The sequence below is a fragment of the Brachyhypopomus gauderio genome, chromosome 1 (genome assembly GCF_052324685.1).
Source record: "Brachyhypopomus gauderio isolate BG-103 chromosome 1, BGAUD_0.2, whole genome shotgun sequence".
Lineage (NCBI taxonomy): Eukaryota > Metazoa > Chordata > Actinopteri > Gymnotiformes > Hypopomidae > Brachyhypopomus > Brachyhypopomus gauderio.
This window is the reverse complement of record NC_135211.1, coordinates 34,346,029-34,410,601: the sequence shown is the minus strand read 5'-3', so window position 1 is coordinate 34,410,601 and position 64,573 is coordinate 34,346,029. Positions and strand designations below refer to the sequence as shown.

At 41.3% G+C, this 64,573-nt stretch overlaps 2 protein-coding genes across 3 annotated transcripts; one reads left to right on the top strand and one right to left on the bottom strand.

Moving 5' to 3' along the window:
• Window positions 1-17,229: 17,229 nt before the first annotated feature.
• On the bottom strand, window positions 17,230-19,524 carry foxg1d (forkhead box G1d). The gene has a single exon (XM_077011151.1). It carries the CDS (start codon window positions 19,432-19,434, stop codon window positions 18,367-18,369), a length of 1,068 nt encoding a protein of 355 aa, XP_076867266.1. The 5' UTR covers window positions 19,435-19,524; the 3' UTR covers window positions 17,230-18,366.
• Window positions 19,525-20,874: 1,350 nt separating this feature from the next.
• On the top strand, window positions 20,875-39,555 carry LOC143518570 (uncharacterized). Of its 2 annotated transcripts, XM_077011138.1 has the most exons (19): window positions 20,875-21,033; window positions 24,125-24,269; window positions 24,864-25,069; window positions 25,233-25,361; window positions 25,586-25,819; window positions 26,293-26,392; window positions 26,612-27,210; window positions 28,106-28,868; window positions 28,959-29,130; window positions 29,243-29,385; window positions 29,571-29,756; window positions 32,338-32,423; window positions 33,252-33,314; window positions 33,426-33,517; window positions 34,438-34,517; window positions 34,718-34,806; window positions 35,151-35,293; window positions 36,993-37,095; window positions 38,858-39,555. In XM_077011138.1, exons 3-19 carry the CDS (start codon window positions 24,903-24,905, stop codon window positions 39,060-39,062), a joined length of 3,354 nt encoding a protein of 1,117 aa, XP_076867253.1. In that variant the 5' UTR covers window positions 20,875-21,033; window positions 24,125-24,269; window positions 24,864-24,902; the 3' UTR covers window positions 39,063-39,555. The 2 variants fall into 2 exon arrangements, with proteins under 2 accessions (XP_076867253.1, XP_076867245.1); XM_077011130.1 differs by lacking the exon at window positions 20,875-21,033 and having other exon boundaries at window positions 24,235-24,393.
• Window positions 39,556-64,573: the final 25,018 nt, after the last annotated feature.

Genomic DNA, 64,573 nt, shown 5'->3' with positions numbered 1-64,573 from the left:
ATGTAAGTGTTTTTTCTGTAAAGATTCTACAGTATGGTGAACATTTGGATAAGATACCTGCATAGGTGTCTGACAAGATTAATGACATCACTGCATGTAACTACTGCTGATGTTGACCTGCAAACCCAATGCAGTTCTGTCCTCTGGTGAATAGTAAGGCCATTTATGTTTTTGCAAAATCTGAGATTTTAGACCAGCATGAGGCTCCGTGCTAGTTCCCATGGTCACATTCCTATAACAGGTTTTTGTTCCATCAACCTGAACAGGCACAGGGCACTAAAAGCCCTCAGCTTGCTGAAGAATGCAACACACTTGTCCACTTGTTCACCCTGACACTTCCTCAGACTACCAACATCTCCATCTCACATTGTCGATCTGTACACTGCCATCAGCGGCACGTGCCCACAGGGTGTGAAGTAGAATTGCATTAGCAATAATCTGCAATCTGTCTGCATTAAATTACACAGGATTTTCTCCTTTATTAGAGAACAACTATTTTTTCTACCAATAACTAATGTCTGCATTTTGTGGGTAGACGCATATTTATAGCATGGCCCATAGCCGGAGTGGCTAATCGGGAGATTCGGGAGGATTCCCGATGGGCCGCCTCATGTCAATCTCTAGTTTGGGCCGATTGGGAGGGAAAAATAATTTTGGGCCGGATTTGGGCATGAAACTCCCGGGCGGAAAAAGTGTCCCACTCCGGCCCTGGCATGGCCTATCTCGAACAAGCAGTTGCCAGATCTCTTGCTAAGTGGCTACATCCTTGGTAGCGCTTAAGCCAGCACTACAAGCACAGGACGTGATCCCTGACCGAACCTTATTTTTTTGTCTTTGTCATTGTGTTCTGATCAGTTTTGATACTTGTGGTGCCTTGAAACGCATCCCCTTGGGTTCAAAAAAGGCGACAACCTGGAGTTTGCTTTTTCTTGTGTTTGATGTGAATTGTCATTCCTATTGTGTCCATGTGGAGGTAGATCTCTGTCAGTCCGAACAATTCCCCACCCTGGCGGGAAATATTATCTATCCAGGATTATCCATGTCGGCATGCTTTGAATGAGTCAGTATTGTGTGCCAACGTTAAAGATTAGGTGCGGCAGTGACTGCGCTTGAACAAAGGGCCGCTATATTCTACTTTGTCCTGCTGATGCAAAGTAGGGTGTGGGTTCACTTCTTGGTTGTGCAGGTTGTCATCATCATCATCGTCGCCGTCCCCACCCAGTGTCTTGTGTGTTTCCGTGGTGAAGTGGGTTGGTCCTAATGGGATTTGACGTGGTGCCTCACAGGCCAGCTTAGGTCACATCTGTATTATAGCCAAAGAAGAAAGAACACATTGTACATGATTTATGTTGTTGAAGTCTTTTGTTGACATCTGCTGGTTCCATTTTAGTGTGGGATTTGTAGTTTTCTAGGGCGTGACAAATGTATTCATCCACTGATGTTATGGCTGACGGGCACCCAGATGCCCAGTGGTTTGTGTTTAGAAAACGGAAAGCTCCTGCAATGTACCAGAATTCCTGTCATTCCTTCACAATGCACTGTCAATTTAGCACTTTACTTTTAACCTAAATAACCTAAATTAATACTTTAATCATTCACCGGAAGAGGTAGCTAAAGAGCTGAAGAGACTGTGTTTTCTGCATATCTAGCTTCTCCTAGATCCGTTTTTTTCACCATATGTGCTTCACCATAACAGGATTGAAACCAAGCTACCCTGTCTGGCTTATCTGGCTTGCGCTGTCTTGGCTGAGACAGGTCATGGCGCCTTGTCTCTAGATTGTCTCGCGTTCCCCTGCCCTTCCGCTCGAGTGGGCGACCTAACCTGATGCCTCGCGACAGAGTGACCCCTCTAGGCCACTGCTTCATTCAGTGGGGAAAAACTTGCTCCTTCCCAAACTCCTTCCCCCACCCTCGTTTATCATTCTCTCGCTCTCTCTCTTGCACTCTCTCTCTCTCACACTGTGTGTGTGTGTGTGTGTGTGTGTGTGTGTGTGTGTGTGTGTGTGTGTGTGTGTGTGTGTGTGTGTGTGTGTGTGTGTGTGTGTGTGTGTGTGTGTGCCGCCCTGTCTCTTTATCCCCTGTCTGTGTGTGGTTGCTGTTCTTCCCCATGTATGTACTGTACAGTACACACAGACTCCGCAAGACTCCTGCCGCGCCACACATTTCGGGCTTGCTGTGATTTGTTCTCCCCGTTCCCAGAAGTCTTTGCTGGCTGCATGAGCAGGGCTTTGACAGGACCAAGCTAGGAAGAGGGCATAGTGACCCGGCATAGGATATTGACATCTGGTTTGATGTGGGGGTTGGATGCAGGGCTTCAGTTTTACTCAAATATTATGGATAAGTGTTTATGTACGGTACGTTCAGATTGCAGAAACAGCAATGCGTAATTTTGCTTGAGTTTTATCAAGTCACTCTTTTGTTTTTCTTTAAGCACAGGTTAGCACAGGCTGTGTCAGCCGTTGCAATCCTACCCCCTCCATTAGCAGACGGAGATGACCGTAGCTGTGGACACGGCGGCCCGTGGCTCCATGGCTCTACAGGTGTGCTTTTTTTTTTTTTGTGGGATTTCCTTTGGACCTCGGAAGCTTTTGATTTGTCAGGCCAAAGGTCATGGCAAGGTGATCCCTTGAGCTCACAGGATCTGGAGACATGACCTGAGCCAAAACACGTCTCCGCTCCCCTCAGGAAAGCCTTCCAACACGGAAACGAACGTTCATGTCGTGGTGGGAGTTGCCTGACGAGCAGGTACCATTTTATTTTTCAGTGCCTCAGAAGTTCATCCGAGGGGTCAAAAATCTTTGCACTCAGTGACCCAATAAGATTAATTTCACAGTATCTTGCAGGGGAGAAAAAGCAGCTGTGCAGGTCAATAGATGGCACACTGCCCTTTGGTCAGAGTAGCTCTAAATTCCAGCGTAGAGGTTCTTCAGATTATGGCACGTGGACCACCACACCGATTGTTCACATTACTACTGTCACCAGGCTCTTGTATTCCTGGAGTTCTCATTTGACATGAAAAGTACTTGCATGCTACTGGATTTTTTCCATGTACTACATTATGATCAGTTATGTGCAAATGTTGGGTGGTTTCATTTGCCCTGTTTCGTTAGACCTATAAGATATTTCTAACCCAGGCCTGCACTGTATGTCCAGATAAAGGGAATATAACTTGACCATTTAGATCACCTGCACTTCTGCACCTCTTAAAGCTCTAGGGTCCATGCTCCATCCGTATGTGGTCAGGAGAGAGTCCTTATCTAGTGCGTTCATGCATATGCCTACCGTCATTCAATTCTGCTGTTCAGCAGAAACATCTGGATCATTTTCTTGGATTATCTCCACTAGTTCTCTGCTAAGAGGCAAACCCAAATATGTAGATCGCAATCGGGTATTCAATGCTGAAAATGTTGGACACTTTTCTCTAGTGAGAAGTGGAGGCTTTGGCCTTCTGATATGATTGTCCGTTGGACATTCTTGTCACATCAAGCAATGCTTATTCTTACTGAAGCTTCAATTAGTTTACAGTGTGGCTTTGATGGATCCAATGCACATTCTTTATTTAATACAAGTTTTTATTCTTTTTTTTTTTTCTTACCCTTGTGAGTGACACAAGCTTTTTTCTGAATACAAGTATAACTGCCCTTGCTATTCTACCCATCACCGTTCTCTGACTATTAACTTGATTTCTGGCTATGTTGGTTCGCTTAGATCTGTGTCTGATCATAGTCGGAGCTGTTTTATGCTGGGCAATTCATTTTCCTTCAGTTCCATGGAGATGTGCAGTTGTATGCAAAAGCATGATAAGTTCAGTCTGTCTCAAAGCGGTTCTTTTGCATGCATGTGTGTGTTGCACACATGTGCGCATGCTCCAGACTTGTGAAAGGAGGCAGTAGTTGTTCAGTCTGTCTTGCAATCAGTAATTGTGATTAAGGTCATTTCACTGTCTTGATTGTCATAGCTTACAGATGTCTCAAAAGCCTCCGCAGATAACATTTTTTGTTGATTGCAGTAAGAATATGTTTAAATGTTTTTAATAAGATGCTCTTTTCTGGAAGTACTTTTAAAAATCATTCTTAAGCATTTGCCACAATAGGAAGTGCAGACAATTTAACATGGCTTCTTGTTGTCTTGAACCATAACATCATTAATAATAATTAAATCTCTTCACTGTAAATTGAATTCTATTCATTAAACAGTTTATCAAACTTTAAACTTTAAGATTGTTACTTTTCAAAAACTTCAGAACTACCTGTACTGTTCTTCATTGTCTAATCGAGCCTGACAATATGACATTAGATAAAGCCATTGGTATAAGCTTCCAGTCCAGTAGAATTAGTGGTGGAGCCAAAGGGGGGGGGGGGGGGGGGCAGGGGTAGCAATTGCCACCCCCCAACAGAGCCCTTGCCACCCCTAGTGCCACCCCACTGGAAATGGTAATTTTAAGAGAAAATATGTGTTTCCTTTCATTCATCATTTGTATATGGACTCCTCTGATAAAGCCTTGCTCACCCTTTGGCCACCCCTTGAAAAAAAGTCTACCTCCGCCACTGAGTAGAATATGACGGCGGCATGTGGGTAAAGCTGATTTTGAAGGTTCGTGCTCTCTGTGGTCGGGTCGGTAGCAATCGGGAGTGTGCCATTAAAAAGAATCAGGAGTGTATTTTATGCCAGACAGTTTTTAGGTGCGGTGCACAAACCAGGGATGTTTCTGCCAGAGAGTGTTGAGCATAAATCAGGTGATTTATGCTAGAGAATGTCTTCAGATACAGGTGCGAGCCAGTTGTTTGTTAGTTTGTTTTGGGGGTATTGCTTTACTGTACAGCTGGGCTCTTATTTGCTGTATAACAGGTTCGTCTAGGTCAATGCCTGAGAGAAAAACAAGAGTGAATTTACAGAATCTGCTTATATAAAGATGACGGAAGGGAAGCAGGAGTAACATTTGCATGGATTTCAGTGGCAGTCGAATCAACATTAAGTGTATCTATCCCTTCATCGATAGTGATTACACTTGTGATTAAAATTGTGATTATACTTGCCACTGTTTATTAAACGTGCTAGCATGGTGGTATTTGACTTTTTAGGAATGAAAACAGTTGCTCCAACAGGTAAACTCTACTATAAATCTGTTTTTAATTACACGTTTGTTTAAACTCTTTTGTGACTTTTTGTGCAGACCTTTCTGTGGTGATGGATCTCCGGATGTAATAGCCTTTAATTATTTATACCTCATCATCCCTGCTTATTTCTGTCTTGTTTGAAGCACTTCGAAATAGTATTATTTTTGAAGAGTGCTATACAAATGAATGAATGTGCTGTCAGTTATTAACTTGGTCAGTCGGTTTCTTGCTGAAATACACACAAACAACGACGCTTTATTCGAAATAGCAATTAAAAGTTTTTGCCTAGGTGCTCATCAAGCTCCATGCGGATTTGATACAGGTCTGTTGTGATGTACATAGCTATACGTTATTAACAGGGGCGATTTTAGGATCTGGTCTTTAGGGGTGCCCAGCCCCCAGTGCTCACAGAGGCACAATACCAAAGTATTGCGCAGGTGCAGAGCAAGGTTTTTACATAATATAATATTTAAAAAATGTGTTGAGCCAGGGGGTGCTGAGCAACTTCACGGTGGTGCTCTAGCACCACTAAAAATACCCTAGCCTCGCCCCTGGTTATTAAATAGTACTGTGGAAATGTTAACAGTACTGTTTGTTTTCAGGGCAGTTTTTGTTTACTGCATCTGTTATTCGGTCATTTAATTCACTGCACATGCGTTCGCGATGGCGGGGATCCCACAGTTTGGCCTCTGAGATCAGCGGAGCGTGTTTACTGATGATCTTGACGGCGGACTCCGGTCCAGGTGACGGCCTTATGCCGGGTGCAGTGTTTTCACAGACGCTCCTTCGAGAGAGCTCTAACCTCTCGGGTAATAGATTGTCGCGTTATACGAGATTGAGACTGATATATCAGGAGTCCTGATAAGACATTTTATTGAAGGTGTTGTAATATGTGAACATATCCGTGTTCACATTTTTGTAACCGTTAAATCGAGTTTCTGTCACGAACGTGTGCGCGCCGCTCGGATAGCTTTTCATGTGGGCGAGGAAGCTTCAACTCCAGCGACGTGAAGTGCCCTCGGAGTCTGGAGCTGAGGATAGTTGTTGCTGGCAGATGGGAAAGGTTAGAGAAATGATAGTGGCCTGACCTACACATCTCCTATAGCCTCCGCTTTCCCACTTTAGATCTTAGACAGCGGAGGTTTATCTTTCACAAGCGGACCATCACGGAACGCAGGAGAACTCGAAGTGAACGGGGGGAGGGGTTGTGTACAGTAATACTGGGATACATCAGCTCGAAACCTGAATGTGATGGTCTGAAGGTACTGATGAAAAATTGATGGTTTTCAATTAAACATGACTATTGGGCAAGAGGACTTGTAGTCATTTAACCGAACTACCAATGTAAATCGGTAGTGTTCAGATGATTAGAGGTTAGGTGTGTGCACATAATCTCAATCTAGGAAGCTGATTATGTTGTGCTTATTCAGTAGTTTAGCCTTGAGGAAATATTATGCATCCAGATATCCTTTCCTACTGGCGTTCATAAAAGTTTCTTTATGCTTAACCTCAGCAGATAATCTTAATCTACCAAATCAAATTGAACCAAAATTTCAGGTGTACTGTGCAACATGTTGTAGCATTCCTACAATACCTTCTATCAAATAGAAGTTACCATATTATTGGCAGATGCAGAGGAATATATAATATATATATATATATATATATATATATATATATATATATATATATATATATATATATATATATATATATATATCTCCAAATAATTTTTCAGTAATATCAGTTATTGGTTTTCTTTTAATGAAGTATGACTGAGATGTTCTCAGCAGCTGAGTGACCTGCTCAGGTCCACATCTGTTGCAGGCCTCTCATGGGGTGCAGATTTTCGAGGTTCCGCCCACTTTCAAAGCAGAGTGTAGCATGGATGTTTTCATCCAGGAACAGCTATTTCTTCTAAAATTTCTTTTACTCAATAACTCAAGAAGACTGACATTGATCGAAATAGTGCAGCATGGCAGCCTGATTAATACCAGGCACGACAGCATGGTAAATACACTTGATGTGGAAACACTGGTCAATTGTATGTGTCTAGGATCCTTTTCATATCATTGATGAGGACTGTGTGGGAGAGTGAAGCTTATCTGTACTTATTTTATGACGCATGCTGTCAGTCTTGCTTCTGTATTTTGTCTCTGTGCTACTTGGGCACTTATATGAATTGTGTAGGAAAATACTGAAGAAGAAAAGAAAAGCAAACAGTGAACCTTACATCTCAATTAATCAAATCTAAAAAAGTACAGACGTGAGCCTGGTGACTTCTGCACCGATACGCCAATGCAATAAGGTTATGTGTAATGATAGACAAAAGTAATAATCAATCAATCGATTGCATTACATCATCTGAGAAACATGGTGAAAAAATGCAGTGGTTTCCATTCCTGGCAGCCTATAATACTGGCTGCTTATTCTTTTACTGATAGAGTAACCAAAATAAAAAATCTCCTCTGTGACTTCAGGTTTGTACAGAAATATCTGCATCTTTGTTAGGCATGCGGTGGAGTACTACCCAGCAAAGCAATTTCCCATAATGCATTGTTGTCGGTTTATACTTATTCAAGTATATATTTCACTTGGTGAACTCAAAGGCTCTTTAACACAGCCAGTAAAATAAAAATGATCCATGCAGAGGTTTGTCAAGGAGGTCTGCAGGTCTGGTGGAGTTGCCATGAACAAGACAAAAAATATCCAGGAAAGGCTTACTGATCCCAAAATACTCAGAGACAATACTGATACAGTATCATTATTAGTTTTTCTATTTTACATCATTCATTAATTAGCTGAATTGTTCATTCAGCTTTGTGGTGTGTGTCTGTCTCAAATGTGTGTGTGTGTGTGTGTGTGTATATATCTGGATAAATAATATATTGTGTGTGTGTGTGTGTGTGTATATATATATATATACATACGTATATATATATATATACGTATATGTATGTGTGTGTTATTATTATTATTATATTATATACTTACGTTATACATTTTAATATTTATATATATATATATATATATACGTATATGTATGTGTGTATGTGTGTGTTATTATTATTATTATATTATATACTTACGTTATACATTTATATATATATATATATATATATATATATATATATATATATATATATATACAGAGGCGGTCTTTGCATAGAGGCGTGGCTAGGCAACTGCCTCGGGCCCCTCCCACTGCAGCCCACTGTAGGGGCCCCCTGATTAGCTGACTTATTTCTCACATATTAATGTTGACTAATAATATATATCATATATATCATAACCCACAATGAACATTAAACCCTATTCACAAATGTAAATGAGGGTAAAATTTAAAACACATTTATTAGATTAAGATTTTTGAAGACTGCAGCTATTTAAAGAAAATGCGATTTTTTTCAATTCATGTTACAAGATCATGAGCTTGTGAAATTGACTACTTTATAAATTAAATGTACTTTTTAGTCAGATGGGGTGTGTCCTCATTGGCTAGATTAAGCAAAGTGACTCCATATTCATAGTACATTATGTTTTAGAACTTGGAGAGGAATACATTCAAGACTTAAAGTGAAAGGCAGGTTAAATGTATAGTGCATGTGATTGCATTGTTGTAACAGGAGACATGAACAAGAGATTATTTGCCACATATGTCGGTCTCTACTAAGAAGCCCAAGAGGCCACTATTGATCTTTTTGCTAATCAACCAGGGGACGTTTTGGACATATTTTTCCACAGTAATATCCTGTTTATGGCCACTTCCATATTCTTGGTCTCCATAATCCTGACCCATCTTTCTACAAAACTGTGGTGGTTCTGAAATACACAGTTAAACTGCTAGACTTGGAAGACTGCAGTTTTGTTGTACCTTCCTGCTCTGTTGATTTTAGAGAGTATATACTTAATACACATGTCACTTTGATCTGAAATGTATATTCCTTAATTCCATGTAATTTCTTCATGAAGACAGGGACATACCTAGAGATGGTATCAGTATTCCAACGAGTTGTTTAGTTTGAAATTAATGGGTGTGAAATACTAACGTCTTGCGTCTTTACGCGTATACATAGCAAAGCTACACCTCCAAGCAGTTCGTTAAGCAGTTCATTTTCCATCCAGTTCGACGTGATTTTAATGCGCGGGCCGGCGGCCACCGACCGCGCCTGTTTGCTTAACCTCTGCGAGGTGGACGCGCCCCTGTCGTTAGCTCCATTAGTTCACGCGCCATCAGGCTCACCGAGTGAGAAGGTCGAAGTGCTCGGTACGGGGGAAGGGGTCGTTGGCGAAAAGAAAACACGTTACACCGGGGAGAGGAGAAGTATGCTACCGGAAAGGAGCAACAAACAACATTCACTTTTGGGTTGTGACAAATGTAAAGCATGTAACAGTAGGACACTGTTAGTAGTGAGGTTAAAAAAAGGTTTGTAATGTGTACTTTACAATTAAGTATTAGTCATTTTATGCGCTATCTTGAGATTAGTATTCTGTTTTAATAGTGATAAATGGTCAATTGCTTACAATTGGAACAGTCTCACCGTTAGCGCTATGAATTGCGAGGTTCTGCAAATGTAGTTCAGCATCGATGTCGCCAACAAAGCAACCAAGTCTCGACGATTAATCGGTGTCTTCCAGACACTAGCTTCTGTGGTTCTATTGTTATATCATACATTTAACAACATCCATTAATTTGTTTTCGTGTCCGCGGGTTTTTATATTATGTGCCCGTTTAAACAGCAATTTACCCATACATATCACTTTATACACATAGTATAAAACATATAATTGGCAAGAAAATGCCCTCAGATTTATAGTGTTTTTCTAGTTATAATATATACAGTTATATTCATGCTTATACATTCATTTTGTTTTTGTTTTTTTTTGTTTATACTTTTTTGTCAACAATAAGTCAAGAATAATTGATACATTAGTTTATTAATTATGGCATTTCAATGGCATATTACGTTATTTAGTTATAACATAGCTATAGTTAATGAATTAATTAATACGTTACATAATTTCGTATAATTCGTATATAGCATCCCATATAGTTCCATTTGTTGTGTGTATTCCTTTCCTCTCTAACAGTTTAGACATTTGGACACAACGACGAGTAAACGCGCACACGCCAAAACCGCGTGACTCCTGTCTCTACACACTGAAATAGGTGATCTTAAAGGCTGTATATCCAACATCTCAATATCTTTACTGCACTTTACTGCGACCTCTGATACATTCACTTTAATTTGGTTTTTTTCTGCATTGCTAACTACCACCACAGTACAGAAAAACATGAATGTGCTCCTCCTTTTAAAAAGCGTTATATTACATGCTATATCTATAAAGACGCCATAACGAATGAACTACCCACATGAAGTGTCAACTGACAGCAGAGCACAGAACCGAGTCTCACGGCAGTGGTGTTTCATGTTAGTAAATGTAGCGTTAAGCGGATGTGTATTTTACGCCTGATTTTATATTAGTGCAGGTGCACGACACGTTCACTGAAACGTGAAAACTGCTTACACCACCAATCAAGTTCTCAGGTTTCAAGTCTTGGTGATTACTGCGGATAAATATATTTGAAATGTTTCATTCAGCAACATAGGTGGAATCGTGCAAGAGCATCAGAGACTTTTTAACGGATTTTTAAATTCATGAATGGTAGAAACGAATCGTTACCAGCACCACTCCATCACTCCTGTAGCGGCTCCACCTGCTTCCTCTGTGGCTAATAGTGAATGTGTCGCTACAGGTAATGAAGCCGAATTATTTCTGAACGCTCACGAAGTCCAGATGTAAACAGACTTAAAAGCATGTGGCGTATGAATCATAATATTGCATCATAAATTACGAAGGGAAAGGAGCGAGTAGAGCAGTAAAGCAACTTCGCATTCGTTGAAACGGCGCAGCGGGGAGGCCAGGCCGCGATACGGGAGGCGGGGTGTCGGCGTTGATAGCCACTCAGACAAGCCCCTGAAAATGAGGCGCGCCAAAGCCTGAGATAACCGTAATTAGATCCGACTGTCTGCACCAGAAAGCCAGCAGACCATTGGTCTTAAACCGGGAGGCTGCAGATGCAATAGGGTGGGGCATGCGCTGTAGACTCCTTGTATCCCCGCGTGCGTCGGCGGTGCACCCTGGGCTAGCGTGACACAGTCGTCGCAAAGGGTTTGCTGAGTGGGTCGAAGCTGCATGCTTTGTGGGGTGGGTTGAAGCGCAGTAAAACCGAGCCAGCAAAATGGCTAAAGTCCTCTTTGGAAAATGTCTGATTACTCTGAAACGGTAGATAGGTTCTCGTAATAAGAAATCAGTCGTGTTTTTTTTAATAATTTACTTTTACTTAAACGCAGCCAAATTATTACATACTTTGTGTTATAATGTTCCTACACTCTTCAGAGGAGTTTCAATGAACGGATTGACAATTAATAATTTTGAAAATTAATATGCTCTTTAGCAGTTCATTCTATGTTAATTTTTTGGATCATTTTTATATTTTGTATAACTATATTTCGTTTAAGATTTGTGTCTAAATAAGTATTTTATTTAGGTATTACAGTGATTAGTCTGTATTATATAACCTTTTTTGTGTATTAGCACAATTTTCACTTTTATTTACTAATACAATGTACATTACTAACATTTTCTTCTTGTGTTTGTGTTGTGTAAAATCTTTACCATAGCATTATTTAAGCCATAAATTAGACCTATAGACCTATTAGTCTATATTCACACAATTGTACATCCTCATTGTTATTCATTGTCTCTGCTCTGAGCTGTATAGGCATGGACGTAATTTTGATTTCAAAAGTCGGGGGGGACATGGATTCGTCGCTATTTAAATATTTGGTTTTAACCGTAAAAACTGGGGGGGACCAAAGCCGGCTTTTGAAAAAGTCCCCCCGTCCCCCCCCCCCCCAAAATTACGTCCGTGTGTATAGGCCACTATTGGCACTTTGGCAAATGCACGCTGCTTATTCTCGACATTGTTTGATGTCCTTACATTTTTATACTTTGAAAGGTACCAAAAGCTGTTCAGTGTTCAAATGTGCAATCAGAAAAGCAGAAAGGACTGGAAGAACGATGTCTAGAACACTGCCGTTTTAGTAGTATCGTAGTTTAAAAGGTGGGCGGCTTTTTGACATTATGCGAGATAACTTGACGATTATCGCGAGCTGAGTGTTATTTATATACCAATAGACTTTCCAGTTTGCGCTGGCTTCATGCTCTAAATTCATTAATGGATCTTCCGAACCACTTAATCCAGAACACCTGTTCGTGATGGGCTGGAGACTATCCTGACAGAACGGGGAGCAAGGCGGGAACCAACACTGACACCCACACGCCTGCCCAATCTACCAAACTACCATGCCTGTCTTTGGAATGCAGGATGAAGCCCACACACGCACAGGGAGAACGGGCACACTCTGAAAGTCAGCCTCTGAGGCAGTCTTTTGATCCGCTGGTGTAACTTCTCTCACCACGAGATTAGAGCCTATAAAATGTACAAGTTGATTGGAAAATCAATATTAGAGTTGTATAATATAGTACGTTGGGAAATATCTTAATGATTTATAGGGGCATGAGGTAAAACAATGAACCTTTTAAATGGACTTGTGCCCCACAGACAATAATATAATATAATGAAACTCTTGATTTATTAGCCACGACTCCCTGATTGTGACAGATAGCCAGGTTTGCTCAAAGCAATTTTGGAACGTTTCTGCTTGTGCAGACCTGCGCAAGTATTTGGTTTGGACCGTAGCCAATACAAATGTATTACTCTCATAGATCTGGACGTAATATGTGATCCATATATAGACGTTTGCCACATTACACACACTTTAGTGTGTAAAACCTTTTCGTTCTGTTATTATTTTTAGTGTACATAATTCATTGTGATCCTAACACTTTAGCATGGATATATCCTTCTATGGCTGTTTCTTCTAGACTGTATGGTGTAGTATATTCTCATTAACCCGTGCAGAATATATTTTACTTATGCTTATAATTACAAGCTTGACTGTAAATCCTGAATGGGTTCACATCAATGTGCTACTATTACAGCTTTATTCCATGGCAAGAATATCTAACAAGACATTCTTAGATGTACTGTTAAGATGCACTGTCCACTGGTCAACAGACATTATTATATGGCAGTAACTGAAAAAGAGATGGCTCTTTTGGGACCTCCAAGTTGTTCATTTATTTAAGTATTACACCCAAGTAAAGAGTTTTTTTTTTTTATTAAATGACAAACTCATCATTGCAATAAACAATTGTTAATCAATTGTTAATTATTATTAATCAGTATTTTGGTTTGGACAGAAATGTAAACATTCATTCTAGTTTACTCCAGATGCCACAAGATGATGACGGAAAATGTATATTTTCTTTATGAAGAACTCTGTCACCGGTTATTTCCAGTAAATTCCAATAAATTATTGTACATCATCCTTATATCTACATACCAAACATGCTTATTCATAGTCAAAATAAGCAGGCCAAGCTCTGAAACCTTAGTCAGGAATGACCGTAGAGGTGGAGGGAGGGATACATGCTCAGAAACACAAACTCCTGTCCAGTGGAAATTTCATTAAGCTGCCGCCAGTATTATGAAGAATTGTGAATCAGTAGCCCGATCCTTTGATGGTGCTTCTGTATGGCAGTGTCATTAGTATTTAGTATTAAGAAATAAAAAAAAAATGTAAATGAATTATATGCACCTTAGTGTTGGTGAAGATCTTGCTGAAAAAATAAATTAAATTAAAAATGTAAAAATAAATGGCAAGCCACACTTTTCCAAAGTGATCTCAGGACATGTTGGGACCTTTGTGACCTGAAAATAGCTTCCTTTTAGTAATACCTTTTAAATTTATTTTACTTTCTATTTATTTCTTTATATTTACACATTTTCAAGCATCTTAATGTGGTCACACTAATAAACGCTTCCTGGTGGTCTTGTGCTTCAGAACAGTGAAAACTGAGTTGGTGATGATCTGTATTGACTGTACAATCTAACCAGATGTTGTATTGTCAGAAAATGTGCATGCAGCTTAAGTTCTAACATTAGCAGCAGAAACTGGAAAACTTTTTTTCTGTAGTTGCATTTTGCAGGAAAGCTTGTGTGCCTATATGTAAAAGACCATTAATGCTCCTGTCGTGTGGATTTGCACACATTAACTATGGTGTGTAGCTGAAATGTGTTTTAAAGTGTTAAATTATTTGACATGGTACACTTTGACATGGATTTTTAGCCCGTTACATTTTTGCATTTTTTAATTGATGTGACTGACTCTTAAGGTATCAATAGCATGAAATACAGTTGCAGAGTAATTTATAGATATAGACGTTTGAAAACAGAGAGTTCTATTTTTGTTCGGGCCTGCTTGGGAGTTTGCGGGAATAATTATAAACCTTGTGAAAACAGTGTAAAACTGTCAAAGATGCAATTTACCTTAGAGGCTAGTGTTAACGTATAGGTGTCATATGTGATATCTGATGACGAACTGACGTGATGCAGCATCGTGGGTTTCTCATTCGCTTGTGTGGCATTTTTAAGTGTTATCGAAGATGCGTCTTAAAACGTTTGCTCAAATGTTACGTCAAGACATTGACTGGTGGGTAGTCTGGTGTTTTACAGTAGCCTATACACGAGCTCGGTTAGCATTTTAAGAAGATATAGACTACATTCAATAAATCCACAGCGCGAAAGGCATTAATCTAGTACTCTAAAATACGTAAGTTTGTTTTTGCTATTAAATATGTGACTATTTGAAATTAATCTTACAGAAATCGGATAATTAAAAGGGGCTGCAGTAGGAAAGTACTTCAAAGCAGTGCAATTATTATCTTAATTAAAGGAGACGTACAATATATGTAAATATTTTAGAAATTGTATAAATATTGTTTATTTGGTTGTCAGTTTATCTTTATTATGTCTTTGTTACCATTTAGGCTGTAGTGAGTAATTAGATTTCGTACACGAATAATCGCAACATATTTACCTACGGTTTCTATCTCTTCACCTCCGGGTAAAATAGCAACTATTCATTATTTTTGTGATCAGACCTCTGTTTGTGTATTTACTTAATTCTCCATCCATTTTTAAAACTATTACATTTTGGATCAATGTTCCAGGTGCTAAACGTTTGGGTAAAACCGGTATTACAAAATTTCAAATGGTGCTCGTCATTCGCAAAATCACAGTGTTGGTCCGAGGTTATGTCACTTTACATTGTCACTTGTTATATTTGTCCTGAGTCAGTTAGAGGTTTAACAAAACTTTAGATGACGATGATGATGATGATGATGATGCTGATGACAATGAATTTCGTTATCGTCACGCAGCTTGTTTTGGAGTGTGTTTGGATTTTTGGAATTGTCAGAACTGAATAAATGTCAGTAAAAACGTCGAACCAATGGTGATTGTTATTTAATTACCCAGAATCTATGCTGTAGACACAAACACCCTAAATGACGTATTGTTTAATAAAGAAAGAAGTTATGTAGACCTACTACAAGAAGCATGCTAGCGTTCTGGAAAGCGTTCATACGCTACCGAATTATCTCATAACTTAGTTAACAATGCAATTGGCGTTACAGAGCATTCGGGAGTCTGCCCTGGTGGGTTTGTTTTGTTTTGTTTTTGTTGTTGTTGTTTGTTTGTTTTGGGGTTTTGTTGTTATTGTTGTTCGTTTTTTTTTTGTTCTTTAGAACGCACTCCGACAAATTAGACTGTATTGTGCATTGTGCATACACGTATTAGGTGGATTACATCACGTACACCGTCCTTATATTGTGTGCGTGGTTGCTTATAGGCTGACCTGAGTTTGAATTTATTTATCGTTTCCCTTGACGAAATAAGAATAAGATACTTGGTTCATTTTCTTAAAAGCCACCGTTGAAACACTAGGCCTACCATCCATCATTTAAAGGAATTAGCTTTAACCTGCATATTTTTTATTTACACGGGGGCAAGTACTGGCTGTCCTATAGGACCCTATAGGGTGTATATGAAATGGTGAATTGCCTACCATACGCTAGTTCTCGTGTTATGTAAAATGTTTCGCAGGTAGCATGAAAAGACCTGTCATTCGCAAAATACTGTGACTTATTCGGTGACTTAGGGTATGTCGTTTTAACTAGTAACTAACGGTTTATAATAATAATAATAATAATATAATAATAGGCCTAATAATTGCAATTGTTGCAAATAACACGTCTCCTGCCCTGCTGTTCCTAAACACGTTCGTTTTGAAGGCCTGTAGGCCCCAAGGTAGGCTGACATGTGTCTGCGCCTGAAACGATCTAAAACATAGGCTTAATTCTTTTATATCACTAGACTAGGTGTGCATATGTGTCTGTTGTACGTTTGTATAGCTATTTAAAGACTAGCTCGATCACGATTCACTAGATGTAGGTCTATGACTGCCAAGGCTAACCAGAGGAGATGACGCAGCGTCTTATAGCGGATGAGCAGACCTCGGTGGATTTTATTAGGCTATAGGATGCTAGTCTGCTCAAATTTGCAAATAGATATCATGAAATGTTTTGAAAGGTTTTGTAAGGGCTACACGCAAACTAGACACTAGATCTAGTTGCAAAAAAGCATTTTAACAAACAATGTAATGTTTTTTGTAAATTCAAGATGGTTATAACAATCATTGAAACGTCATTGTACAGTTAAATCAGCAATATGTTCATTTGGATGTCTGCCTTTTTACTAGGCATATGATAATTCTTCACTATCAGTTGCAGGTCATGTTAACACTAACGTCCGACAAAAATACGAGTTAAATTCATTATAAAACTCGTACCAGGGAATAACAGGCTTTATACGCCGGCATTAACTTAGATTACAGGCTAATCCTATGGTTGTCCATTCGTCCCACAAACACGAGGATTACTGTCAGCTTTGAGCGATTGAATCGGGGTTGTCCTTGTTTCAGATTAAACTGCGATATAACGGTAGGCTGCTTTTGAAAATTAAACATTGAAAATAAATTTCTGTATTCGTGCGAATACACTCAATGAGTAGACTTCAGCATGTTATTCTAACGCCTGGGAGGCTGGAAATGTATAGTATTTAGATTGGAAATTGGAAATGGTAGTATTTAGCTAGTGAATCAGCGCAGGATGGGCATAGCCATATTCTTGAAAATATTATAGAAACAGGTATTTTTTCTAGTTGGTAAAACAAAGATTTTAATATGTAATTTCTTATACTTTAAACAAGTTAGTAATTTTAAAGCACAGACAAGCGACCAAAAACAAACATCTCATACAGCGTAAAACTGCCTAAATAAAAGTGCAAAAGCGTTCAAATAATACTTGCATATAAAATGTTGATCTAGACACTCAAATGACATTTGTATGAAATATAGCCTATTAACACTCATCACAGAAAACTGGTGCGGGTTTAGCCGTGCTGATTTCGTCAGATTTTCTTTATGTGTTATTTTGAAAGTTATTGGCTTAGTTTGTTTAATGCGATTAGTTTGCCCTACGTTGTCCGGGCAAGAGCTCTTCAAAATACGAAAACTTTAAAACTTTAAGACGTTGTGTCTGTTTGACATGCTGATATAATATGCACAACCATGCATCCCTTGAGTCCTTAGTAACATGAACCGACAAATTAGAGCATTGTTAGTAATATGCTTATAAACAAATCACAGATGTAAAAAAGTCCTGTCCAAAACGTGTTGTATTATTGGTTATATACAGTACATACAGCAGAGTATTACATGATTGCAGTCTGCAGGCCTAATTGACGTAAGGAAATTTAGGGGCTTTAGCCTAAGCATGTCTTCTCTCACTCTATTTAGTTACCCTGATTTGTTTTAAGGCGAAAGGACGTGCAAGTTCACAATTCATATTTACATAAATAATTTATATTATCATATGATTCTTGGTACTGAGGGAGGAATACAATGGCATTAAAAACTTAAATACATTTTACCTTAAATATAAAAATTAAATTAACTTAAAAATAGGCCTCCTGGAATTATTTGAACAGTATATAAATAATTTGGGCCTGTATCTTGTAGCGTTACCTTTGGCAAACCTATATGTAGCCTTAGCTCAAAGGTAACAAAGAGTTAAAACCCCAAAACGAACTTTTCAATAAATGTATGGCCGCGAGGCATACAGCACAAGAGTCTTTGACCTAATGTAATGCTTCTTGGTTTGGCATTTTTCTCGGTTACCATCGCTTTATTCGGTTTCTTCCTTTTCAAGCTGCGATTCAGTTTAGGAATGAGTTTGGAGTAACCCTTTTTTGATGAGACAAGATTCCTGGAAATGCGCTAGGTAGTCCTGGCGAGAAAGACGGCAAAGTTGTTCTGAGAGTGTCCGATAGCAGGGTCTGTGTGGAGCACGCGGGCACGCCGAAACCAGGCGCGCTCTGCTGGAGAGGCGACGGGTGTTGACTCCCGGAGACAAAGTAACCCGGCTGTCCCTGTAATAACCCAACTGGAGACGAGCTCATCCCGTAAGTGTTCGTCAGACCGAGAGTGCCAGTAGAACTTCCAAGAATTGGCCGTGGCATGTCTCCATTACCCAGCTGTTCTACTCCCGGGAGCAAGGACCCGTAACTATGGCCCTGATTAAGAAATCCAGATGATGAGCTGTTGTATTGGGGATGATGTAACGATAAAAATGGCGAAATTTGCCAATAAAGAGGATTATTTGCCCTGTCATTTATTCCCAAACCAAGTGGTGCGAAACGAAGCCCTCGTTTCATCGCCAGTTTGCCTCTGGAAGTAGCCGAACGTCTCCGAAGTTTGCCTGTCGTCCCACCTATAAACACATCGTCACTTGATGGATCCAGCATCCAGTAATTCCCTTTCCCCGGGTCGTCGTAGTGTCTTGGCACTTTAACAAAACATTTGTTCAGACTGAGGTTGTGACGGATGGAGTTTTGCCACCCTTGCTTATGTTCCCGGTAATATGGAAAATTTTTCATGATAAACTCGTAGATTCCGTTAAGTGTGAGCCTTTTCTCTGGGCTTTGTCTAATGGCCATCATGATAAGCGCGTTATAGCTGAACGGGGGTTTGTCGAATTTCCCGGTCTTTGTCGGTTCCGACGCGCTTTCATCTTTACCGTCACCTTCTTTTGTTTTCTCGATTTCAAGCGGCAAAGATTCAGCTTCCGCGGGGTCCACAGATTTTCCCGACTCGGAGACTAACGGAAATATTCTTTTCTCTGCAAGCCCTGAGTCCTGTTTGTCACCCTTCGACGGAAGCAATAAGCTCTTAATACTAAACGAAGTAGATCTCTGTAGCATGGTCGGTTCCTTCTTATCTCCCATTCCGAGTAATCCAGCGACGGTCGGTTTTGTGTTTAAAAAGCGCAGGTCAGGGGCGACCGGATCAGGGCTTAGCACGCATGAGGGAACTTGTAGAACAGTAGTGATCTCGGACTGGGATAAAGAAATTAGTAATTAAGGAGGTTCCGATTTATCACTACATCACCAGGGGGAGGAGCTTGTATACTTTCAACTACTTACACCCTATATGTATATATGTCTATACACAAAAGGCTTGACTCATCTTTCCTTTATGATAATACGGTTAATCCATGTGGGTAAATATAACTGAAATGAATTTCCAATGCATGTATAGCCACCGTCAAATTCTCTCTCTCTCTCTCTCTCTCTCTCTCTCTCACACACACACACACACAGTGCACGAGCAATGCGCAAAAGTGCTCACGCACCGCCATCTATAGATAAATGAATACACATGCACGAATTGCCCTTAATTTATGAACATTTGTGTAGCATTAGTTTGCTGTACATTGTTGTACAGTGCACGACGTTACTCAGCGCCAGGACTGTCTAAATCAAACGAACACCGAGTCCCCTTAAGTGCCGCCGTTTTGTAGCGCACACTGACTTTGGTCACTAAATGAAAATTCACTGATTCACGACGAAACTGCATCCATGTACTAATTGTACATATTTCTACAATACCAGTGTATACCAGTATCGGTATTAAACCAATTAGTGTTGTTAAAATTAAAGCGCCAATGTTTTTGGCAAATATAAATTACTCACCGCCGTATGTATTTCTTGCAGGTGCAAAGACTGTGCCTGTATTTTTTCAATGTATTTATTAATTGCTTGCTTATCTATACATGTCTACCTGTTTTTGAAATGTTAACTCCCAGTGAATTTTTATTTCATCTCTTTCTGTCGGCGTATAGCTACAACACCCCCCCCGTCTCTCTCTCTCTTTCCCTCTCACTCACTCACTTTCTCTCTCTCTCTCTCTCTCTCTCTCTTTCTCTCTCTCTCTCTCAATGGCTGTTGAAATTGTTTTGCATTACTAACAACGACTTCAGAATGGAGTGAGTGCAGACAAGCCTGGCGGATGTGTGTTTTCACCTTTAGACACGATTACAAACATGTCTCCGCAATTTCAAGCACATCCCCTCATAACAAACCCGGCTTGGCACTGTCTGTCAACGAAGTTCAGTGCTTCAAGCCAAACGGCCCTGAACAAACGGTCAAAACGAATGAGAGGCGTGAGGGAACGTGATGTCAAAACATAATACCGTGCCAATATGGAGACACAGTCATCTGCACAATACTGCCCTCCAATGGTTGATCGCTATCGGTGCATCGAGTTCAAGCGCTCCGGCACTGCCAGACCGAATACATATCACATCGCCTGATCTCCAGGGTCAGCTGAAGTTTACGCTAGCATAATTAAAGCGCAGGGGAAAGAAGCCTTTCTCAATGGTAACGCCTCTATCTTTCGGGGTCAGGGCTTAGTAAGGGAGGTCAGTGGGCCGGGGGGAGTGTCGGCAAAACAAGGAAGAACAACCGACACAAGCTTTCCGCCCGCCTGTGCTAAATCCTCTTGATGGGCCTCTCATTGTGAAAACGGACTAAGCGCCTGTTTATGTGAGCACGCTTGTGTTAATTTCACTTTACCTTGGGTTACCTCTGTGATGCTGACAGGAATATATGTCGTAGTGCGCACAAGAACTGCCTCACAGATGTCTGTTGTTCAAACATTTATAGGCTGCTTTATTGCCTATTTTAAAGGCAACTTTTGGCCGTTTCACCACTACTGCCCTTTCTGTTACTCAAGTGAACTGAATGGAGCAGAGGAGGGTAGGACTAGTTTGTGAACGAAATGCTTCTCCAAACTCTTTTTAAGCTCTAGGAAAACAAAATCCCAGACACTTTTTAAAGTCTCAAAAACAGGACATGTCCAGGTAAAAGAGGAAGTCTGGTCACCCAAGTATATATCAGTCAAAAGGTAGCACACACCTGACTAAATGCATGTTCTTAATAGTAAAAAAAGGACTTTACTGTAATGGATTGCTTAAATTTGTTTATAAAACATATTATTTGGTAAATTTATTATATATGAATTCATTTTCAACACAGACACACACACAACATTTTAAATGCACCCTCAGCAAACAGCTTTATTTATTTTTAACTTTAATTCCTAATTCAACAAGTGCTGTACATGTGTGAGAATGTCTTCAGGACTGATGGAAAAGCATCATAAGTGCTGCTTCAGCTGGTTAGCACCAAGAGCATGCAAAGCTGTCATCTAAATATAGGATTGTCCCCGGTACGGTTGGGCTCTAGTGCTGGGAGCATGCACCTTCCCAGAGGTGGACTCATCCCAATATGTCAGAGCTTACCAAGACTGGTATAACCTCTCGCTCTTCTCGCACATGTCAGAGGAGGAGGGGTTGCTCCTGGGCCTGGAGAGCCTGATCGAGCTTCCCAGGGAGGCTCCAGCCTTGGAAGTGGGAGCAGTCACAACCCCAGGGTGGGATTTTCCTCTGAATTTGAGGGGGAGACAGTGCAGCCCTGGTACCCCGAAGAAAGCTCCCCTCAGCCCTCCTCCGAGACTCCGTTCTTCCCAGAGGAGATGAAGTATTGGGACGAAGGCAGTGTTGATGCTGGGGAGTCCCCTTCTCCAGAGCACCAGGACATGGAGCAACTCTGCAGCGCCTCTGAGGAGGAGGAAGCTGCCACCTTGGCCATCTCAGGGATGGATATGAAGGAAGAAGGCAGGGTGGGTCTGCCTACTGATTTTAGATGTCTGTCATATGTTCTAGAGGTTTGACTAGTGTTGTAGGGGCATGACTAGTGTTGTAGTCTTACATGTAGAGGTCTTCTTGTGTTGTCCAGATATGTTTTATTGTTGTAGAGGTCTGAGATATGTTGTATACATCTTGTGTTGTAGATATCAGACGTGTTGTAGAAGTCTGTCTTGTGTTGTAGGGGTCTTATTTCTGTTTTAGAGGTATGTATCGCGCTGTAGAGATTGACATGTTGGAAGAGTCTGATTTGTGTATTATATGTTTGATGTGTTATATCTGTTTTACTTCTGTTGTAGAGGTCTGACATGTTGTAAAGGTCTGACTTGTAGCAGTCATAATTATTTTTACATTACAATTTCCTGTCTCTAACCCTTGTAATTTAAGTTTCAAGTTTCAGGTTTATTTGTCATTTGCACTACATGAAATGAGTGCAAATGACAAATATAATAAATAAATAATGAATTACACTAAAAGCTTAAATATGTATAAAAAATCTGCAAATTTCTTTTTAAAGATGTACATATGGACAAATATACACAATAGACAGTTTTAGTTTAGTGTTTTGTATTGTAACATACATACTGTAACATTGATCAAATAGCACCAGAAAGTAGATGATAGTGACGGGAAGTGATCAAGTGATGAAAAGTGACCTAGTGCTGTAAAGTGTAAAGTGATGCAGGCTTAGATGTACCAGATGTAATGCTGAGTGTGTAGAGGGAGTATATATTGTCATTTATCCCCCATCTTCTTCAGGAGCCTGATAGCCTGTGGGTAGAAACTGTTGTTCATTAGGCAGGTCATTCTGGCCTGGATGCTTCTATACCTCCTGCCTGATGGCAGTAAGGTGAACAGCCCATGTGCTGGATGACTGCTGTCCTTCTGGATTCTGTGGACTTTCCTCAAGCAGCGAGACTCATATATGTCTTCAAGAGCAGGGAGTTTGCTGCCTATTATGGACATTGCTGTCTTCACCACCCTCTTCAGAGCCTTGCTGTCACAGGTGGAGCAGCAGCTGTACCAGACAGTGATGCAGCCTGTGAAGATGCTCGCTATCGTGCATCTGTAGAAGCCGGTGAGGAGGCAGGCCTTTTCTGTTACTGTGCCTCTAAAACATTCAATAAATTTGTTCTTTTTTGATTAACTGTGCTGTATTGTTATTCAAAAAACATTCCAAACTCAAACCTGCCTGGCAACTGCAATGTAAGTGGAAAGGCATAAACTGTTGTAGGGAGAATGGGCAGAGATATGTAAATTAGAGTGTTGTGACATCAGAGAAAAATGTGATTTCAAAACCGACTGGAATTGCATACTGTATTCCATATATGGATTGTTTGAACTTGGGGAGTGAAACATATATTTCTGGAACTGTGCAAAATATGTGTGTAATGTACATATTACTTGAAATTCTGTTTTTCATAAGTGCCATGATCACCAGGTTTTTCCTACACCTCTTGAACATGTGGGTGCACCTCCCCATCAGGCTCTTTGTAGCAGGTGTCCAAGAACACTTGAGTCCATTATACTATTTTGCTAGTATAATTTGTCAGCCAGGCTAACATTCTATCATTAAGTTATGTGTGAAACCATATTAAGACAATTACAGAAAGGACGATTCTGTTTTCAATGAGGTTCAGAGGGCCCAAAAAGTGGAAATTTCACAATTGTCAGACATCGTTCATTGTTTTTAGTATGTGCTAGGATTTTCTAAAAAAAATATTAATTATTTTATGTAAAAAGTACGCTTCGAGGGTTTTACTTAAAATAGCAACTTTGAAATTGGTCTAAAACTTAAGTATTACATTTACGGCATTTAGCAGACGCTCTTATCCAGAGCGACTTACAAAGTGTTTTTTGTATTAAGTATCATTTAAGTATATGCAATCTTAAAACCAATTTGAAATATGCTTGTTCCTCTTGAATAGATCGTAATCTTTGTGATATTAAAAACACAAGTCTATCTAAAGACGTGTGTTCTGGCGCTCTTGAACGCGCCACTCCGTGACCGAGGCCTGCAGCCAATCAGAAGCCTGCTACAGTTTGAACGGAGAGCGGCTCGCTTGGGTCGAGGTGGGTTTGGTTCGCTGTAAACGGCCCTGTACTAATTCACAAACAAAAGCAATGAAGTTGACAGCTAGCTAATATCTAAAGTCCTTAGCTGTTGAAAAGACTGCTTGTGGAAGATCATTTAGAGGTGACTTTTTCTTTCTTTTGATACTTATCGACTAGATTAGCTGGTTCTAGCCCGGCAAAAGCGTCATTGTGTTTCTCTTGTCTGTCATAAAATGGCTAGCAAGCTAATCAAGCTAACCCAGCTAACCTAATGGCGGCTATGTAACTATTTAGCTTGTGCGCCCTTGTAACGTGTGTGTTCGCTTTCTACGTTGCTTTTTTAAATCAATGTTTTAATCCATTGCGAACCTAGCTGATTTAGAAGATACCTTTCTAACAAGAACCGGTATTTAGCTAGTCAGCTAGCAGGCTAACTGACTGACGTTATGGTGGTTTATGTTACTACGGTGACTAACTGCATAGTCGTTTTCATGGTCCAGCGTGCTATTAGATACATAAGAGACTGTATTGATCCCAGGGGGGAATTGAACATGGTGGTGGGATGTTTTACTGTTCGTCCCGTGACTGATGGTGTGCTTTATAACGTTTCAGTCTACCCTGCTGGGGCGGGAGCAGATACGTAAAGCCAAGATGAGCGCTTTTGGGCACAAGCGGTCCGTGTACTTGAACACATACGGCAGGCAGAAGCGAAAGGTGGAGCGCTGGTTTTCGCCTGAACTGAGGAAACAAGCTTTCTCCTTCTCCAGCACGCTGTCGTCTGATCTGTCTACCCCAGAACATAAAACGTCCAAGAAACGGTAACGTTCTGCATGCATGCATGTGGTGTATTGCTTTATTTGTTGTTTATTGTGTGTTGTTTCTTATTTAAATTGATCTTTACATGTGTGGTCTGTTTCAAATAAAAGGCACCGCAATCGCAGAACACCATTATATTCATATTTAATGTTTTTGATGTTTCAGGAGAAAAAATGAAAACATGACTTCAGTTGCTTCCAGGACATCACGGGTGGCCAAGAAAAGAGCAATTATGGCCATGAGGGAACAGGAAAGCGACGATGAAAACAATTTTGTTCGGGACACATCTTCCAGGTTGGGGACATGTACAAGATTTGCACTTTTTTTAAAAAAGCTGATGAGTCCCGGGGTGATGCTCATGTAGAAATTGTTCTGGCCCCCACCAAAAGTAGGCGTTTCAGTTACAGTCTTTAACATTGCAACTTTGACTTCAGTCCTTTAGATGTTGAAATGAATCTTCAAGATCTTCCCTTTTACCTTTTTGTCATCTGCCTCACATAATCATTTTCTGAATGCAGAAGGACCATGAGCACTAACCCAGTGAAAAGGGCTGCAGTCACAAGAAAGCGACCAGGCATGGACGCCTTTGCAGCCAGCAAGAGTGAACTGCCCAGAGGGCAGATGATGAAGAGGAGGAAGAAGACAAAGAAGCAGGTGGTTTTCAGCTCCAGCGATGACGAGTCTTTTGTGACACGGCCTAAACCCTCCACTGCCCCTAGCCCAAGCACAGTTCCTCAAGGCAAACATGCAGAGTAAGTCGCTTTCCGAGGTTCATTTTTGTAGCTTTTCACAGTGATGGGCTTTGGATGCACAAAACTCGCACAAGTAGGCTCAGGGACAGCTTCTACCCAAGAGCCATCGCTGCACTAAATAACATGTAAATAACAGTAATAATGTAAATAACAGTAATAATGTAAATTCCCAAGCCATGTGAAATATAACCCATGTAAAATACTTCCCACGTGCAATATTTGTAATATGTGCAATATTTGTAACAGACATTGTAAAATAGCTTGTGCAATATTCAAAATATCACGCAAGCAATATACGAACCATTTGTATATGTGGCACTACCTCGACTTACAGATTTGTTGTGTGTGTATTTACTGTACTGGCAAGCACCTTGGGGTAGAATCAAATTTCATTTTAATGTAAATTATAATGACAATAAAGGCGATTCTGATTCTGGATCAGATACAGGAAACATTTACCCTTTTCTTCTTAGGGCACGAGTATCGGCTGGTCCGGCCCCTCTGGGCAGGTTCGTCACACGTCGCAGGAGAGCCCTGCTGGTCCAGTCTGTGAAGCACACCACACAACGGAGTGTAAGAGTCAGACAGCCTTATGGCTGGGCGGGTACTGTTAAGAGAGGCAAGCAAAGGGTGACCTATAAAGAGAGCACTAATTAGCCTACTTAAGTCTTATTGAATAGTCTTGTCATCTTGTTTCTATGAATTAGGGGACAAATAAATAAAATAATAAAAAAACTTTTGTATACTGTGGAGAAGAATTTTTTTTCTCACTTTTCACCCTATCTCTCTCAGTCTGGAACCCCCAACGGAACTCTGAATTCATCTGGAGAGTTTGTCCACCCTGTCTCTTTTGCCCGGCGTGTCACCAGACGTAAGCAGGCTGCCATCCGGGAAGAGTTTTATTTGGAAAGCTCCGATGCTAAGCCTTCCGCCGAGTCCTTTGGCAACCCTCAGACTCGATCGGGCACCGCCTTGCGTGAGATCTCGCTCAACGATGGCGAGGAGCGAAGGGAGGGTGGGAAGCGCCCGCTGCTTTGCAGCACTCCGTCCCTGTCCTTCGCCCGGCACCTGCGCCTCCTCGAACCGTCCGTCAGTGAAATCTCATCCTTGAGTTGCGACGAGGCATACAGGCCCCCGGCTGAACATGACCCAGGCGACACCGGGCGACACTCCCGCCGTTCTCGCAGGACACTCGCGAGGTTCACGGCGAACAGAGCACACCAACGGCGGGAAGCAGAGAAGATCGGTGGATTTGGAGATGGGACGGAAGAGTCTGAGGAGGAGCCCGAGAAGAGCAAGAGGGACCATGGGGAGGATCAGAAGAGCAGGAGAACTGGATTAGTGTCGGCTCAGGCGCACCTGGACGTCCTGGTGGAGCAGCTAAAGGAGCAGTGAGTTGCTTTAATGCAAAGTTTGATCTGTGTGTGTGTGTGTGTGTGTGTGTGTGTGTGTGTGTGTGTGTGGGTGGGTTTATGAAGGAGTCAGCTGTGTCCTGAGTTTCAGTGCTGGTTTTCTCAAAAGCATCATAACCCAAAGCTTATCTCTCTGAGGTAATATTGTCCTAAAACTACAGTTAAACTTGCACTAGACTTTTACAGGTTTAACATTTCCATCAATAATAAAGTGGGGAATTTTGGGGGAGATTTGTTGCCTATTGAGAAATATGTTTATGATGCACATGGACTTGAAAATATGAGCAAACCTCATAAAGTTTATCATGTATTACCATACATTTTCTAACACATTTTTATAATACATTTGTGGGGAAAAAAGCTAATTCAGATCTATTGTATGATTATAATAATCTATTGTATGATTTAAGTTATACATCATTTACTTTGTTCAGTTAAGCAAAAGGGTGTAATCAAACCCTAAGTCTTCTATAATGCACAAAATATTTCATAGTGGTGTCATGGTAGGTTGTCACTTGTGCAGATTAGCATAAGGGCACAGAGTTTTGCCTTTGCCTACATATGTTATTGTAGGAATTAATAATTACATGACTAATACAGTTGGCACTGTAAGGAATGAGGATTTAGTTCACTAATTAACCATGTTTGCTTTATTTATTTATTTATACATTATATTTAAATACATTTTTCTGATATTGCTAAATGCAGTCTAGCTCATGAATGATTGTATATTAAGGGTTTCACTGTTTTCCACATTGGTTTGCCATAACCTACATTATTTAGCTGTGTTGGACAGTTCACTGGTAAAAATCTTCAGCTGGGTTACTATGTCAGAGGGGTACTTGGCGTCAGTGACACTTGTCTTTCTTTACAGGTGTTGTTCCATGGGCAGTGTGGTCTTGTTGGAGGAAATGGACATCTTGAGCAACCCGTCAAAACAAAGTTGTAGCGAGATAGAGGCAGCACACGTCACAGATTCACCCCATGTTCGAACAGAGCCTTCCATTATAACTGCCTACCATGGCCACCAGAGCCGTGACCTCTCCTCAGACTGCCCTGACGTCCGACCCCTCTGCCTCACCTCGTCCACATCCTCTCCGTCTGCCCCATCTGCGCTTGAGCTCCCAGCACTTGTTGACTGCCTTAAAGTGGAGTGTCTGTCCTCTTGCCTCACTGTCTCTCTCCGGCCCCTGGACCCAAGCATCCTCCGCCGGGCCCAGAAGGGTCCTGGAGACGCCTGGGTCGCCCTTCCGCTCCCTCCAGAGTCTGGAAGTGACTGCAGGGCCGAGCACGACGTGCCTCCTCTGAAAAACCCTCCGGAATTGAGCCATCATGGTGTGGAGTCGCTGTCTGGCAGCGAAGTGCAGACGGCTGGGCTGAGGAGACGCCTGTCTGCTTCTTTCCTGCGTTCTGGTTCGTCCCCCGAGCCTGGCGCGGCTCCCGGTAAAATGCTCGCACCGAGAGACCGCAACGGCACTGGCCGCAAAGCCTGTGTGAGCGGACTTAGCGCCACCCGCTGGTCGAAGAAGGTAGAGCAGAACCGAAAGCACAGGAAAAACGAGAGCACCACAAGGCCTAAACCAGTAGACAGCTCTCTAAACGACCTCCTACCTGCTGCAGCACAGAAACACACTGGGGTAACATTTGAATACCTGTGTGGGAGTAATCATTTTGTTAATCTTTTGTATACATTTATTTACTTGCATTATGTTCATTTTTAAACATAGGAGTCTTATGGATGGATGCATGGAACCAGTGGGTTTGTCCTGCCCGTGACCCCTGTCAGAGCAGAGCAGTTGAACCTCTCCTCCATTCTGGCCAATTTCACTCCAGACGCACTCACAACACACAGCTGGGGGCGGCTCAAAGCCGCGCTGTCCATACACAAGAAGAAGACAGGTGGGTACGCACCACGCAGGCGCTCGTTAGACCACCACTCTGTGGTGTTAAGGTGGTGTTACAGGAGTTTAAACACCGCTGATGGTGGAGTGTGTGTGTACTTGTGTTGTAGCCTTTCCGACCCCTCGGTGGCTGGCTATGTCCAAACTGCAGTCTCCATGTGGGATGGACACCAGTCTGGACCTGTTCAGCACACCTTTGTCTAAACTTGCTTCGTCTCGCCTGCCCAGGACCACCCTGACAAACACCCCTATGGTTAGAGTATAACATGATGGTCTTCCACCTTTACAATTTGTTTATTTATTTATTTATTTATTTATATACATAACGTTTCATATATCACAGAACTGCATTTCTGTATTCTTTCTGTTATCGCTCCGGACACGGGTGGCTTTTTAGCATGCTTACTCAGACACTCTGTGTATCTGCTGATGACGCAGGCCGTTTGTGACGAAGACATCAGCGACGCAGAGAAAGTATATCTGGAGTGTCACCAGGACGGCCCTCTCTCCTTCGAGCGCTGCATTCCTCCCCAGCGTATGGATCTTTGCCGCAAGATTGGAGAAGGGACTTTCGGAGAGGTGTTCTCCACCGTGGACGACTCCAACCAGACCGTGGCCCTTAAGGTGTGCGCAGACTTCATAATACAATCGGTGCTGCTTTCTTGTGACCTTGGGTTGTGCTTGTTGTGTCAGGATAACAAACCAGAAAATAATCAGCAGAAATTTGCCGTAAAAGCACAAATCAAGGCTGAGGAACTCGTCCAAAGCTGAGGAGCTCTTGAGGGTGCTGGAGAAGCAGGTGCAGGGTCATGGGGTCAGAAGTGCAGTGTGAACACTGCTACTGTCTTTTGTGTTTGTTAGAGCACTCGCCACACTGACCCCAGGGAGTGATCACTTGCTTTTCTCTATTCCCTGATGAGTAAAAGCAGTGCCGTCCAGTCTAATGGCGCATTTCCACACGGGCCTGCTTGGTGCGGTACGGTTTGATACAGATCGATTCGCAACGGAGCGGTACGGTCGCGTTGTATTTCCATTACAATGGTGGACCACCACAATGTGGGTGGAGTCACTGTTGGCGCGCGGGTTGTAGTGTCGTGACATCATTTGTATGCGACCACAACACCGCGGAGGAGTCGCTCTCCTGTGACGACACTCCCTGGCCAATCAGTGTCATGCTGTTCTTCCACGTCACAGAAGTTTTCCGCTTTGGAACGGTTAGAACCTCGAGCGAGTAGGTACGAAAAAAGTACCTGAAGGTATCTGCAAACTTGTACCTGGTACTAATGGAAACACTCACAAACCGTCGTGAATCGAACCGTACCGCGCCAAGCAGGCCCGTGTGGAAATGCGCCATAAGAGATCTGGCCCAGTCCCTCTGTTCTTTTGTTGTAGAGCAGTGTGAGCCAATTAAGGGTTTGTGTTTCGCCACATCCAGATTTGAGCAGCTGGATACACACTGAGCTCATGCTAACACAAAGCGTGCGCTAGCCTTTATCTTCTTTGTTAGATCAGTCATTTGACGTTCGACCTGCAGCAGGGGAAAACAGTAAATCAATCTGCAGGTTTTAGACTTTTATTGGAGATTTTTTTTACATTCACAGGCATGAAAATCTGTCACCTTTCGGCGAAATTCGCCGTTTTGAAGTTGAAAAGGGTGACCTACGGGAATCGTGTAGATCCGATGAGTTTTTTGTTTGGAAGGGGGGGGGTCGGGAGATTATATGTATTAATCATCATATTGACATAATAAGCAAACGGAGCACTTCCGAAATCGGCAATTTCAATGACAGTGGCCAGCAGTTTCCGCCCAGAACCTTCATAGAGGCCAAATTGCGTTTCAATCATACGAACGTTCTTCATTCATGTTATTCATTTACTGCTAAGCGGGACGAGAAGCAAGACCTAGTGCTACACCGGGGACAAGGCAGAAGAGCGTACATTTACCACTACATTTACCAGATCGTACATTTACCAGATCGTACATTTACCACTACATTTACCACATCGTACATTTACCACTACATTTACCACATCGTACATTTACCACTACATTTACCAGAGCGTACATTTCCCAGTGGATTTAATTGGGTTATTAATGGTTTCAATCGTTTTCATATTTTGCGGTAAAACAAAGTTACTGCCGTTCGCTACAGCGTTGAACACTGTCAGATCTAGCCACAAGCTCTTGTGATAAATAGGTAGATAGATGGGCCTATTAAGTTCGCGTCAACCCCGTGTAGTTAACGGTGACATAAAATAAGAATTAAGATTTTTTTTTCTAGTGTGTCTGTAGTTGTAACTGGTGAATCGAGGGACGGGTGAGGACATTCGCGCCAGGGCTGAAAAGGTTGAAGATGAAGTTGTAAACGCTTGTCGTTTGAGTCTACCCTGTGCTTTAGCCCATGTTAGAAAATAAAAACACGTGAACCTGGTATTTTTACACTCATTTTCGCCGCTGATGTATTTATTGGTTCATTAAGACGTAATGGTTTTGACTGAGCCATCCGGAATGGCGAAAGCAGCTTATCGCGTTTACGGATCTGGCTCCATACACTGAATCCATTGACATGACAGTCAAAAATTTTTTTTTAATGGATTTTACTATATTTTACGGAGCCCGTAAGGTGACATCATGTAAAAAAAATTTATAACGTGTGGCCACGACTTATTAACGCGTGGGAACGAGATACTAATGTCGCCTTTCACACGCGGCAACAAAGTTTATTTTTTCACAGCAAAGCAAGCAGATCCCAGGGATGTTCGCGAACTGACTGCCCAAGGAAGGTAAACCTGGCTTTATATAAAGTAATACTTAATTATCTTGTTCGCACGCGTTAATTATCTCGTTCGCACGCGTTATTAAGTCGTGGCCACGCGTTATTATATTTTTTACATGATGTCACCTTACGGGCTCCGTAATATTTGACATCACCTGTCGCTGTATCCCCGTACACCAGCAGCCACCCCCCCCAAGGTCGCCGTATACCCATGACGTCACATGTCAACGCCCCGTCGCCGTATCCCCATGACGTCACATGCCCCGCACCCCGGTCTTCTCACCTTTTTAACCCCTGACCCATTTTCATGCCTGATTCAGAGTTTGTGCAGAACTAAGTATCCTTTGTTAAAAAATTTATCTATGAACTTAATTGGGTATTGCTCTAGTGTAATACGTAATGAGTTATTTTTATGTGTAACATTACAGATTATTCCAGTGGAGGGCTGTCATAAAGTCAACGGAGAACCACAAAAAACATTTGGTGAAATTCTTCATGAAATCATTATTTCCAAGTACGATTTTTATATTATTATTAAACCTCAAGCCATTCATATGTTTTTAGTATCCTAACATATGCTAATAACTACTCTAATGCTAATAGTCATAGGTTATCCATGAGAATGCGATGACAATTGTAAAAACCAAAATTTTTATATTTATTTGTAGCTTCTAAACAAGCACAAGGTTTGTGTACCCAATATGTTGTTCTGCAAATAGATAGTTTGAAGTGATTATGGTATTTTGTTCTAGTCTGTTCTAGTTTTGTTAAGCTGAACAATGTAATGTGTTAACCAAATGTTTATATAGGCACTTTAAAAAAGTGACTTTTGGTCAGATGTGCTATTGTTGTATTAATGGTATTGATGGTATTAACCTGGCTAGTATTCTGTAGTATCTGCAGGTAATAACTGATGTTAGGTGTTCAGTTGCCCAGATCATTGGCTTTACTTTTAGCTGTGTCTTCAGTTTTTAGAGACTGCCTCATCCACACAGCTCAACCAAAAGGATGATTTTATTTGACAAAAGGCTCTATATAACAAAAACAAAGACATTTCATGTAACAACTAATTCTTGGCAGCATTGGGCACTCCCATACAGTTAGAATGGTACATTCGACTATGACGTTCATAGTCGACTAGGGGGTATAGTCGACTATAGTCGAATCAGCGACTATTGCAGGTCACCCCTAGTTGCACCTAACTGACCTGTTTTAAGAAGAAGGCATTAAATGGGACCTTTATTATGGTCCTGCTTTGTGTGGTGGAGATAGATTTGATCATTTTGCTCCTCTATTTTTTTGTATGCATGACCATGACCACTAATTTAATATTCTCCAACAGAGAGCTGAGTAGCCTGAACTCCAAGGAGACAAACAAAACAAACGGTTTCATTGGACTCAACGAGTAAGATGCATCTTCAGTTTGCCTTTCGTTTTCTCTTAGTTCACTGTCAGTTTCAAGTTTAGAAGCAGTGGGTGTGTCATGTTGTAGAGTGTGATGTCACTGTTGTTTCAGTCTCCACTGTGTGCGTGGGTGTTATCCTTGGGCTCTGCTCAGAGCCTGGGACAAATTTGACCAGGAGAAGGGATCTGAGAATGACCGCCCCGGTAAGATAATTCACACACAATCTCTCTGTCGTGTGCACACAAATATGTATGCATAATGTACATAGATACCTACACTGATCATCACTATAAAGCCACCTGCCTAATGTCGCGTTGGTGACCTTCATGCTGCTACAACAGCTCTGACCCATCAAGCCATTTCATCCATGAGACCTCTGGATGTATCCTGCTCCATCCTGCAGCAAATCCTTTAAGTCCTCTAAAGGTGTGAGGTGGCCCTCCATGGATTAGACTTATTATATTACCATAGATTCTTGTTCAGCTTAATCGGGGCGATTTTGAGGCCAGGTCAGCCCTTGAACTTTATCATGTTCTTGAAATAATTTCTGAACAATTTTTGTAGTGTGACAGGGTGCATCATCCTGCTGAAAGAGATCACTGGTGTTGGGGAATAGCGTTGCCTAATAGCAGTAGGGTGTATTTGGTGTGACAAAGTTCAGGTGATCTTGCACAGAGTAACATCCACATGAATGCTTGGCCCCAAGGTTCCCCACCAGAACATTACCTGCACCATCACACCGCCTTCATCATCTTTCCATAGTGCATTGGTCTGAGCAAGAGTATCTGGTGTCATTATAATGAGATCTTACTTCACCTATCAGCAGTTATAATGGTATTACTGTTCTCCATTACTACACAGAGGCAGGTCTATTCAAACTTTTGCTTTGCTTTTGCTAGAAATAATTGAAATGAGTGATGTTGATTAAGGATATTTCTATCTGACCCCTCTAATCTCCGAGATCAATCTGGAGATCGATATTCTATTCTATTATATATATATTTTATATGTATTTATATTATATGTATGTATGTATGTATACACACACACACACACACACAAGCCTTTTAATGTTCGGTTAAAATAATTAGGAGCTAATGAGAACATGTGTGTATGTGCCCAGATTTCTTTGGTGAAGATCAGCTTTTTGTGATTCTTGAGTTTGAGTTTGGAGGCAGCGATTTGGAGAACATGAATGGAAAGGTATACATTCACACAGTTTCTATAATTACGTCTTCACCGCTGCGTAGAGATGTATCATATGTACATTGATTCAACTGACTCATATGGTCAGTGGCATTCATTGACATCTAACCTTGCCCTATATTGAAAAGGCAACCTTAATCAAATGTCGTGTGTGTGTGTGTGTGTGTGTGTGTGTTTGTTTGTTTACATGCGCGCAGCTCTCCTCCATGACCCAAGCCAAAAGTATTTTACACCAGGTCACAGCTGCACTGGCAGTAGCTGAACAGGCCCTGTGCTTTGAACACAGGTAATCTCACAAACACACTGACCTGTTGAACCATGATTCTTACAGACATAACAGCCATTACAGACAGAACCTAGCTAATGTTTTTGCTCTCCTAAGCACTGTTAAATACAAGTAAAAGGATTTTACTAGCCACCTGAGAGACAAATGATGCACCTCATAATATGGGTTTTGGAAAGGAACTGTTCAAATGATGCAGTAAAAATGGTAATATGGTGTCTCAGGAACTATCTGGAGAGTTGAAGCTCCTCAAACTCTGTTCTCTGTTACAGAACCTGATTGAAATCCTCGGGTGACTGTTGAGATATGCGACTTAAGTGCAGTGTGATGTCATTCTTTTTCTGTAGAGACCTGCATTGGGGAAATATCCTGGTGAAAACCACCAAGCACAAGAATAATGAGTTTATACTGAATGGCTCAGTACACTCTGTAGATACACGAGGAGTTCACGTCAACGTCATAGACTACTCCCTCTCAAGACTGGAGATTGGTGTGTTTCGGGGGGTGTGTGTGTGTGTGTGTGTGTGTTAGAGCTGGGCGATATGGCCCTCCAAAAAAATCTTCGATTAATTTTTTTTAAATCCGATTTTCGATTTTAATAGATTTATTTTCCTCTACTAAAAAACTACAGATGACGAAGGAATGGTTAAAAAAAGTTGTAATTTATTTTTCACTTAAATTTCCCCTTTGGGATTAAAGTGCAACCAGAAACAAGCAAAAAACAATTGTAAACAAGTGAGAACATTCAGTAACTTTTAGAAGGCTTTCTCCAACATAGTTTAAGCACTAACACAATGCACCCTCAAACTTAAAATAAATAAAACACACCCTCAAAAAATAAATAGATATAAATAATTTGGTACCCTGTTTAATAAAAAACAAATACAATTTAACAATTGTTGCATGTTGCGTACTGACAGTCACGCTGTCTACATTCTGATTAAGAACAGGGCTGCCCTCACTTTAGCCTAAATTCCCTTTTCAAACCTGGAATACAAAGCAACATTAAAATTCGTCAGGTAAATGTACCTTCCCCTGTTTTTGAGGGGTGTTTTTTATACTACCACATATCGTTTCGGACGCCTCCACCCATAGTTGCCAGGTTTGCGGTTTTCACGCCAAATTGGGCTTGTTTGAAAATCCAGCCGTGGGTAAAAATTTTGGGGTCGGGGGATAAGGTTTTTTGGGATACTTTTGAGTTGGGCTACCACGGGAGTTACAAGTCACCACTAAGAATGGATCGCGATATAATACTTAATTTGTCTCCATTTTACACACTGCCCCCCCCCCCCCCCCCCCCCCCCCCCCTCTCCGTCGACAACTTACACTCGCCACATCGCCCCGCCTCCCCTTGACAACTTTGGGCTTTGGGCTAGTTTAGGCTTCTGAAGGGCGGGTTTTACCCTGATTTTGTGTGGGATATTTTTGTAGGACCTGGCAACCCTGCCGCCACCGTTCGCGCAGATTTGCGCGAGGTGTGCGGAGCCGCGCGCTACGGTCACTCGCGAAAGTATAAACCATTGAAGCGGGTTCGGTAACCGAGGCAGAAACTGCTTAATCCACAATATCCCGCGGAGGGAAACTTTATTCACAACGCAACTGAACAATAGCACTCTTCGCTCTCTCCCTCTATCGGTTTCAAACACACCTTACAGTGAGGACTTGTTTGGTCTACGTCTGACGCCGCAAAACCGAACCAACTCCAGATCACGGAGCTAGGTGCTCTTTTCTTGGGCACAAGCTCCGCCGTCACGTTTGTGTGTGTGTGTGTGTGTGTGTGTGTGTGTGTGTGTGTGTGTGTGTGTGTGTGTGTTGAGGGTGGATGGGTGGGAGGTGCTAAACTCATTGAACTATGGGAGCCCACAGTGCAGCGTCGGTGGTGAAAATTTAAACTCAGAAAATCGATTTTCATAAAAACACATCGTCCTTAACTGTAAATTCGAATTAATAGATTATATCGATTAATCGCCCAGCTCTAGTGTGTGTGTGTGTGTGTGTGTGTGTGTGTGTGAGAGAGAGAGCTTTCTACATTTCTCAAAATATATTCCTATTTATATATTGTATTCTGTTTGTTTGTTTCTTTTATTGCTAATTTAATTTATTTTACTTATAATTTTCTAGAATTCTGATTGTTTCTTTTCTTCTCTGTTCCCACCACCACCGTCCAACTTCGGCATCCCCACTCTCAGACGGACTGACAGTGTCGTGTGATATAGCGAATGACGAGGAGCTATTCCTGGGCCAGGGGGACTATCAGTTTGAAATCTACCGCCTGATGAGGAAAGAGAACAAGTAGGTGGCTGTCCGGTAGACCCCAACACCAAAGTTCATACGTGGTACAGATGACCTCAGACCCCAGTTAGGCCATATACGCGCACTCTTGTCAGTTGGAAACCACAAAATGGAGATTATTAAATGCATCTGTATGTGAACACAATGATAGGGGCAGTCATGGCCTGGTGGTAGGGAACTAGTCTTGTGACCGGAGGGTCGTGGGTTCAATTCCCAGACCTGAGGCCATGACTGAGGTGCCCTTGAGGCACTTAACCCCAACTGCTCGCCGGGCTAGAGATGCCCACCGCTCTAGGCACGTGTGCACCACAGCCCCCTAGTAATCACTAGTGTGTGTGTGTGTTCAGATGGGTTAAAAGCGGAGGACAAATTTCGATTGGGGTGTAAAAATCACAATTGACAAAATACGGCACATGAATGAATTAATTAATGATCAGCTGCAGTAGGGGTGTGCGATATGACGATATAAAATCGTGAATGGTGATGACGAATGGAGAATTGGAGGCGATCTACCAAATTAGAGAAATCGTATAGATCGCATTTGCCAATCAGCGCAATGACTTTTTTTAATGCTGTTTCCCGCCGATGCGGCCGACGTAGGGCGTAGGACTGACCAATCACAGCGAACTGTGCATCTTCCACGCCTCTATGTTGTGTTTGTAAAAACTAAAAGTGGGCAACCATGGCTGAAAGCCAAACCGAGGAACTGGTAACGAAGAGGAAATTTACCTCTGTAATATGGAATTGGTTCGGATTTTCTTCCACTGACCAAGACCAAACTTCAGCGATATGTAAGGTGTGCAAAGAACATGTAAAAACGTCCGATGCCAGTACAACAAATTTATTCACTTTAATCACTTGAGACGTAGGCATCCCAAGGAATATGCCGAAAGTGAAACAATGCGGGCAGCGGGGGCAGCCAGGCCTCGGTGGCTTATACTTTCGCGAGTGACCGTAGAGCGCGACTCCGCACATCTCACACGAACCCCCGCGAACGGCGAAAGCATTTAAACGGTACTTAAACTTTCTGCGTCACTCCGCATTCTTTGCAGTGTTGTTTAAAATGATATGTGATAGTATAAAGAAACACCCCTCAAAAACAGGGGAAGGATGAATTTTTACCTGATGAATTTTAATGTTGCTTTGTGTTTCAGGTTTGAAAAGTGCTGAGATTTAGGCTAAAGTACTTGAAAATGCTTGAAATTGTAACTACTTTGTTTCACAACAAATATCTATCTGACTGAACAGTTCTCTTGTATTACGTTAACAAATACGAGCCTCTTGTAATTCCAGGACGAAACATGAGAGAACGTGAAGACGTTAAGATTGGGCGTTTTGAAAATAAACAACCATTAAATAATGTGATAAAAAAGCAAATTATTTCGAATCATTTTGACTATATGTATAAATATTAAATTTAACTTTATTAAGTTTAACGTGCTGGGAAATATTGTATATTTAGTGCAATAGTGCACTTTATCAGTGTCACTCATTAAAATCTGCTTAGAAAGAAAGTGTTGTAGCCCCCCATTTTTTTTGGGATGGAATATCGTGATAAAAAATCGAAATCGTGATTTTATGCAAAAAAAAAATTGTGCTTAAAATTTTTTTTCCCCCATATCGCCCACCCCTAAGCTGCAGTAAAGTTGACTGTAATTTTTGACTTTTTAAATTATGATTAAAAAAGAGCATCAATTGATGGTAATACTCTACCTCTTCTCCCCCCCCCCCCCCCCTCTCTCTCTCTCTCTCTCTCTCTCAGTAACTGCTGGAGTGAGTATAACCCCCATTCCAATGTACTTTGGCTACACTACCTGGCAGATAAGCTCTTGGCTATGAGGTACAAGACCAAAGCACAGAGCAGCCAACTGAAGGCCGTGAAGAACAACCTTCAGGCCTTCCGCTCTGAGATCCTCAGCTTCTCCTCAGCCACAGACGCACTTCTGCACTGCAGCCTCTTTCGGTGAATTGCACTTGTTCGGTGAACTTGACTCGTATTTTGTTTGGTTTTTTAAATACGTCCTATAAGACATATGTAAATCATTGTTGTAAAATATTGTAACACTTTGTAGAAAGATTCAAATGGCAAATAAAGAAAATGTATGCCAAACAAAACACAAGCTTAGTGTAAGCAAAAAAAATATTTTTATTTCATCACGTCAGATATGTGGCTTGATGTAAGCGCACAGGTTTGTCCAGGATGGGCAAAACCAGACTCTTTGCAGTTTTGAGGTTATTTTTTTGCAGTGTGACAAAGCTCTGAATTATGCATTATTTGTAACAGTTTAAGAAGGTGCTATTAAATTGTAATGGAAAATAATGCAGCAGTAACAAGCCTTCCTTTTGGTTCAAGTGGAACATACCAAAATGTCCAGTGACCCCTCTGTAATGGTTCAACAATTTGAATTTGTTTTAATAACAGCATGGTGATGTACAGTGCCAGAAGTATTTGCACATATGGTTAAACCACAAAATAGAGTATTTACTAACCTGGTCTGAATTTGTCACAGTTATTTATACTCATGACAGAGTTAATTTGCCAGTAGAGAAGCTTCTTATAAAATTGCAGGACTGCATCACCTGAAGTTGGCTAAACAATATTCAATCTTTGCTCAGAACTGGGTTCTGTGGTTTGAGTGTTTTGGCCAAAAACACCAGAGGTAGGTTTAGTGTAAACCAGAGTTGCCAGATTTGCGGTTTTCACGCCAAATTGGGCTTGTTTGAAAATCCAGCCGCGGGTAACAATTCTGGGGTTGCGGGGTGTGGTTTTTTGGGCTATTTTTTAATTGGGCTACCGCGGGAGTTACAAGTCAACACTAAGAATCAATCGTGATATAATACTTAATTTGTCTCAATCAATCAATCAATCAATCAATCAAATTTTATTTATATAGCGCTTTTTACAACAGTTGTTGTCACAAAGCAGCTTTACAAGTGCCGAGTCCTAGCCCCCAGTGAGCAAGCCAAAGGCGACAGTGGCAAGGAAAAACTCCCTAGTTTTTTTGCATGAGGAAGAAACCTTGAGAGGAACCAAGACTCAGGGGGGGAACCCATCCTCCTCTGGCCGACACCGGTCATCATGACAACAACAACAACAATTTAGACAGAAAGAAGAGAAAGAAAAGGAAAAATATGTAATGTCCATCATGATGTATGCATCCGGTTAGGCAGGAGGTGGCTGGCTCAGGATGGATCGCTGGTATCCTCATCTCATTATTCCTCAAGCAGGCGGGCAGCCATGCGGAGAAATGAAACAGGGAAAATTAGCTCTGTATGAGGACATACAGGACAGGTAAAATTATAAACATTTCCGGAGTGTGGCAGCAACTCCGGCATTTAGTTAAATTATTACAGCCTAGCTAAAAAGGCAGAACCAGAAGGTAACATAGGCTTGGGGGCATTCTGAGACAATGGCATCCGTCCACTGCACTGTCAACAAACTTGAGTGACCACGAGCAGTGACAGGACGACAGCGCCAGCGCCCCAGTCTACCATAAAACCCTTCGTCTATGAACCCCTGGATCTGTACTTTTATCTAAGGGGGGATATTAATTATCAAACGCTAAACTAAATAAGTGGGTTTTCAACCTAGACTTAAAGATTGTGACTGTGTCGGAGTCCCGGACGCATTTAGGAAGATTATTCCAAAGCTGGGGGGCCTTACAAGAAAAGGCTCTTCCCCCTGCTGTTACCTTATTAATTTTTGGAACTAATAAAAGACCAGCACCCTGTGATCTTAGTGGGCGTGGGGGTTCGTAATAGGAAATAAGTTCCTGAAGGTACTCAGGAGCAAGCCCGTGCAATGCTTTATAAGTTAATAAAAGAATTTTAAAGTCAATACGGAATTTAACTGGGAGCCAATGCAGGGCTGATAGGACTGGACTGATATGCTGAAATTTTCTAGTTCTGGTCAGAACCCTGGCTGCGGCATTTTGAACTATTTGAAGTTTATTTAGATTCCTATTTGAACATCCTGACAGTAGTGCATTGCAGTAGTCTAATCTAGAGCTAACAAAGGCATGCACCAATTTTTCCGCATCATCCTGTGATAATGCATTTCTTAATTTAGCAATGTTACGGAGATGTAGAAAAGCTATCCTAGTAGTATTATCTATGTATTTATCAAATGATAGGTCAGAGTCGAGTATGACGCCTAGGTTTTTGGCTACTGTGCCAGGTGTAATGGGGTAGCCTGCGAGATTAAGCATTAGATCTGGAATTTTCTGTTTTGAGGCCTTAGGGCCCAGAAGGAGAACTTCTGTTTTGTCCTCATTAAGTTGGAGGAAGTTTAGAGACATCCAGCATTTAATATATTTTACACAGGCCTCAATTTTTCTTAAACTGAGTTTGTCATCAGGTTTGGCTGATATGTAAAGTTGAGTGTCATCTGCATAGCAGTGAAAATTGACACCATGTTTGTTTATAACTGTGCCCAATGGTAGCATATATAATGTAAATAATAGTGGTCCTAGAATGGAGCCTTGCGGGACCCCATATTTAACTTTTGTACGTTTGGATGGAATATTATTGAGCTCTACAAACTGTTAGCGATTTGTTAAGTAAGAATGAAACCATGAAAGGGCTGTGCCAGAGACTCCAACCCAGCGTTCTAACCTTTCTAGCAAGATCCTATGATCAATTGTGTCTAAAGCTGCACTAAGATCAAGAAGCACTAACAGCGATACATAACCTTGATCTGAAGCAAGGAGGAGGTCATTTGTTACTTTAACTAATGCTGTTTCAGTACTGTGATGGGGCCTAAAACCAGATTGGAACTTTTCAAATATGTGATGCCTATGCAGATATAGGCATAATTGCTGGGCAACAGCTTTTTCTATGATCTTAGATATAAATTATGTGTTTGAAATGGGTCAATAATTAGATAGTACAGTAAGATCAAGATTTGGTTTCTTAATCAGAGGTTTAATAACTGCTAATTTACACGATTTGGGCATGTGACCTATTGTAATGGATGAGTTAACTATAGTTAGAAGAGGTTAAGTTACCGCTGGTAATACCTCTTTTAATAACTTTGATGGAACTGAGTCTAGTGTGCAGGTAGCACAATTTAAGGAAGAAATTATTTTCTCTAATTCTGATTGTGGGAGTGGATGAAAAGCATCAAGTTTTTCTCCCAATATGTGATTTAAATCGATGTCAACCAAACCAGATGACATACCAGTTGTATTGCTAATAAAAGGTTTTATATTTTGTCTAATATTCTCTATTTTATTATCAAAAAAATCTATAAATACATTACTAGTGAGGTTTACTGGAATCTGAGGTTCTGCGCCAGCTTGATTTTTTGTAAGTTTGGAAATAGTATTAAAAAGAAATCTAGGATTGTTTTTATTTTTCTCTATCAGTGAGGCTAGGTATGCTGAGCGTGCTTTAGCGAGTGCCCGTTTGTAGTCAATGATGCTATCCTTCCAGGCACAGTAGAATACTTCCAACTTAGTAGATCGCCATTTACGCTCTAATTTACGTGCTATTTGTTTTAAGTTTCTAGTTTGGTCAGTGTACCACGGAGTGAGTTTTTTAGATCTAGTCTTTTTATATTTGAGTGGAGCTACTATATCTAGAGCTGATCTGCAGGTATTCTCTATGCAGTTGGTTAGACTGTCTAACTCTCCTGGATAGGATGGCGAGTGGGCTAGAGCAGTTAAATCAGGGAGGGCTTCAATAAACTGTGTTGCTGTTAATGAATTTATCGAGCGCTTTATACACTGCCGAGGAGACGGGCGGGTATTCAGAGCCGGAGTGGCTAATCGGGAGATTCGGGAGGATTCCCGATGGGCCGGCTCATGTCAATCTCTAGTTTGGGCCGATTGGGATGGAAATATAATTTTGGGCCGGATTTGCGCATGAAACTCCCGGGCTGAAAAAGTGGCCCACTCCAGCCATGCGGGTATTTATGTTAAGATGAATCTCAAATTTGACTAAATAGTGATCAGAGATAGCTACGGTTTGCGGGAGTATATTTATATTATCTACATCAATACCCAACGTTAAGATTAAATCTAGGGTATGATTTTGATAGTGTGTGGGTCCTACAACGTTTTGTGTAATGCCAACAGAGTTCAATATAGAAGTAAAAGCCCTTGTCAGTGGATCCTCCGCATTATCAAAATGTATGTTAAAGTCTCCTACCATTATTATTTTGTCACTACTAACTGCTAAATTTGCTGTAAAATCTGTGAAATCTTTTAAGAAATCTGAGTAAGGCCCTGGTGGTCTATATACATTTGTTAGGGAAAATGAACTTTTATTTTCAGATGGACTAATTACATTAATAGACAGCATCTCAAATGAATTAAAGATATCCAAGTATTTCTGATGAATTTCTAAACAATCACGATATATTATACATATTCCTCCTCCTCTGCCTGACAATCTAGGTTTATGTATATAACTATATCCCACAGGAGTGGCTTCGTTTAGAGATAAATAGTCACCAGATTGAATCCACGTTTCAGTTAGACATAGAATATAAATTTTCTGGTCAGTTATAAGTTCATTCATAAAAACTGCTTTAGAGTTGAGTGATCGAATATTAATTAATCCAATTTTCAGATCGGTCATATAGGTAATAATTGGATGTGAAGTTTGAATATTAGTTAAAAACTTAGGACGGACTATTTTCTTATGATTTAATTTAACCCGGGGCACAGACACAGTCTCAATCCTATGGGATCTTGGTGACGCCTCTAAGCAGCTCGCAGACAGACGGTTTAACCCGTTAGTCTGCGGCCTGGTCGCGACTCTGGTTAGTCAGCAGCTCCTAGTACTACACTGCCCACTAACTAACAGACTACGGGCTATGCTGCAAGATAACAGGGCAGCGCCATCCTGGGTGGGGTGGACACCGTCCCTGCCTAAAAGACCAGGCTTGCCCTCGAACTCTTTCCAATTATCAATAAAGCCCACTTGATTTTCGGAGCACCACTTGGACATCCAGCGGTTTAGCGACGTGAGCCTGCTGTACTGCTCATCACCGCGCCGCATTGGGATGGGGCCAGAGCAGATTACGGCATCGGACATCGTCTGGGCTAATTTAACCACCTCTTTAACATTAGCCTTAGTCACCTCTGACTGCCGCAGACGTATATCGTTGGCCCCTACATGTATAACTATTCTAGAGAATCGTTTAAGGGCTAACAGTCTAAAGCCTGGTTTATACTCGACGCGCCGCGAGCGGCGCGAGGGTCCGCGCGGCGAAAATGACGTAATCGCTGTGGCTCCGCCCGTGCGCGAGGGCCTCGCGCGCTGTCGCGGCGCGAGGTCGTGCACCTCTAGAATTTTGTAACTTCGCGCGCGCGCCGCGCTTCAGCGCGATGGACAAAGTCATGTTTGCCGGGTTCATACGCCTATACAAGGTGGAATTAAAGCACTTGTACGTCACTTTAAAGATCCATTTCAATATTTCCCAGCACGTTAAACTTAATTAATTTAAATATTTATACATATACTCGAAATGAATCGAAATAATTCGCATTTTTTATCACATTAGTTTATGGTTGTTTATTTTCAAAACGCCCAATCTTAACGTCTTCACGTTCTCTCATGTTTCGTCCTGGAATTACAAGAGGCTCGTATTTGTTAACGTAATTTCAACATTTTAATGTACTTTAGCCTAAATTCCACCACTTTTCAAACCTGAAACACAAAGCAACATCAAAATGCGTCAGGTAAATGTTCATTCCCATTTTTTGAGGGGTGTTTCTTTATACTACCACATATCATTTCGGACAACATTGCAAAGCCATATTTATGTTTGATGCCTTGTGTATATATACGGTCTCTGGTCAGGTAAAAATGTTCTTTCACCGGTTTTGCAGGGGTTTTTTATTCTCCACTGCCACCTATCGCCACCTATCGTTTCGGAGAACACTGCAGCGACGCTTGCGACGTTCGCGAAAGTATAAACGCCTACACCGCTCGCGCAGGGTCGCGCGAGGTGGGCGGAGCCGCGCGCTACGGTCGCTCGCGAAAGTATAAACCAGGCTTAAGGTTGCCACTAATGTCCGGCGCTCTGGCTCCTGGTAAACAGCTGACTGTAACCGCTGGTGCCCCTACAGGAATAACGACTTTCACGTGTCGGACTATAGAGTCTCCTATGACCAGAGTCTCCTCAGCGGGTGTAGCACTGAGCGGGGCAAACCTGTTGGACACGTGAACCGGTGAGTGGTGCTCTGGTGGGCTAGCGCTGGCGTTAGCGGTAGCTGCAGCCCTCGCTCTCCGACTACGCCGCCGAGACGTCACCCATTCGCCCCGCTGTGAGGGCTCTATCGCCGGAGTCGCGGAGGCGCTAGTTCTCCCTGGCGCGTCCACACCTACTACAGACCCTGTCTCTCTATCCCTCAATAATGAGTCTCCATTTTACACACTCGCCAAAAAAAATGTGAGGAAGCTGGCAGGACAAAGCCGCGCAGCATCTTGGGCCACCAACGCTGGCAACGAGCACGGACAAGTCATCATGTCTGTGCTCACGGCAAGTGAAGGCTATGGCTTGGGCAAGATGATCGACGGCATCATGAAGCGCTACCAAGACGCTGGTGTGTCATCTCCAGAGGTCCTGTATGTTGACCGGACTGCTGCAGGGCCACTCATCTCAGAAACATGTTTAAGAAGTTATCTAGTACAGATGTTATTGTTTATTGCATTTCTAAAGCTGTGCTGTCATCTCAGTTTTTTTAATCTTTATTGCAGATCATTAGGAGAGAAAACCATTTTGGGGGGGGGGGGGGGGGGGGGAGCGGGCCCAGCTTTAATGTTCACGGTTCGCTACTGTCATGGAGTCAACATGAAAGTATATTATTCAAAATTGATTTTGACCAAGCATCAACAGAGACCGAGTTACAAGGGGGTGCTTTTTCCGGCAGGCCACCTGGCGAGAAATGCACCCCCCCATTCTGGATACATTCTGGTGTTATACCTGTGATAAAAGGGGGGTAAGCTCATAAAAAAATATATCTTCACAAAAAGCTGCATTATATTCACATTCTGGAATATATGGAATGATATGGAATGCGGTGGAAGCGGCTCAACCCTCATGCTCACCTTGATACAACGTGATACAATTTCACGATAAACTTGAAGTTACAAGCAGACTGTATATGTCTGTATATGTTACCGATCCTACAACAAACCGCAGAAAATTTGTAGACTCGTGTTTCAAAAGTTAAAATTCAAACGCACGTAGCAGCAGACGTAGAGACGACAAACAATAAAAATAAATAAATAAGTTTGAATCTTGCTCTTTGTATATTTCCTTTACTATACTATATAATATTTGTTGTAATCGAACACTTTGTTTCCGCGTTTGAATTCGTGTAAGCGATTTATTCTATTTTATACTGTACTGCATCCAACGACAATAGTAAAGCTATTCTCGACAGAGCACACTCAAAAAGACAAGGAGAGGAAAAAACAAATTCATGTGCTGCTAAACAACTTTATTCTGATCAAATATCCAGAAAAACAAACAAATATTAAGACAGAATAAAATAATGAGTGGTTGAAATATTAATGTCTATTCCGGGTTTCTTGAAGTGGAATGTCTATTCCGGGTTTCTTGAAGAGGAATGTCTATTCCGGGTTTCTTGAAGTGCGACTCTGGAACAGAAAGAGAAGAGATTGGGCATGTTCAAATATTAGTGTGTATGTGTGCCTCTTGTGCTCGCAGTGTTTTTGAACCTTCCTTTCCATGATGTCGACAGGTGTAAGTGCCTCTTGTGTTCGCGGTGTATTGGAAACTTCTGGTCCATGATGTCGATGCCACACTGAAGAACAATTCAAAGTACACCTTACATTTTGAATAAAATCTTTTATGAAAGACAAAAATACGTACCACCACATATACTTATCGACGTACCTTCGTGTAGTTGTAGCTATAGCTACAGCTAGAGTATCTAGTCTGTGTTATAACAGTTGCTACACAGCCAGGAACCCTCTTTCCTACATTTGCGGCAGGTGTACTTGCCGCATTCAACACACACGTTGATGCTGTGGTTACGGTTGCAGTGTGTCTGCACCTGACACTGCGTCTTCTTTCCAGTTGAAGGCGAAGGACGTGGCGTTTTCTTCAATTCCTTTTCCTGTACATAACGATGACGAAGTTCCCCAGCAAGAGCATATAGAAAGGCTCTCCTACTCTCTGTGGACCCCGTGCATGCCGTGTACAAAACATGCGCGTTCATCACTGCCAGGTCAAGTAGGTTAAAGAAGACTGCAACTGGCCACCGGCGCGTTCCTGCGCGCACTGTGTATGCACGCACCTTCTGGTCCTTTGCACACTGCAAAGAACAATTACAAAGAAGTACATGTTATATTTTGAATTAATTCATTCATGTATGCTAAATTGATTTAGCAATGCCAACACATATGCATACCTTCATCCGGTTGTAGTCTGTCACGGTGTTTGGCTTCTTTTTTCGGTCGTCGGCAATCTTCACGTGCGTGTGCACAGTGCTGAGAACGCAGACGGTTTTATTGGCCTTGGGGGCATACACCGTCAGCAGCGCATCACGCGATCTGTACACCTCCGTTGATACCTTTTCACGTCCCTTGGTGTTTTTGGCTTCCAAAGGAATTTCCCGTCGAATCTTGTTTATCGTCCCAAGCAGAGTTGTGTTGGACTCCAGCAGCTTGTTAGCCAGTGACAGAGATGTGAAGTAATTGTCTGTGGCTACAGTTCTGCCCTTGCCCAGGTATGGCTTCACAAGTTTCATCACCACATTCTCGGGCACTCTTTCACCCATGGGACGATCGGGGTCCTTTCCCAGATATGGAATGGCGTTGCACATGTACTTGGTGTTCAAGTCAGAAGCAACCCAAAACTTCATTCCAAATTTGTCCGGCTTTGATGATGCAATGTATTGTGTGAATGGACTGCGAACCTTGGTAGGAAACAGCTGCTCGTCGACTGTAAGATCTTGTCCTGGGGTGTAACACAGGTTGCAGTTCTTTACAAATCGCTGCCAGATGTCCGAGATCGCAGCAAATCTGTCGCTCTTCGCACGCTCCGCACGGGTGTCCTTGTTATCAAACCGCAAGTACCGCATAATTTCCTGGTAGCGGTCCCGCGGCATCGTCTCCATGATCGAAGGCACAGCGAACATTGCCGTCCAACACTCCGTCATCGCTCCAACAGGAGAGAGGACTGTTCGTAGAAAAAGGATTGCTACGAACGCCATCAATTCACTGACGGAAAAACTCCAGGTGCGGTCTGTTCTGCGGGCTTCATGGACTGTGCAGTCGGTGATGAGTGTCAGCATCTCCATGTCGACTAAACACAGAAAACTCTGCAGTCTGCTTGTGATCGTACGCTGTATGAGTAAAAGTAAATAAATGACGCAAGGTTAATTACACGTACGAAATATCAGTCAAACACAAGCATAAACACTGCAAAAAATATTAAGTTACTATACCTTTGCATGCTCTGTAGGCCCAGCCGGCTCAACGAATGTAGAATTAGGCAAACGGCTGACACGAGTGCGTGTTATGTCAACCTTCTCCCAAACAGTTCCGTCTTTTGCCCGTACGCTTGGTGCAGGTGTGGTGTCAGCCTGTGTACAATGCCTCTTTCTTGGAGGGCTCTGTTCTACCTCATCCGATGTAAAGTCTGTGTCTTCATCTGATGAATCGCTGGTAAAACTACAGGAAAGTTCCTCTCCCCCATCGGACTCACAGCAGTCCACGTTGGTAAGGACAGCCACAAGTTCTTTAGCAGTGTACCTCCTCTGGTGTGCCATAGTGCTTTCCGTCGTCTCCACACAGGATAGTAGGGAAAATGTAAGTCACCTGCATTTGTGTTTCTGCTTTTATCATGACTCTGAAGAACACACCCACAGCAGCTCATACAAATGTAAATCTGGGACGTTTCAATGGCACCACACATTTACATCGTTGAACCATTATCACGGGTCCATATTGTTTCCGTGTATGCATGTCATTAGCGCTTCATACATAACGCCGATACCACGCTAATGACATGCATACACTGGAACAATATGGACCCGTGATAATGGTTCAATGATGTAAATGTGTGGCACTATTGAAGTGCATACACAAGAAAATCTGTGGCGCCATACCCTTAACTGAAAAGAAAAATCTATCTATCTATCTATCTATCTATCTATCTATCTATCTATCTATCTATCTATCTATCTATCTATCTATCTATCTATCTATCTATCTATCTATCTATCTATCTAATTCAAGTGCATGTAGCAGCATAGCACTAAATAATTGAAAAAAAATAGTTTGAATCTATTCTAGACAGAATATACCCAATAAAGGCAATGAGAGGATCAAATACATGTGCTATACTTTATTTGTTTTACAGTTTTTCTCAGTCGATTTGGTTCATTTCTCACATCATGATTTACATTGGCATCACAACTAGTGCATTTCTCAAAACAGTTAGTGTTTTTGCCCCAAAAGCAAATATTTAGGTCAGTCAAATTTGTCAGTGCCATCAGAGTATCTAGTCTGTGTGCCATTGCCTATGAACAAGGCAGTCAAAATACTTAGTCATGTTGTCAGTGCAACTATTATTCACAGTCAGTGTAGACTGTATATTCTGAGGGAAACTATCTAAGCTTTTGATTTCAAGAACGCTGCACATTCTGTGGTATATCAAATACATGTAGTTACACACATACAAACTTACACAGAACACAAAGTTTCACATGAGTGTATGTGGGAGACTGATAGCAAGAAATTGGACTGGAATCAAATTTGTACAGCAATATTGTTTGACTGTATTGTTCGCACTGCAATTTGTTGACAAAAACAAATCTGATTGAAATTCAGAAAAGACATACAACTGACTGGAAAAACTGCAAAATAAAAAACTTATTCTACACATTCAAAACAACCTGAGCACATACGTGAAAATGGAACCTCTGCTACCACTATGAGCTAGTCTTGATATCCTATATGGTATAAGAATGCAAAAATGCAAAACATCATTGAATAACATCAGAATTTATGTGCAGCATTACAGCAGAGAGCACATTTATGAATTACAGTGCATACATGGTTTCTCTATGAAATGTTTGAATGACTGAAGACACAGTTGTTCTTCCAATATTCAGCTGCACCCATCGACCAGCTTCAGCCATTGTAAGACCATGGCTTACATGTAAAACATGGTCCACAATTGTTGCCCTGCAGTGTTTAGCATCTATAAATGTTTGCTGACCTATGGTTGAGACCATTGGTTGATCTAAGCCGTCACCAATTCCATTTATTACTGTAACTGAATGTTCACTTGAAACAATTTAATCAAATTAGGATAAATTACCAAGCTTCCACCTATACATTCAAGCCTTTAATGTAGTTACTTATCTAAAACCACTCTAACAATTTCAATGTGTAATGTGTTTCAGTGATCTTGGCAAGCGATACATTTTTCCAGGCTTATCTAGTGGATGGCCTTGCCAGGTGGAATGAAGGGGAGGAGAGGGATGAGCTGGGTGGATTGTAAGTAACAGTCTTGTGTGTGTGTGACAGACTGTATCCTGTATCACTGTTCATGAGAGTGATGGCAAGTGGGAAGAAGCTTCTCTTTAGTCTGGTGGTCTTAGTCTTCAGTTGTCTAAAATGCCGTCCTGAGGGAAGACGCTGGAACAGGTGGTGTCCAGGCTGTGAAGCATCAGACACAATGTTCTCTGAACACTTCCTGGTTCTGGAGGTGTGTAGATCTGGCAGGGTGGGTAGTGTCACACCGATGGTCCTCTCTGCAGACCTAATGATGCGCTGCAGTCGGTGGGTGTCATGTTTGGTAGCTGAGCTGCCCCACACTGTGATGGATGCAGTGAGGACAGACTCAGTGGTGCCGATGTAGAACTGCACCATAAGCTCCTGGGGCAGGTTGAACTTCCTCAGCTGACGCAGGAAGTACAGTCTCTCCTGAGCTTTCTTGATGATGGAGCTGATGTTGTAGTCCCATTTCAGGTCCTTGGAAATTGTTGTGCCAAGGAACTTGTAGGACTCCACAGCCATCCCAGTACTGTCCAGGATGGTGAGTGCTGGAAGGGTTGGGGGGCTTCTCCTGAAGTCCACTCTCATCTCCAGTGTTTTTTTTATGTAGAGTGAGAAAAGCAGAGGGGAGAGAACACAACTTTGTGGAGCTCCTGTGCTGGTGGTCCTGGTTCCTGATGTGCTCTTTCCCAGCCTCACCTGCTGCTCTCTGCTAGTGAGGAAGCTGGTGATCCACTGGCAGGTGGAGGCTGGCACACTGAGTTGGGTCAGTTTGGTGTGTAGATGTTCGGGGATGATCGTGTTGAGAGTCAGGGGGGTGTGAATTGGTGCTGTCCGGTTGGGTGGAGCTGGGCTTTTCAAACCTGCAGTAGAATCTGTTAAGGTCATCAGCCAGTTGACGACCCTCCATTGTCTGGTGAGGGGTTCTTTTGTAGCCTGAGAGACTGTGCAGGCATCTCCAGATTGCTGATGGCTCGTTAGTGGACATCAGTCTACTCAGCTTAGTGGAGTAGCACTTCTTAGCTCTGATCTCTCTGTAAATGATCCAAGAAATAAAAAGTAAAAAGCAGTTACTGTTGGCCTGGACATTTATGCTTCTTGTTTTTATTTTTTCTTTCAGGAGAGCTCATAGGTGTGGAATACTTGTACGAGCAGACCGGCAGTGCTCTGGAAGACTATAAATTAGCCATCTTGGCTCTTGAAACCAAGGATGTCACCGTGGCAGAAGATGAAGGTTTTGAAGAGGCACAGGATTTTGAGCATTTAACTGTCCCAGCATTTGAAACAGAACCACCTGCTGTGCTATCTGCTTCTGATGCCTCCAGTGGTATTGCATTTGCTGTCCCTCCGGTCTCCATCTCTGGGCCTCCGGTCTCCATCTCTGGGCCTCCGGTCTCCATCTCTGGCCCTCCGGTCTCCAGCTCTGCTCCTCCGGTCTCTCTACCTGCTCCTTCAACCAGCAACCTGACTTCTGGTCTTGTGGCTTCCCCTAGCCAAGATGTAAGATAATAAAAATTATATATATATATATATATATATATATATATATATATATATATATATATATTTATTGCCATCATTGTAAATATATTAGTAGTAGCTGTAGTACTAGTATCTTAGTCAAGTCAAAACTTTGTATATTTTTATATATTAAACATTGTATTTTTTTCTGTTTATTTGCATAGGTATCTGTAAATATATATTATCCGTAATATATATTATTATATATATAATATAATATATTGTGGTTAGTGTTCTCTAATGTGTTCTGTTTTTAATATAAGTGTCTGGTTGGTTTTATCGTTCATAATAAATGTGTTGTGTTTGTAATATATGTGTCTGGTTGTGTTTATCACCGCGGTCAAGCTATCTGCGCTTTTGAGATTAATCCGTGCTTTAAATCTTATTGCGCATATATGCTTCAATTTACGGCATTTCACTGCTCATCGCATACTAAGGCTGTGTAAGCACAGAGAAACACTTTGCTATTATTTAAAGAGCCTTTTCTGCATTCATAAATACTTTATTTGATTTAACTAATTTACTTGCATCATTAAACACAATTAGTAATGTATTTCAATTGCTTAATAAACACTGAACAAAATATATTTTATGTTATCTGAAGTTTATTGTAGGGCTTGACTATCAGCAATAATGGGCTATTGCAATGCTGCATGTTTTTAAAAGAAAAAAATGCTTTGATTAGTGTAAAATCAACCAACAAACATAAAATGAACAAAAATAAATAAAATCACTTATGATATCATGTTATTTGAAAACATTTCAGTAATTCCCAAAGTGCAATTGGAGGGTTTCAGCAGCATATATGTAAGACAAGCTTAGATTTCACATTAGAAATGTGAATATAATCAAAATAGTATACAATAAATGATCAGAAATAGGAGACAATGTAAATCTATCTACATAAAATGTGTTTGTGGGCATGCCTTTCCTGCCTTAGGTCAATTCAGCTCTCCCTTACCAGGTTAGTGGTGATGTAGAGGTCAGAATGAAGGATAGAGATGAGTTGTGAAATAGCAGATCATTATTTGGAGGATGAGGAGAACACAAAAGGACGATGTGGTCCAGCAATGCCTAACATGATAGGACTGTAAATGGCCCATTACCAAACCTATATGAAAAATAGTGCTTAGCTCATTTGCCCTCACTCAGCTCTCGTGTGTCTACTGATTGCAGGGCAGTTTATAGTGTGACACCTTCATCATGTTTCTTTCATCTAACCCATCTGTAGATTCTTCTCAATTGACTTCTATTGTCCTCCTTACCCTCTCTAATTTCATCCCCTATGAATACTCTTGTTTATATAATCTCTATCCCCAGCATTAAAGGTCCATTTCTTGTAGGGCCATCAAGTACCAAGTGACACAGGGGCCCTTATTAGCAAAAAAAAAGACAGCCTTAGATGACACTTCATTGTCCATCCAGAAGTTTATGTAGTGTGTTATAGGCAGGGGTGGAAAGTAACTAATTACATTTACTCATATTACTGTAATTGAGTACTTTTTATGAGTAATTTGTAATTTTTTGAGTAGTTTTTGAAATATGTAATTTTTACTTTTACTTGAGTACATTTTGATCCAAGTAGTTTTACTTCACTACATTTGAACGCCCTCACATTACTGAGTAAAAAAATATTGATGGTGAAAAATTAAATGCGGGCAGATATTTTAACTTCTTAGTCCCAGAACTGAAGGCCAATTGCGTGGCCTTGCCTTGCGTGCGCCCTTTCCATTGTCTCATAATCAGGTCGTAATCTGGTGCACTTTTTTTTCCAAAAGGATGAGATTGTTCTATCTTTCAATCTTCTATCTATCAGGTTCTGTGGGATCCTGTGGACATTTTATTGTGAAAAGTGGAATCCTGTGGGCACTGTATTTTGAATAGTTGAATCTTTTGCACATTTTGTTTTATTTTGAGATGTGGGATCCTGTGGTCATTTTATATTTTATTTTGAGTTGTGGCAACCTGTGGGCATTTTATTGTGAATAGTGGGATCTAGTGGGCACTGTATTTTGAATAGTTGGATCCTGGAATTTGGTTCATGATTCATCCATGCATTAAATCACTGAAAGTAACTAAGTAACCTTTACTCAAATTACATTTTAAATGAAGTAATTTTGTACTTTTACTCGAGTAAATTTTGAGATGGGTAATTTTACTTTTACTCTGAATAGATTTTAGGCAAAGTAATGATACTTTTACTCAATTACAATTTTTCAGTACTCTTTCCACCTCTGGTTATAGGGTCTTTCAGACTGATGTCTTCAGCATGGTGTACAGAGAGTTGACCTGTTGTTTCTTTTTTCAAATCATGTTTGAGATTTCAGGTGTATGGTACAAGTTTCCCAGTGGTTCAAGTGCAGTATAAATATATTATTTACTTCTATTGATATATTCCAAGTTCAGTCTTCATGGCAAGTGAAGGCTATGGCTTGGGCAAGATGATCGATGGCATCATGAAGCGCTACCAAGATGCTGGTGTGTCATCTCCAGAGGTCCTGTATGTTGACCGGACTGCTGCAGGGCCACTCATCTCAGAAACATGTTTAAGAAGTTATCTAGTACAGATGTTATTGTTTATTGCATTTCTAAAGCTGTGCTGTCATCTCAGTTTTTTTAATCTTTATTGCAGATCATTAGGAGAGAAAACCATTTTGGGGGGGGGGGGGGGGGGTGGGAGCGGGCCCAGCTTTAATGTTCACGGTTCGCTACTGTCATGGAGTCAACATGAAAGTATATTATTCAAAATTGATTTTGACCAAGCATCAACAGAGACCGAGTTACAAGGGGGTGCTTTTTCCGGCAGGCCACCTGGCGAGAAATGCACCCCCCCATTCTGGATACATTCTGGTGTTATACCTGTGATAAAAGGGGGGTAAGCTCATAAAAAAATATATCTTCACAAAAAGCTGCATTATATTCACATTCTGGAATATATGGAATGATATGGAATGCGGTGGAAGCGGCTCAACCCTCATGCTCACCTTGATACAACGTGATACAATTTCACGATAAACTTGAAGTTACAAGCAGACTGTATATGTCTGTATATGTTACCGATCCTACAACAAACCGCAGAAAATTTGTAGACTCGTGTTTCAAAAGTTAAAATTCAAACGCACGTAGCAGCAGACGTAGAGACGACAAACAATAAAAATAAATAAATAAGTTTGAATCTTGCTCTTTGTATATTTCCTTTACTATACTATATAATATTTGTTGTAATCGAACACTTTGTTTCCGCGTTTGAATTCGTGTAAGCGATTTATTCTATTTTATACTGTACTGCATCCAACGACAATAGTAAAGCTATTCTCGACAGAGCACACTCAAAAAGACAAGGAGAGGAAAAAACAAATTCATGTGCTGCTAAACAACTTTATTCTGATCAAATATCCAGAAAAACAAACAAATATTAAGACAGAATAAAATAATGAGTGGTTGAAATATTAATGTCTATTCCGGGTTTCTTGAAGTGGAATGTCTATTCCGGGTTTCTTGAAGAGGAATGTCTATTCCGGGTTTCTTGAAGTGCGACTCTGGAACAGAAAGAGAAGAGATTGGGCATGTTCAAATATTAGTGTGTATGTGTGCCTCTTGTGCTCGCAGTGTTTTTGAACCTTCCTTTCCATGATGTCGACAGGTGTAAGTGCCTCTTGTGTTCGCGGTGTATTGGAAACTTCTGGTCCATGATGTCGATGCCACACTGAAGAACAATTCAAAGTACACCTTACATTTTGAATAAAATCTTTTATGAAAGACAAAAATACGTACCACCACATATACTTATCGACGTACCTTCGTGTAGTTGTAGCTATAGCTACAGCTAGAGTATCTAGTCTGTGTTATAACAGTTGCTACACAGCCAGGAACCCTCTTTCCTACATTTGCGGCAGGTGTACTTGCCGCATTCAACACACACGTTGATGCTGTGGTTACGGTTGCAGTGTGTCTGCACCTGACACTGCGTCTTCTTTCCAGTTGAAGGCGAAGGACGTGGCGTTTTCTTCAATTCCTTTTCCTGTACATAACGATGACGAAGTTCCCCAGCAAGAGCATATAGAAAGGCTCTCCTACTCTCTGTGGACCCCGTGCATGCCGTGTACAAAACATGCGCGTTCATCACTGCCAGGTCAAGTAGGTTAAAGAAGACTGCAACTGGCCACCGGCGCGTTCCTGCGCGCACTGTGTATGCACGCACCTTCTGGTCCTTTGCACACTGCAAAGAACAATTACAAAGAAGTACATGTTATATTTTGAATTAATTCATTCATGTATGCTAAATTGATTTAGCAATGCCAACACATATGCATACCTTCATCCGGTTGTAGTCTGTCACGGTGTTTGGCTTCTTTTTTCGGTCGTCGGCAATCTTCACGTGCGTGTGCACAGTGCTGAGAACGCAGACGGTTTTATTGGCCTTGGGGGCATACACCGTCAGCAGCGCATCACGCGATCTGTACACCTCCGTTGATACCTTTTCACGTCCCTTGGTGTTTTTGGCTTCCAAAGGAATTTCCCGTCGAATCTTGTTTATCGTCCCAAGCAGAGTTGTGTTGGACTCCAGCAGCTTGTTAGCCAGTGACAGAGATGTGAAGTAATTGTCTGTGGCTACAGTTCTGCCCTTGCCCAGGTATGGCTTCACAAGTTTCATCACCACATTCTCGGGCACTCTTTCACCCATGGGACGATCGGGGTCCTTTCCCAGATATGGAATGGCGTTGCACATGTACTTGGTGTTCAAGTCAGAAGCAACCCAAAACTTCATTCCAAATTTGTCCGGCTTTGATGATGCAATGTATTGTGTGAATGGACTGCGAACCTTGGTAGGAAACAGCTGCTCGTCGACTGTAAGATCTTGTCCTGGGGTGTAACACAGGTTGCAGTTCTTTACAAATCGCTGCCAGATGTCCGAGATCGCAGCAAATCTGTCGCTCTTCGCACGCTCCGCACGGGTGTCCTTGTTATCAAACCGCAAGTACCGCATAATTTCCTGGTAGCGGTCCCGCGGCATCGTCTCCATGATCGAAGGCACAGCGAACATTGCCGTCCAACACTCCGTCATCGCTCCAACAGGAGAGAGGACTGTTCGTAGAAAAAGGATTGCTACGAACGCCATCAATTCACTGACGGAAAAACTCCAGGTGCGGTCTGTTCTGCGGGCTTCATGGACTGTGCAGTCGGTGATGAGTGTCAGCATCTCCATGTCGACTAAACACAGAAAACTCTGCAGTCTGCTTGTGATCGTACGCTGTATGAGTAAAAGTAAATAAATGACGCAAGGTTAATTACACGTACGAAATATCAGTCAAACACAAGCATAAACACTGCAAAAAATATTAAGTTACTATACCTTTGCATGCTCTGTAGGCCCAGCCGGCTCAACGAATGTAGAATTAGGCAAACGGCTGACACGAGTGCGTGTTATGTCAACCTTCTCCCAAACAGTTCCGTCTTTTGCCCGTACGCTTGGTGCAGGTGTGGTGTCAGCCTGTGTACAATGCCTCTTTCTTGGAGGGCTCTGTTCTACCTCATCCGATGTAAAGTCTGTGTCTTCATCTGATGAATCGCTGGTAAAACTACAGGAAAGTTCCTCTCCCCCATCGGACTCACAGCAGTCCACGTTGGTAAGGACAGCCACAAGTTCTTTAGCAGTGTACCTCCTCTGGTGTGCCATAGTGCTTTCCGTCGTCTCCACACAGGATAGTAGGGAAAATGTAAGTCACCTGCATTTGTGTTTCTGCTTTTATCATGACTCTGAAGAACACACCCACAGCAGCTCATACAAATGTAAATCTGGGACGTTTCAATGGCACCACACATTTACATCGTTGAACCATTATCACGGGTCCATATTGTTTCCGTGTATGCATGTCATTAGCGCTTCATACATAACGCCGATACCACGCTAATGACATGCATACACTGGAACAATATGGACCCGTGATAATGGTTCAATGATGTAAATGTGTGGCACTATTGAAGTGCATACACAAGAAAATCTGTGGCGCCATACCCTTAACTGAAAAGAAAAATCTATCTATCTATCTATCTATCTATCTATCTATCTATCTATCTATCTATCTATCTATCTATCTATCTATCTATCTATCTATCTATCTATCTATCTATCTATCTATCTAATTCAAGTGCATGTAGCAGCATAGCACTAAATAATTGAAAAAAAATAGTTTGAATCTATTCTAGACAGAATATACCCAATAAAGGCAATGAGAGGATCAAATACATGTGCTATACTTTATTTGTTTTACAGTTTTTCTCAGTCGATTTGGTTCATTTCTCACATCATGATTTACATTGGCATCACAACTAGTGCATTTCTCAAAACAGTTAGTGTTTTTGCCCCAAAAGCAAATATTTAGGTCAGTCAAATTTGTCAGTGCCATCAGAGTATCTAGTCTGTGTGCCATTGCCTATGAACAAGGCAGTCAAAATACTTAGTCATGTTGTCAGTGCAACTATTATTCACAGTCAGTGTAGACTGTATATTCTGAGGGAAACTATCTAAGCTTTTGATTTCAAGAACGCTGCACATTCTGTGGTATATCAAATACATGTAGTTACACACATACAAACTTACACAGAACACAAAGTTTCACATGAGTGTATGTGGGAGACTGATAGCAAGAAATTGGACTGGAATCAAATTTGTACAGCAATATTGTTTGACTGTATTGTTCGCACTGCAATTTGTTGACAAAAACAAATCTGATTGAAATTCAGAAAAGACATACAACTGACTGGAAAAACTGCAAAATAAAAAACTTATTCTACACATTCAAAACAACCTGAGCACATACGTGAAAATGGAACCTCTGCTACCACTATGAGCTAGTCTTGATATCCTATATGGTATAAGAATGCAAAAATGCAAAACATCATTGAATAACATCAGAATTTATGTGCAGCATTACAGCAGAGAGCACATTTATGAATTACAGTGCATACATGGTTTCTCTATGAAATGTTTGAATGACTGAAGACACAGTTGTTCTTCCAATATTCAGCTGCACCCATCGACCAGCTTCAGCCATTGTAAGACCATGGCTTACATGTAAAACATGGTCCACAATTGTTGCCCTGCAGTGTTTAGCATCTATAAATGTTTGCTGACCTATGGTTGAGACCATTGGTTGATCTAAGCCGTCACCAATTCCATTTATTACTGTAACTGAATGTTCACTTGAAACAATTTAATCAAATTAGGATAAATTACCAAGCTTCCACCTATACATTCAAGCCTTTAATGTAGTTACTTATCTAAAACCACTCTAACAATTTCAATGTGTAATGTGTTTCAGTGATCTTGGCAAGCGATACATTTTTCCAGGCTTATCTAGTGGATGGCCTTGCCAGGTGGAATGAAGGGGAGGAGAGGGATGAGCTGGGTGGATTGTAAGTAACAGTCTTGTGTGTGTGTGACAGACTGTATCCTGTATCACTGTTCATGAGAGTGATGGCAAGTGGGAAGAAGCTTCTCTTTAGTCTGGTGGTCTTAGTCTTCAGTTGTCTAAAATGCCGTCCTGAGGGAAGACGCTGGAACAGGTGGTGTCCAGGCTGTGAAGCATCAGACACAATGTTCTCTGAACACTTCCTGGTTCTGGAGGTGTGTAGATCTGGCAGGGTGGGTAGTGTCACACCGATGGTCCTCTCTGCAGACCTAATGATGCGCTGCAGTCGGTGGGTGTCATGTTTGGTAGCTGAGCTGCCCCACACTGTGATGGATGCAGTGAGGACAGACTCAGTGGTGCCGATGTAGAACTGCACCATAAGCTCCTGGGGCAGGTTGAACTTCCTCAGCTGACGCAGGAAGTACAGTCTCTCCTGAGCTTTCTTGATGATGGAGCTGATGTTGTAGTCCCATTTCAGGTCCTTGGAAATTGTTGTGCCAAGGAACTTGTAGGACTCCACAGCCATCCCAGTACTGTCCAGGATGGTGAGTGCTGGAAGGGTTGGGGGGCTTCTCCTGAAGTCCACTCTCATCTCCAGTGTTTTTTTTATGTAGAGTGAGAAAAGCAGAGGGGAGAGAACACAACTTTGTGGAGCTCCTGTGCTGGTGGTCCTGGTTCCTGATGTGCTCTTTCCCAGCCTCACCTGCTGCTCTCTGCTAGTGAGGAAGCTGGTGATCCACTGGCAGGTGGAGGCTGGCACACTGAGTTGGGTCAGTTTGGTGTGTAGATGTTCGGGGATGATCGTGTTGAGAGTCAGGGGGGTGTGAATTGGTGCTGTCCGGTTGGGTGGAGCTGGGCTTTTCAAACCTGCAGTAGAATCTGTTAAGGTCATCAGCCAGTTGACGACCCTCCATTGTCTGGTGAGGGGTTCTTTTGTAGCCTGAGAGACTGTGCAGGCATCTCCAGATTGCTGATGGCTCGTTAGTGGACATCAGTCTACTCAGCTTAGTGGAGTAGCACTTCTTAGCTCTGATCTCTCTGTAAATGATCCAAGAAATAAAAAGTAAAAAGCAGTTACTGTTGGCCTGGACATTTATGCTTCTTGTTTTTATTTTTTCTTTCAGGAGAGCTCATAGGTGTGGAATACTTGTACGAGCAGACCGGCAGTGCTCTGGAAGACTATAAATTAGCCATCTTGGCTCTTGAAACCAAGGATGTCACCGTGGCAGAAGATGAAGGTTTTGAAGAGGCACAGGATTTTGAGCATTTAACTGTCCCAGCATTTGAAACAGAACCACCTGCTGTGCTATCTGCTTCTGATGCCTCCAGTGGTATTGCATTTGCTGTCCCTCCGGTCTCCATCTCTGGGCCTCCGGTCTCCATCTCTGGGCCTCCGGTCTCCATCTCTGGCCCTCCGGTCTCCAGCTCTGCTCCTCCGGTCTCTCTACCTGCTCCTTCAACCAGCAACCTGACTTCTGGTCTTGTGGCTTCCCCTAGCCAAGATGTAAGATAATAAAAATTATATATATATATATATATATATATATATATATATATATATATATATATATATATATATATATATATATATATATATATTTATTGCCATCATTGTAAATATATTAGTAGTAGCTGTAGTACTAGTATCTTAGTCAAGTCAAAACTTTGTATATTTTTATATATTAAACATTGTATTTTTTTCTGTTTATTTGCATAGGTATCTGTAAATATATATTATCCGTAATATATATTATTATATATATAATATAATATATTGTGGTTAGTGTTCTCTAATGTGTTCTGTTTTTAATATAAGTGTCTGGTTGGTTTTATCGTTCATAATAAATGTGTTGTGTTTGTAATATATGTGTCTGGTTGTGTTTATCACCGCGGTCAAGCTATCTGCGCTTTTGAGATTAATCCGTGCTTTAAATCTTATTGCGCATATATGCTTCAATTTACGGCATTTCACTGCTCATCGCATACTAAGGCTGTGTAAGCACAGAGAAACACTTTGCTATTATTTAAAGAGCCTTTTCTGCATTCATAAATACTTTATTTGATTTAACTAATTTACTTGCATCATTAAACACAATTAGTAATGTATTTCAATTGCTTAATAAACACTGAACAAAATATATTTTATGTTATCTGAAGTTTATTGTAGGGCTTGACTATCAGCAATAATGGGCTATTGCAATGCTGCATGTTTTTAAAAGAAAAAAATGCTTTGATTAGTGTAAAATCAACCAACAAACATAAAATGAACAAAAATAAATAAAATCACTTATGATATCATGTTATTTGAAAACATTTCAGTAATTCCCAAAGTGCAATTGGAGGGTTTCAGCAGCATATATGTAAGACAAGCTTAGATTTCACATTAGAAATGTGAATATAATCAAAATAGTATACAATAAATGATCAGAAATAGGAGACAATGTAAATCTATCTACATAAAATGTGTTTGTGGGCATGCCTTTCCTGCCTTAGGTCAATTCAGCTCTCCCTTACCAGGTTAGTGGTGATGTAGAGGTCAGAATGAAGGATAGAGATGAGTTGTGAAATAGCAGATCATTATTTGGAGGATGAGGAGAACACAAAAGGACGATGTGGTCCAGCAATGCCTAACATGATAGGACTGTAAATGGCCCATTACCAAACCTATTGAAAAATAGTGCTTAGCTCATTTGCCCTCACCCAGCTCTCGTGTGTCTACTGATTGCAGGGCAGTTTATAGTGTGACACCTTCATCATGTTTCTTTCATCTAACCCATCTGTAGATTCTTCTCAATTGACTTCTATTGTCCTCCTTACCCTCTCTAATTTCATCCCCTATGAATACTCTTGTTTATATAATCTCTATCCCCAGCATTAAAGGTCCATTTCTTGTAGGGCCATCAAGTACCAAGTGACACAGGGGCCCTTATTAGCAAAAAAAAAGACAGCCTTAGATGACACTTCATTGTCCATCCAGAAGTTTATGTAGTGTGTTATAGGCAGGGGTGGAAAGTAACTAATTACATTTACTCATATTACTGTAATTGAGTACTTTTTATGAGTAATTTGTAATTTTTTGAGTAGTTTTTGAAATATGTAATTTTTACTTTTACTTGAGTACATTTTGATCCAAGTAGTTTTACTTCACTACATTTGAACGCCCTCACATTACTGAGTAAAAAAATATTGATGGTGAAAAATTAAATGCGGGCAGATATTTTAACTTCTTAGTCCCAGAACTGAAGGCCAATTGCGTGGCCTTGCCTTGCGTGCGCCCTTTCCATTGTCTCATAATCAGGTCGTAATCTGGTGCACTTTTTTTTCCAAAAGGATGAGATTGTTCTATCTTTCAATCTTCTATCTATCAGGTTCTGTGGGATCCTGTGGACATTTTATTGTGAAAAGTGGAATCCTGTGGGCACTGTATTTTGAATAGTTGAATCTTTTGCACATTTTGTTTTATTTTGAGATGTGGGATCCTGTGGTCATTTTATATTTTATTTTGAGTTGTGGCAACCTGTGGGCATTTTATTGTGAATAGTGGGATCTAGTGGGCACTGTATTTTGAATAGTTGGATCCTGGAATTTGGTTCATGATTCATCCATGCATTAAATCACTGAAAGTAACTAAGTAACCTTTACTCAAATTACATTTTAAATGAAGTAATTTTGTACTTTTACTCGAGTAAATTTTGAGATGGGTAATTTTACTTTTACTCTGAATAGATTTTAGGCAAAGTAATGATACTTTTACTCAATTACAATTTTTCAGTACTCTTTCCACCTCTGGTTATAGGGTCTTTCAGACTGATGTCTTCAGCATGGTGTACAGAGAGTTGACCTGTTGTTTCTTTTTTCAAATCATGTTTGAGATTTCAGGTGTATGGTACAAGTTTCCCAGTGGTTCAAGTGCAGTATAAATATATTATTTACTTCTATTGATATATTCCAAGTTCAGTCTTCATGGCAAGTGAAGGCTATGGCTTGGGCAAGATGATCGATGGCATCATGAAGCGCTACCAAGATGCTGGTGTGTCATCTCCAGAGGTCCTGTATGTTGACCGGACTGCTGCAGGGCCACTCATCTCAGAAACATGTTTAAGAAGTTATCTAGTACAGATGTTATTGTTTATTGCATTTCTAAAGCTGTGCTGTCATCTCAGTTTTTTTTATCTTTATTGCAGATCATTAGGAGAGAAAACCATTTTGGGGGGGGGGGGGGGGGGGGGTGGGAGCGGGCCCAGCTTTAATGTTCACGGTTCGCTACTGTCATGGAGTCAACATGAAAGTATATTATTCAAAATTGATTTTGACCAAGCATCAACAGAGACCGAGTTACAAGGGGGTGCTTTTTCCGGCAGGCCACCTGGCGAGAAATGCACCCCCCCATTCTGGATACATTCTGGTGTTATACCTGTGATAAAAGGGGGGTAAGCTCATAAAAAAATATATCTTCACAAAAAGCTGCATTATATTCACATTCTGGAATATATGGAATGATATGGAATGCGGTGGAAGCGGCTCAACCCTCATGCTCACCTTGATACAACGTGATACAATTTCACGATAAACTTGAAGTTACAAGCAGACTGTATATGTCTGTATATGTTACCGATCCTACAACAAACCGCAGAAAATTTGTAGACTCGTGTTTCAAAAGTTAAAATTCAAACGCACGTAGCAGCAGACGTAGAGACGACAAACAATAAAAATAAATAAATAAGTTTGAATCTTGCTCTTTGTATATTTCCTTTACTATACTATATAATATTTGTTGTAATCGAACACTTTGTTTCCGCGTTTGAATTCGTGTAAGCGATTTATTCTATTTTATACTGTACTGCATCCAACGACAATAGTAAAGCTATTCTCGACAGAGCACACTCAAAAAGACAAGGAGAGGAAAAAACAAATTCATGTGCTGCTAAACAACTTTATTCTGATCAAATATCCAGAAAAACAAACAAATATTAAGACAGAATAAAATAATGAGTGGTTGAAATATTAATGTCTATTCCGGGTTTCTTGAAGTGGAATGTCTATTCCGGGTTTCTTGA

Coding starts and splice junctions, on each gene's coding strand:
- foxg1d (XM_077011151.1), bottom strand. CDS start 19,434: ATGGGAGATAAGAAGGAACCGACCATGCTACAGAGATCTACTTCGTTT.
- LOC143518570 (XM_077011138.1), top strand. CDS start 24,903: ATGAGCGCTTTTGGGCACAAGCGGTCCGTGTACTTGAACACATACGGC. Junction 25,070..25,232: donor CATAAAACGTCCAAGAAACG/GTAACGTTCTGC, acceptor TTGATGTTTCAG/GAGAAAAAATGAAAACATGA. Junction 33,315..33,425: donor GGTTTCATTGGACTCAACGA/GTAAGATGCATC, acceptor CTGTTGTTTCAG/TCTCCACTGTGTGCGTGGGT.